The sequence below is a fragment of the Scyliorhinus torazame genome, chromosome 14 (genome assembly GCF_047496885.1).
Source record: "Scyliorhinus torazame isolate Kashiwa2021f chromosome 14, sScyTor2.1, whole genome shotgun sequence".
NCBI classification, from domain to species: Eukaryota; Metazoa; Chordata; class Chondrichthyes; order Carcharhiniformes; family Scyliorhinidae; genus Scyliorhinus; species Scyliorhinus torazame.
The window spans coordinates 21,588,919-21,661,007 of NC_092720.1; the positions used below are offsets into that span (position 1 = coordinate 21,588,919).

Sequence of the window (72,089 nt, forward strand, 5' to 3'; positions counted from 1 at the left end):
ACTTGATCATCAGCTCTGGGTCTTAACCAAGCGCACCTGGATTTCAAAATTAACACACTCACATGGGATAGCATGGAGAGAGGTGTTAAAATGTCACCATTTAAAGTAAATGCAGGAACCCATGGGCTAAAGATAATGCAGGGAATATTGACATCTCAATGTTTAAAAGGGTCACCAGATGGACCTTAATGTTTAGTTGTGGTTTGGGAAATATTGTTGTGAAAATGATCATGGTAATTCATTTCCATATCAACTAGCTTCAGATACCCAACTGTGCGCAGGCAGTGATGGGATCACATTGAGGTAGAGTCCTGCTAGTACAAAGCTATTGATTTCACGATAGGGAAAATAATCCGTAAAAATAACATTCTCCTGAATGGATTCTTCTCCTTCTTGGGAAGTCCCTCGGAATCAAGGATGACTTGCTTCTGCACTAAAAATAAGTTGTTAGGTGACTGAGGAGTTTGATGGGCGACAGATAGACCGGAATTTTCCGGTCGTTGGGATTGTCTTTCCCCACTGGCAGTGCAGCCCCACCGCAGGTGTACCAGCAGTGTGGGGTGGCTTCAAAGGGAAATCCCATTGACAAACGGTAGGAATAGAGCATCCCACCGGCAGTGATCAGCGCGTCGCTGAAAAACACATGGCTCTGGACCGGGAGAATCCAGCCCACAATCTCTATCACAGGTTGGGGCAAGCGGTGATTGGAGGAGCGGGTGGGTAGGGGTGTGGGTGGGATGCCCGGGTTCCCAGACTCTCCTTTCACCATCGGTGCTTGGCTCCAACCTGCTCTCAGCGATGAAACTCGAGACGTTCATCTCCTTCCCGGATGCTTTTTCTCCACTTGGGGCGAGTCTTGGACCAGATTCCCAGGTGTCAGTGGGGATGTAGAACTTTTCCAAGGAGGCTTCGTGAATGTCTTTAAAGAGTTTCCTCTGCCCTCCGGGGTCTCGCTTGCTGCGTCGAAGCTCCGGGTAGAGCGCTTGTACCAGGAATTACTTGTCAGACACGCGGAAGGTGTGACCGGCGCAGCGGAGCTGATCGAGGGTGGCCAATGCTTTGAAGCTGGGGATGTGGGCCTGAGTGAGAACACTGACATTGGCGCGCCTATCCAGCCAATGGATTTGCAGGATCTTGCAGAGGCAGCGCTGGTGGTACTTCTCCAGGGTTTTGAAGTGCCCGCTGTACATAGTCTACATGCCTGTACCATAATGGATTAAAGATTTTTTGGTAGTGGAAGGGAAATAACTCAAGAATCACTCTGATAAGAATTGGAAATATATTAAATATAATGGAATAAAAGCTCCATTGCTCTTATCAAATTGTGTCATATCGCACTGTGATAAATGAAATATTCTAGTAACAATTTGTCTGATAGCATTCAGGTTTGCAGAGAATGAAACACACACAAAAAACAAACATTTCTTTTCACAAGCCTGGTAAATTGCAGTCGTTATCTGTCCAGTTTCACGGTATGACACAGTCTTCCAATATTGATATCATTTTCATTGTTCAAATGTTACAGTGTCAACACGATTAATGCAACACATGCTTCACATGGTGTGAGGACCAAACAAAATGAGGTTGTTCTTGACTTGAAGGGCCTTTCATGTTCATTCACTTATTTCCCCCTTTTACTTTTACGTTATCACTTTTGACCAATGGATGATTAATGGACATGCGTTTTTAAGTCAAACAGCAGAGAGGATGAAAAATTCAGAGGTTACAGGAGAGAACATTCTGCTGGTTTGAACAGGAGGCCTCAGTCTTTTCGGCACCAGGGAAAGGGATGGGGTGGGACTCGGTTTGATTGATTGGCTAGTCGCCAATGAATTGGCCGAAAGGCTGTATTCTGCCTGGTAACAGGTGGTGATTGGATTCTATCCTAGTGGAATGATTTTCAGAGTCCCATGGAGCTCAGTTTGACTCCTGGGAGCACAAGGATGGCACAGTAGCACAGTGATAAGCGCAGTTGCTTCACAGCTCCAGGGTCCCAGGTTCGATTCCCGGCTTGTGTCACCGTCTGTGCAGAGTCTGCACGTTATCCCCGTGTGTGCGTGGGTTTCCTCCGGGTGCTCCGGTTTCCTCCCACAGTCCAAAGATGTGCGGGTTAGGTGGATTGGCCAAGATAAATTGTCCAAAAAAAGGTTAGGTGGGGCTACTGGGTTTTGGGGGGGGGGGGGGGTAGGGTGGAGGTGTGGGCTTAGGTCGGGTTGGTGCAGACTCGATGGGCTGAATGGCCTCCTTCTGCACTGTAAATGCTATGATTCTATGACAAGGAACTACACGCACTCTCTCTCTCTCTCTCTTTTCTCCGTATTTCCTCCAGAAAGGCGGTGAGTGCGGTATTTCTGCAGTTACATAAAACCTGAATGAATGAATCTATAGGAAAAACATTACAGGGTGCAAACAAAGAGCAGGGCATGTTCTCTCTCCAGAAATGGTGAGTACTGTATTACTGAAACTATGGAGACCTAAATGAATCTACAGTAAAATAAATCGCAAACTGAAAGTTTGAAGAGGAGTAGGGTGCTGGAAACAACCACCTGAAACAAAGACTCGTTTTCCTTGTATTTATGATTTTTATCCCTTTCCTCCCCTTGTGTCTGTCTGTCTTGTGTGTGTCTGTAGAGGGTGCAGAGCAAGTTAAAGTGTGGAATTAGGAATTAGATGGTAGTTAACCAGTTGTATTTGTTGCAAATTACATTGCGGAATCATCAAATTCCTGCAGTACAGAAGGAGGCCTTTCGGCTCATCGAGTCTGCACCAACACTCTGAAAGAGCACCCGCCAAGCCCATTCCCCCACCCTATCCCCATACCCCTATATAACCTGCACATCTTTGGACTCGAAGGTGCAACCTAGCATGGCCAATCCACCTAACCTGCACATCTTTGGACTGTGGGAAGAAACCGGATCACCCGGAGGAAACCCACGCACACACGGGGAGAACGTGCAATCTCCGCACAAACACCCAAGATCGGAATTGAACCCGGGTCCCTGGCACTGTGAAGCAGCAGTGCTAACCACTGTGCCACAGTCTTTTAAATAAAAAGTAATTGTGTTTAAACGTATAAACCTGGTGACTGTAATTATTTGGCAGCCAAGGGCCAAAGACTTTTGTTTTTTTTGGTTAATTCACTTGTGTTGGGACTCCGGGTCAAGTGGGGCTGGAATTGACCGTGCAGTATCCCAGGGTGCCTCATAACACAAGTGTAATGAGTGTAAAAGAGGTGATGGTGAATCATCAGCAACCTCGACTGATAATTATTATCATTGACTACAAATAGGAGATGGCTGCCAATTCACTATTATCCATTTTCTGACTGAGCTGAGGAGGGATTTTGCCGCTCAGAGGGTGGTGAACCTGGGGAATTCTTTACCGCAGAGGGCTGTAGAGGCTGGGTCGTGTTCAAGGTTGAGATGGCCAGATTGTTAATCAGTAAGGGAAGCAAGGATCATAGGGACAATAAGGCTGGAAAGTGGAGGGTTATCATATCAGATTAATCATGATCTCATTGAATGGCGGAGCAGACTCGATGGGCTGAACGGTCTACTTCTGCTCCCACGCCCTGTGGTCTTATGGTCACCTGGGGTGATTGTGTGGAGTTTGTCCTTTCTACCCGTGACTGTGTGGATTTCCTCCGGGTGCTCCGGTTTCTCCCACAGTCCAAAGATTTGTGGGATTGTTGGATTGGCCATGCTAAATTGCCCCAAAGATGTGCAGGTCAGCTGGGGTAACATGGATAGGGTGGAGGAATGGGCCTAAGTAAGCTAAAATTACCCAACTGGAGATCCCGATATATTATGAAATCGACTGACGTCGCAGCACAGAGAAAACTCATTCAGCCCGGGCAGCTCTGCTGGAGAAATTTAGCTAATCCGTTTCCCTGGGGCCTTGCAAATATTTTTCCCTTATTCGATTCCATGTGAAAGCCTCGAATGGAGTTGCCCCACTTGACCCGGAGTCCCAACACAAGTGAATGGAGTACCAAGCAAGCCATTCAGATCTGAGGCACTCTGGTTCTTTTGCCAATCACCTTAAACTGGTGTCTTCCTTTTCTTGACCCTCACCCCCGTGGGAATAGTATCTCTTTGTCTCCTCTGTCCAGACTTCTCACGGCTTTGAACACCTCTATCAAATCTCCTCTCAACCTTCTCTTCGCCAATGAGAAGAGCCCCCAACTTCTCCAATATAACTGGAGTCTCTCATCCCTGTAAATCTTTTTCTACTCCACTTCTAGTCTCCACACGCCTCCTAAAGCGTGGTGTCCAGAAATTAACACAATGCTCCATACAATGCAATATCCCATACATAACTTCTAGAAGCAAAGCATGGAGATGGCCTGTAACTTCCAACTTCCAGGAATCATAACCTGGGGTACCCCAAAGGTGTGCTGGGGAATCCCGTGGAAATATTCAGGTGAGGATTGCCCGGAATCTGCTTGGGAAGTTCAAACTTTCATTGGGCAATTGCACTGCAATTGGAACCATCTGAAAATAAGACTGAAATTGTAAACTTGGGATGGTTCAGTCTGTCTCCCAGTAATGGCTATCCAGGAAAGGGTTAGAAAAATTAAAACCATTTCTAACTCTTGGCTAACTGTAGTACTGAGCATCACAAGGTGCCCCACCCCCTCCTCCAGAGGACCCCGCGGAACACTTGACAGCTCCCCCAATCATCTTCGCAACTAGCCATCCAACTCCCATCCCACTGACCACCCATACCCCTGGCTGACCACGCGCTGCCCCCCCACCACCCCCTCTCTGAATAGCCAACCTTCTCCTGAACACCCATCAACCCCCACCCCCACTGACCACCCGAAATCAACCACCACTGACTGAACAACCCCCATCATTGACCACCCACACCGAACACCCAAGCACCCCCACTGACCATCTGATCACCCCCTGGCCAACCCCCTTCCCCTCAATTGGGGAATTACCTTACCCCAGCTGACCTGCACGTCATTGACCACAGGAAAAGGGATCAGCTAAATTTCTCCAGCAGAGCTCAGCAGTCTGAATTAATTATGACAGGCTGGATAGGCTGGGACATTTTCCCTTGGTGCGTAGAAGGCTTAGGGGTGATCTTACAGTGGTCTATAAAATAATGAGAAGCATAGATAAGGTAGATAGTCAACATCTTTTCCCAAACATAGAGGAGTCTAGAATTAGAGGGCATAGGCATAAGGTGAGAGGGGAGCAATACAAAAGAGACCAGAGGGAAATTTCTTCACACAGAGGGTAGTGAGCATCTGGAATGAGCTGCCAGAGGCAGTGGTAGAGGCGGGTACAATATTTTCCTTTAAAAAATAGTTAGACAGTTACATGGGCAGGGTGGGTATTGAGGGATATGGGACAAATGCGGGCGAGTGGGACTAGCTTAGTGATAGGGCATGGTCGAGCTGGGCCGGAGGGCCTGTTTCTGTGCTATAAACATCTATGACTCTAATTGACCAGCCGGTCTCCTCACTGAGCACCTGATCCCCTTCTCACTGACATCCATTAACCACCTGAACCCACTGTCCCCCACGGACTACCCAACAAACCTCAAACCTTCACCCTCAATCCTACCCACTTACTCTACAAACCAACCTCCTCCCGGGCTTATGAAAATGCCCAAACCTTTAAATGTACCTGCTTTATGGCAGTTGGTGCTGTACAAAAGGGGGCATGGCTTCCTCACCTCTGAATTTAGAGCCCCTTGACTGAAGGTCTCGGGAGTACATTGCCCTACGCAGTTCTCATCTGGCCCCAGTCAGAAGGTCAGGTGAGGGCAGCTGAATTTTCAGAATACCTAGGAACTGAGTGGCAATCCGACTCCGATTGCCACACTGCGGAGCGTCAGGTCCATTCTCTGACCACTGGAGATCACGAGCATTGTAAAGGACACCACCTGTATTTTTAGTCATGATATGCTTAACATAAAGACCAGAGAAATTACTCCCATTAGTGTGGCAAGGTGACACAGTGGCTAGCACGGCTGCCTTACAGTGCCAGGGACCCGGGTTCGATTCTGGCCTTGGGCGTGGAGTTTGCACGTTCTCCCCGTCTCTGCGTGCGTTTCCACCGGGTGCTCCGGTTTCCTCCCACTGTTCAAAGATGTGCGGGTTAGGTGGATTGGACATGATCAATGCGCAGAGTTACAGGGATAGGGCGGGGGAGTGGGCCGAGGTAGGGGGCTCTTTTGGAGGGTCAGTCCAGACTTGATGGGCCGAATGGCCTCCTTCTGCACTGTTGGGATTCTATGGCCAGTGAGCTATCGCTGTGGTGTTTGAGCTGCAGAAACAACAAGGCCTGAGCTGTGCACTGCTACATCTCGACATTTTATTACAAAAACAAGATTTCTTGTGCCTGTTTTCTTCCCACCTTTGCTACTTTGTGGCATGAAGATCATAGATCATAGAATTTACAGTGCAGAAGGTGGCCATTCGGCTCATCGAGTCTGCACCAGCCATTGGAAAGGGCATCCTAGCCCACATCTCCACCCTATCCCCATAACCCAGTAACCCCACCTAACCTTTTTTTGGACACTATGGGCAATTTAGCATGGCCATACCACCTAACCTGCACATCTTTCGGACGGAGAAGAACGGAGAATCTTTTAGGTGTCCAAAAGAACTCTTGTGTTGGGAACAAACTTTTTATCCACCTGGAGCTCTTTCAGGCTTTGCGCTGGTCCAAGTGCCTTTATTGAGAAGAAAAGCCAGTTTTCATTTCCCTCAGCTTTGGTTCCATTTGCAGATGCGCAAGTTGGTTCTTTGCAACTTGAAACCACACCGGGTTGCCCTCACTGCACTATGCCAGCAAGAGAAAGAAAATAAATGTTTGCATTTATATAGCACCTTTCATGACTTCAAAATGTTCCGAAGCTAATTACAGCCAACAAGGCACTTTTTGAAGCAGAAACCATTTTTTTTTTAAAAAGCCGACTTCTTATTTCTTAATGCTTTGTTCTGTTTTCACCTGCACTAGCAACAATCCTTCGAGGAATGAAAGATTTTTAATTCCTGAAAAATAAATACTGTCATCACTTTTTTCAAATAGCTCTCTGGGCGAAATATTCAACTCAAGAGAAACTGCCAGAGGCAAAGATATGGAGGACAGCATCAGACATTCATGAAAGAAGCATGTAGAGTCTGCAGGCCGATACAGGGCTGAACACCTGATGAGTCTTTACGGCACAGAACGAGGCCATTCGGCCTATTGAGTTGTCGCTGGAGACTACAATTTTAAACCTCAAGTGTCGACATCAAAGTGTTAATTGAAGCTGTAACATCTCGACTGTTTCAGTGCCTTGAATGTACGTAACAATACATAAACCTTTTTCCTTCTCTAGCTTTATTGTTGCACTCCATGTTCAGATAGCACAGGGTTGCCAAACCTCCAGTATTGTCTTGGAGGCTCCAGGAATTAGCTAATAATCTCCTGGGCACAGCTACAAGCAAAACCCCAGGAGATAAACCAATGGGACCTTTAGAAAAGATGCTCTTTTCACATTTTTTGAACACTTCCGTTGATAGTTTTGACAACTTTGGAGATGAAGGCTAGGGTTTTCCACTCCTACCAGAGGCAGGCACGGTTGTGAGTGGGACGGGAACATTTGGAGAGTGGACAAATCTTTCTTTGCTGCCCGTAATGATGCCCGCCACTGGAGGGAGCAGAAAATCCCACACAAAGAGAAAATGGCTGCTTGACTTAGGGGAAAGAATCAGCCAGTCAGGTATCAGGTAATAAAGAGTCTGTTGGCTTTCCAATGGGAAGGGGGGGGGGGCTCCACGAGGATTGATGTGTTGGGTGGCTAATGGCAGGGGTTGTTGGTGCCGATTACAGGAAGGCGCCTGACCAGAATTGTCAAACCGAGGGACTGGCGGTAAGTGAAGAGATGTAGGACAGCCGCCATTATAAACTCTCCTGCATGTGTCAGCCGTGACTACTTTCATTGCATTTGATGGAACTGAAAATCGGGTGGGCCTTACAGCTGGTAGTCAACTCTAAACTTCCAACTTAACGCCAAAGTCCAAACTCGAGTCTTTTATATTAAAAAAAAAAATCAGGTCCCCCCCCCCCCAAATGACCTCTAAATGAAGATTAAATTTCAAAAATTCCTGTTGAAGAACCTGCATTGCAATTAGTTAGGAAGCAGATTCAGGGGTCACTTGCATGTCAGGATAACTCTCATGAGCTAGCAGCACGGTTCAATTCCCGTACCAGCCTCCCCGAACAGGCGCCGGAATGTGGTGACTAGGGGCTTTTCACAGTAACTTCATTTGAAGCCTACTTGTGACAATAAGCGATTTTCATTGTTTCATTTCATGAGAAATATCTGGAAGCGCTTGAGCTCAGGGTAATTTTGCGCGTAAGATTGTATTCCAGATGCCGGCCAAGTCATTTTGGCCGGGAGGGGCAGTAGGGAGCTGTGAGTAACTTCCTCAATGGGACAGTCATCCCAGGGCTTGGTATTCCGCCTCTGTTTTGATTTCAGAACAGCGCTGAGATACTGAACAAACAATTGTTTTTTCTTTATTTGTTCAATGGGATTTTGGCACCGCTGGAGAGACTGGCATTTATTGCCCAACTCTTAAAGCAATTCAGAGTCAACCACATTGCTGTGGGTCTGGAGTCACGTGTCGGCCAGACCGGGGAAGGACGGCAGATTTCCTTCCCTCAAGGACATTAGTGAACCAGAAGGGTTTTTACAACAATCGACAATGGTTTCATGGTCATCACAAGACTTTTAATTCCAGATTTTTATTGAATTCAAATTCCACCAAATGCCCGCGGGATTCGAACCCATGTTCCCAGAGGATTACCCTGGGTCTCTGGATTACTGGTCCAGGGACAATATCACTGTGCCACCACCTATCCTAATGTGTGCATAGGAAAGAGATAATGGAACAAAATAAATGTTTTTCCAAAGGATGAAAAAAAATTCCTGCCCTGAACTCGAAATTTCAGATTCAACTGTGTTTGATTTGGCAGATAAGCAGCTAAGTTTGCACTCAACGCACAAACTTATAACTGTTGGTTGCTTCACTCTTCATTCATTTCCTATAACAGACCATTCTCAAAAACAATTCTTACTGTACCTTCAAAGCATAAAAGAAAATGCCATAACATGCACCGACGCAAATGTAATTTCAGAGAGAGGTGTCTCCGTTTTGTGAAATGTTCGATACGGCTTGAAGTGGACTATCTTCACTCCGAAACTGGAGGTTGCTCTCGCCGCGTCGTGACATGATCCTAGTGGCTGCCGTAGTGAACCTCCTCCTGAAAGTATCTCCTGCCAGAAAATACAGGATTGGGTCCACACAGCTATTGAGGCTGGCGAGACCCCTGGTCACCTGATAGGTGGCGTAGACTCGCCTGTTCCAGTCGCACGTTTCTGCCCCCTGGTAATAAAGTCGCGACTGAAGATTTAGGTTCTTCATCACATGGAAGGGGAGGTAGGCGACGGCAAAGACCGCCAGCACAATGATGACTAGACGCACAGATTTACCCCGGAGAGGCGTCCTCATGTCGTTGCATATTAACGCCTTCACGATAAATCCGTAACAGACCAAGATGGTGGCGAAGGGGACACAGAAACCAAAGAAGGTAGTGAGCATGCTGTAAATGAAATAAGTCTTTAGGAGATCTTTAGATGTCGTATCGTAGCATGTCATTGTTTTATTTTTCCTTAGCCCTGTTCGGGAGAAGTACAGAATTGGTGCAATGCCGGCCATCACTATAACCCACACGCACACGCACACAATGGTGGACGATTTCTTCTTCAACCTGCCCAGCGACTTTATGGGGTGGACCACCCCCATATACCTGTGGACACTGATGCAGGTGAGGAACAAGATGCTGCCATACAGGTTAACATGGAAAATAAACCTTTGCAGTTTGCACATGACCTCCCCAAAGATCCAGTCGGTCTTGTTGAAGTAATAAAATATTAAAACCGGCAAGGAGAAGACGTAGAAGAGGTCGGCCAGGACGAGGTTAAACATGTACACGGTGATGCTACTCCAAGGCCTCATGTAGAAGATGAACATCCAGAGAGCAACACTGTTTCCGATGAATCCAGTGACAAACACAATAATATACATGATGGGCAGATAGTAGAACTGGAAACTCTTGTTCAAGGAGCAGGTTTTGTTGATGCTCGCATTCAGGTCACTGGTCAAATTTGAAAAATTAGATAATGCCTCCTGCATTGTATCAAACTCAAGGTCCCCAAACTCAAGGTCTTCCATCTGGCATCAACAGGATGGCTCACGTTCTTTCAAGAAACAGAACATCTGAAAAAAAAACAATCGAGGTTTACATTTGCATAATCCTTACTAAGCAATTATGAATCGTTAATGCTTTTTTTTAATCATCAGGAAAGTAATCTCATTCTACCAAAACTCTGGCAAAGGTAAATAAAATGGAGACTTGCGTTCCTTCTGATAACGTTTTTAGGATGTCCCTAAATCTGCAATGAATTACTTCTTGAACTGATGTCATGCAGGTAAGCATGACAGCAAGGGCGCGCACAGCAAGGCCCTGGAGACATAACAACAACTTGCATTTATTTAGCCCCTTTAATCTCCCAAGGCGTTTCACGGCAGCGTTACGAAATGAACAAAGGCTTGATTTGGTGGCCATCATTTTGCGATCACTTTGAGGGCTTGCGCCCAACCTCGCTGGCAATTGGGTAAGAATACGTGGGTACGTGTCCTGACATTATCCCACACTGGAGCAATATTACAGTCGGTGGGGATGCACGGGACTCGACTGCACACCTGCTGACAATATAACTATCCACAAAGTTAATTAAAATGTGAATTTACCGAAATTGTACGCAGCCCGTGCGATTTTGCACTCACAGCATGTGCAAAACAGACAGGCAGATAATCTGTTTATTCAGTTGTGCCTTCCAAGGGCGGAAGGAAATGGGTCTGGAGCATTGCCATTGTGAGCAGTGAGTTGAAGAGAAAGTTTGCTGCTGGCCATTTTGTGAAATTTGACAGTGTTAGCTCTTGTTTTCACTTCAGGCATTGCACCACGAGTGCTCACTCCAGCTCTCATTTCTGTCTCCAGAGGCTGCTGGAGGATTTACACCGCGTGGACTCATCCGGTCACCAGACAGCCTTTTGTTTCTCTGCTAATGGGAGTTGTTTACTCCACCGGTGGGTCCTCCTCCTCTGAGGAAGAGAGGGACAGAAGGGAGAGGTCAAGTGTTCACAGGCAGGATCCCAAGGAGCGACCTATGGGAGGAGAGGTGAAGACGCAGGGTGGGATGGAGCCAGCAGGGAGTCAATGACCGTCGGAGACAGAGAAGATGCCACTATCCTGCTGCCAGAATGTACAGTCAATCATTCAGTCACCTCAACGAATCTGCGGTTCCGTGCTGAGGGAGGCTCTGCCTCTCCAGGGACACGGTGACATCTATATGTCAGGCAATTGGACTAGAGATCGCCTCCAACCTTATGGTGGCCACCCCATACCAGTAGCTCTAAAGGTCACAGTAACTCTCAATGTCTATGCCTTTGGCTCAGGGTTCAGTAGGGGGTCTGTGTGGAGTGTTCCAATCTGCTGCCCACAATTGTGCTAAGCTGATCACTGATGCTCAGGAGGGTCACGATATTTGTCATTACCGGATGGCCGAGTCCAGCCAGGCCGAGCGAGCCGGAGGCTTCGCAGAGTTTGCAGGGCCCCCCCACATCCAGGGCACCATCAACTGCACCTATGCTGCCACCAAGGTGCCAGCGAGTGGGCAGAAAGAGCTTCCTCCCTATGACCATGCAGATCACAAGATGCAGATTCTGCAGGTCCGTGCAGGGAACTCTTGACAGATCCCATGGTACGTCCTCCGACACTCACAGGTGCCAGGTCGTTTGTGGCTCCAGGGAAGTTGTACAGATGGCTCCTGGGTGACCAAGGTTATCAATTGAAAAGGTGGCTCATGACGCCACTCCAGTGCCCAAGGACAGACGTGGAGGAGGGGTACAACAGGAGTCATACCTCCACAAGGGCGATGACAGAGAGAAACAACGGACTGCAGAAGATGAGATTCAGATGCCTGAGCAATTCAGGGGGAGCACTGTAATATCCTCCACAGAGTGAGTCTCTCATCGCCATTGCATGCTGCGCCGTGGCAAAGACGTCCCGCTGGAGGATGAGGAAATCGAGGCAGCTCCACAGGCTGAAAATTACGGCTCCGATGGTGGATCAGAAGAGGAGCCCAGGGAACAACATGTTGAGGACATGGACGAATCTTCAGGGAGGCATGAACACCAGGGAGGCCTTGGTTTAATGCACCATTAGCTAGGCAGCCAAGGCACTGTCTCCACGTCATGCCAAGGACAATGCCTCCTCACCAGACATCTGCAAATACCCACTCCCACTGATGGCTGGGCACCTTTCAGAGAGACTGGGTGCTTCATCCATCTCTCACATCGACAGTGACCTGCTGACACCCTGACTGATTTCCTGGCGCTGCCTCTCCACGAGAGTCGCCACGTTCTCAATGGAGGAGGCTGTGCATTTGGAGCTCAGGTCAACACAGTGTTCACACTCCGCATGCACCCCTCCGTGACAGAGAGCACAGCACGCAAACTCTCAGGAATCTCTGCCAGACGTTCCCAGGCATCCCACTGGACAACCAGCATCCGCTGTCCAATGGGTCACTCCAGAAGCTCATCATCTGCCTCGGACTCAGCAAGAACAAAGAACAAAGAAAAGTACTGCACAGGAACAGGCCCTTCGGCCCTCCAAGCCCGTGCTGACCATGCTGCCCGTCTAAACTAAAATCTTCTACACTTCCTGGGTCCGTATCCCTCTATTCCCATCCTATTCATTCATGTATTTGTCAAGATGCCCCTTAAATGTCACTATTGTCCCTGCTTCCACCACCTCCTCCGGCAGCGAGTTCCAGGCACCCACTACCCTCTGTGTAAAAATCCTGCCTCGTACATCTCCTCTAAACCTTGCCCCTCGCACGTTAAACCTATGCGCCCTAGTAATTCACCCCTCTACCCTGGGAAAAAGCCTCTGACTATCCAAAGGTTGGAGATCAGGTCCTGGTCTCCAACTGTCTTCCGGCCGCCAGTGCCCGGGATACCCTCTGCTTCCACCAGCTCCTCGTGCGAGTGCAATGTAGTCTTACCACTGTGAACTGCCACTGTAGCTGGTGGTCTAATGCACACTGAGGTGCTTTATCTGCGCTGGTGCCTGCTTCCGAAAGAGGGTGTGATGTGAGTGCACCTGACGGGCTTGGTTCTCCAGAGCAAGGCGTGGGTTGAAGCGAGCGAAGGGCCTGGTCTTTCTGCGGGGGATGAAAGTACACGCTCACCCACCATCTTGTGGAACAGGCCTGAGAAATACTGAGTAGGGGTACGACCTTCGATCCGCTCCGGTAACCCCGCAGTACAACATATTGCCATATGGATCTGTTTTCCAGTCGTCCAGGGTAGAAGTTAATGTCCTGTTCTCCTTAATCAAAGTGGCAATGCCGGACTCCAAGGAGGTGATCCTATCACAATGGTCAAACAATGCAGTCTCCATGCCCTTGATTGTGGCTCCTTGTGCTCCGATGGTCTGGCTGCTGATCTCGAGAACTGAGCGATTAGGGGCCAAGGCCTCCTCAATTGATCTTTCAAGATTCACAGCCAAGCTTTGTTGGTAGGTTTTGCTGAGTGCTTCAGCCATTAGTGGAGTGGCTGAAGAAAAAGCTGCCGTCACCATCTTGGAACTGTGGGAGGCTTCAGAGTCTGAGTCTGTCGTCGGAATTCGGACCGATTATTTTCCCGCTTTGCCTCTCTTGGATATCCCAAAGATGAGGGAACTCTATACTGATAACTTTAGCCTTATTTTGGTAAATTAAAGACCCGTGGCGCATTTAATCATGGCCCCGGTTCACTGTCCGTGTGGAGTTTGCACATTCTCCCCATGTCTGTGTGGGTCCCACCACCACCAGCCGAAGATGCGCAGGGTAGGTGGATTGGCCACGCTAAATTGCCCCTTAATTGGAATTTAAAAAAAAAAGACCTTTGGTGCTGGGAAAAAGGGTAACAAGATCAGGGGCTGGATCCTGCGATTTGGAGATGATGTCCTGGCGCTGGCGTGGGAACGGTGGTGTTTTACCGATCGGCTCTCCCCTAACTGTGACGGCGCTGGACTCAGTCCGTCGAGTTCCCCCCCGCCCCCCCCCCCAAAATAACATGAGAGACCCATGCCATCGGGAACTTGGCCGGTCGGGGGTGAAGCATCGGGGGGGGGGCTCAAGTAATGTCCTGAGGATGTCCATACGGCGTGTTTTGGAGGGGGCGGTGCATCGCAGACGCAATGCCGGCCCCATTTTCGGCGCCACCGTAGATTCTCCGGCCCATCGCCGAACGCAATTTCGGGGTCGGTGACCGGAGAATCCCACCCAGGTTTCCTGCGGGATCCACCTCGTGTGTGTCTTCTCCTCACGTTGCGCCACTGGCCTTGGTCTAAGCTGACACTTTAGTACAGTACCGAGGGAATGAAACATTGAACTGAAGTACACCTGCCATTGCAGATGGTGCAAAAGGTGGCAGCTTTTGGAGAAAAACAGGGATTTGGGGCAGCAATTCACCCTCAACTGTTATCGACCTGATATGTTAACTCTGTTTCTCTCTCCTGCCTTATCTGTTGAATAATTCCAGCATTTTCTGTTTTTTATTTCCGATTTCGAGCAGTCACGTCATACTGTTACTGAAATAATCTATGCATTTATTTCCATTCTGTTTGTGATCTCTTGCCATGCACAACTGGTCGCTGTGTCTGGTGACATTAAAACCATGACTACACATCACAATCACGTATGATCTCATTGGTTGTGAGTCATTCTGGAATGTCCTGAGGAAATGACCACACATTGTCAAAATCCACGTTCTTCCTTCTCAATGAATATTCTTGTATCTGAAGCGAGGTTACTCTGACAGCGAGATACCTTCCCAGAGTGAACTGGCAGAGCACACGCGCAGATGTCCAAAAGATAAGAATCATAGAATTTACCGTGCAGAAGGAGGCCATTCGGCCCATCGAGTCTGCACCGGCCCTTGCACCCTACTTAAGCCCATATCTCCAAATAACGCTGTGACCCAGTAACCCCACCCACTCTTTTTGGACACTAACGGCAATTTAGCATGGCCAATTCACCTAATCTGCATATCTTTGCACTATGGGAAGAAACTGGAGCACCCGGGAATCGAACCTGGGACCCTGGAGCTGTGAGGCAACAGTGCCAACCACTATGCTACCGTGCCGCCCGTAGGCACCTTTTCAAGTCATCGTCACAGTAACCTCCTTATTATTCGATCACACACAAACTATAAATGGTTTCAGCGTCTTTTGTGGGCGGTGCCGCAGTGGTTAGCACTGCTGTCTCACAGCGCCAGGGACCCGGGTTCAATTTTGACCTCAGGTTACTGTCTGTGTGGAGTTTGCATGTTCTCCCCATGTCTGCGTGGGTTTTCTCTGGATGCTCCGGTTTCTTCCCGCAGTCCAAAGATGTGCAGGCGAGGTGGATTGGTCATGCTAAATTGCCCCTTAAGTGTCCAGCTGTTCGGTGGGGTTACAGGGATAAGGTGGGGGATTAGGCCTAGGAAGGGTGGTCTCTTGTGGGCTTGGTGCGGAATCGATAGGCTAAATGGCCCCTCCTGCTTCTGCAGGGATTCTAAGATCCTATGATGGAGGAATCTGTTGCGGGATTATCCATAGAATCCTGACAGTGTAGAAGGAGGCAATTTGGTCGATCGAGTCTGCACCGACCCTGCAAAAGAACACTCTGCCCAGGCCCACTCGCCCTGCCCTATCCCTATAGCACCACGCATTGATCATGGCCAATTCAGCTAACCTGCACATCTTTGGACTATGGGAAGAAACAGGAGCACTGGGAGGAAACCTACGCGGGCAAAGGGAAACGCCACACAGATGACCACCCAAGGCCGGAATCAAACCTGGGTCCCTGGCGCTGAGACAGCAGTGCTAACCACTGTGCCACCATGCTGAAAATCTGAAACAGAAACAGAAGATGCTCAAAAAGCTCAGCAGGTCTGTGGAGAGAGAAAAGAGAGTTAAGGGGCTGGATTCACCGATTTTGAGGCTATGTCCCCAAGCCGGCGTGGGAACGGTGGCGTTTTACGGCAAGAGAATTGGCGTAAAATGGCCACCGATCCTCCGTTTGGCTGGGGGCTAACATCAAGGCAGCATAGAGCACCCGGTTCTAGCTGCCGATATGGCCCGGAGAATTGCCGAGTCCGTGGCTGCGCATGCGCACGGTGGCGGCCTGCAGTGGCCGCGCCGTGCTACATATCGGCAGCCGCTCAGGGATCCGGTCAGAGAAATAGTCCCTCCCTTTGGCCAACTGGCGTGCCCGGACCACCCCCCCCCCCCCCCCACCCCACAGCCACCACGCCGAGTTCCCGACTGATGAGACCACACGCGACGAACGCCGTCAGGAACTAGGCCGGTCGGGGGGGCTGAGCATCGGGGGTGAGCAGGCCTCAGGCAATGTCCTGAGGCCGTCGATAGGCCGCTTTGGAGTATCGTGAAAGTGGCACCGCCCCCGATTTGGTCGTCAACTTTGATTCTCTGGCCGATCGCCGAACGCGAATTCGTCGTCGGCGACCGGAGAATCCAGCCCAAGGTTTCAAATCCGTATGGCTCTTCTACAGAGTTAAAGAGAGGGAGGAATGTGATGGATTATAAGAAGGGGTGAAACAGCGGGAGCAGAGCAGAAGGTCAGTGATTGATGGGGGCTAGTTCATGTTGTTGTTGCTGGTGCTTGCTGGAGCGTCGGCAGCTACACCACCTCTGTCCTTCTTCTGGAAACATCAGGGGCTGGATTCTTTGCCCTGCCGTGCCACATTTATGCCCCGACCCGCCGGCGGGATTCTCCGTTACGTCGGCCTGGCAATGGGGTTTCTCCGTTACGCCGCCTGGTCAATGGGGTTTCCCATTGTGGGGCAGCCCCACGCCGTCGGGAAACCCCCGGCCTGCCGGCAAAATGAAGAATCACGCCGGCGGAGTATCCCGCCCAAGAAGTTGCAAGTTTGACGAAGGTGGCCCTCAAAAAACACTGAAGCAAATTTCACGTGGGCTGGTTGGCTGCGGCGTTTTCCCAAGAGAGGTGGTCCATAATGCAGAATCTTGCAACGCCCTTTACGTTGGGGTGTCTTTCTATCGTTTGCACTGACCGCCTTGTGTCGTTAGCCCTGAGACAGTTCCCCACTGAAGATCGGGAAATATAAGACAAGCATTCTATAGACTCTGGAAGAGTTCCATTTGATTGTTGAGTAGCTAATGTAACCCCACTTTTTAAAAAGGAGGGAGAGAAAACAGGGAATTATAGGCCGCTTCAGTGGGGAAAATGCTGGAGTCAATTATTAAGGATGAAATAACTGAGCATTTGGAAAGTGGGAACAGGATCGATCCAAGTCAGCATGGATTCACTAAAGGGAAATCATGCTTGACAAATCTTCTGGAATTTTTTGAGGATGTGACCAGTAGAGTGGACCAGTGGAGTTGTGTATCTGGACTTTCAAAAGGCTTTTGACAAGGTCCCACACAAGAGATTAGTGAGCAAAGTTAAGGCCCATGGTATTGGGGGTAATGTATTGATGTGAATTAAGAACTGGTTGGCAGACAGGGAACAGAGAGTGGAAATAAACGGGTCCTTTTCAGAGTGGCAGGCAGTGACTAGTGCGATACCACAGGGTTCGTTGCCGAGACCCCAGCTGTTCACAATATATATTAATGATTTGGACGAAGGAATTGCAAGCAATATCTCCAAATTTGCAGAGGACACTCAGATGGGTGGCAGTGAGTGCTTTGAGAAGGATGCAAAGAGGCTGCAGGGTGACTTGGACAGGCTGGCTGAGTGGGCAAATGCAATATAATGTGGCTAAATATGAGGTTATCCACTTTGGTGGCAAAAACAGGAAGGCAGGTTATTTTCTGATTGGTGGCAGTTTAGGAAAAGGGGAAGTGCAACGAGACCTGGGTGCCATGGTGGAACAGTCGCTGAAGGTCGGCAGGTACAGCAGGCGGTGAGGAAAGCTAATGGCATGCTGGCCTTCATAGCGAGAGGATTTGAGTACAGGAGTAGGGATGGCTTGCTGCAGTTATACAGGGCCTTGGTGAGGCCACACCTTGATTAATGTGTACATTTTTGGTCTCCTAGTCTGAGGAAGGACATTCTTGCTATAGACGGGGTCCAGCGAAGGTTCACCAGACTAATTCCCGGGATGGCAGGACTGACATATGAAGAAAGACTGGATGGACTGAGCTTGTACTCACTGGAGTTTAGAAGAATGAGAGGGGATCTCATAGAAACATATAAAATCCTGATGGGTCTGGACAGGCTAGATGCGGGAAGCATGTTCCCGATGTTGGGGACACAAGAGCTATGGGGCACAGCCTAAGAATAAGATGTAAGCCATTCGAAGAGCTGAATGGTCTACTCCTGCACCTAATTTCTATGAAATGAAATGAAATGAAAATCGCTTATTGTCACGAGTAGGCTTCAATTAAGTTACTGTGAAAAGCCCCTAGTCGCCACATTCCGGCACCTGTTCGGGGAGGCTGGTACGGGAATTGAACCATGCTGCTGGCCTGCCTTGGTCTGCTTTAAAAGCCAGCGATTTAGCCCAGTGAGCTAAACCAGCCCCTGTTTCTATGAAACATCCACAGTCTAAACACTGGCATCTCTTTGACTATGTGCCTGTCAGGCAGAAGAAAAGGACTTCATTAAGATACTCATGTCATGCAAAGAGTTGGCTGCCGGACAGAAGGGCACTTGATCCGCACGAAACTGACTCTAAACATTCAGCCAAAATATCATAAATCACCTGCCAGGCCGTGGTGTAGTGTCAAATTTTGAGGCGTGGAAACTCTCAGAAAATGTGTTGACCATATCATCACAATATCTCCTATTATGGTGTTTTTCTATGTATTAATCATTTGAGTTCCCAAATGTCAGTAAAACTATGCTTTTTAAGTGAAACATTTAAGTGTTGGTAGACATTTTATTTCAAACAATGTGGTACTTTGAATCATTAATCTTCAACATAACTAGAATGTCATTGTGAAACAATTTAATTCCAGCCTGTTAAAACATGAATTACAAGAGACTTTACTTAGTTCTGTGTGGATGGTATTTGGAGGTAACACTGCTTTTCTTGACTTATATCAATAACCTGGACCTGGGTGTACAGGGCACAATCTCAAAATTTGAAGGTGATGCAAGACTTGTGAACAATCATACTCTTGGCCCCCCACAGGTAGCATTCACTCAACATGGTCCCCACGCTGACCGCCTCTGTGTCGGCAGTCACATAACCCCACGTGGTTCATATCATAGAACCATAGAATTTACAGTGCAGAAGGACTGTAAAAAGACAGGGCACTGTCAGGGTGGCACTGAGGGGCAATGCCAGGGGCACTGACAGAGTGGCACTGTGAGGGGCAATACCAGGGGGCACTGTCAGGGTGGCACAGTGAGGGGCAATACCAGGGGGCACTGTCAGGGTGGCACAGTGAGGGACAATACCAGGGGGCACTGTCAGGGTGGCACAGTGAGGGGCAATGCCAGGGGGCACAGTGAGGGGCAATACCAGGGCAATACCAGGGGGCACTGTCAGGGTGGCACAGTGAGGGGCAATACCAGGGGGCACTGTCAGGGTGGCAGTGATGGCCAATACCAGGGGGCACTGTCAGGTGGCACAGTGAGGGGCAATGCCAGGGGGCACTGTCAAGGTGGCACAGTGAGGGGCAATGCCAGGGGGCACTGTCAGGGTGGCACAGTGAGGGGCAATGCCAGGGAGCACTGTCAGGGTGGGACAGTGAGGAGCAATGCCAGGGGGCACTGTCAGGGTGGCACAGCGAGGGGCAATACCAGGGGGCACTGTCAGGGTGGCACAGTGAGGGGCAATGCCAGGGGGCAGTCAGGGTGGCAGTGATGGCCAATACCAGGGGGCACTGTCAGGGTGGCACAGTGAGGGGCAATGCCAGGGGGCACTGTCAGGGTGGCACAGTGAGGGGCAATACCAGGGGGCAGTCAGGGTGGCAGTGATGGCCAATACCAGGGGGCACTGTCAGGGTGGCACAGTGAGGGGCAATGCCAGGGGGCACTGTCAGGGTGGCACAGTGAGGGGCAATGCCAGGAGGCAGTGCTGGAGGGTGTGCCACGGGCGAGCTCCATTGTGGGGGGTTCCCCTTGTCCGTGTGTGAAGGGTTTGTATTTTCTATATCGGAGATCGGCACGTCCGTATTCCGAACTCGGGGTCCCTGGTTGCCGGCTTCGTCCGGCTCCACCCCGCCGTGTGACGGCCTGAGCCGTGCCCCCAGACTTTATTTTTTCAAAGTGTTTAAGAATATGGCGGGAAACGCCGGCGGTGCAGCTGGCGAGCAACAAACTGCTTTCAGCGCCGGGGTCAACCCTTTGAAGAAATTCCGGAATATTCTGCTGTAAAATCAACTCTGAATTCTTATTGAATATTCGTTATGAAATATGATAAAAGTGTTCGATGTAAAATTAAGTTGAAAACCTGGTCTATCTGCAAAGTCCGCGATTTCAAAACCAATTGTTTCCATCACTCTTGTCACGCCAGACACGGGTTCCTGGCACAAAGACCATTTTAAAAACTGGCTTTAACAAAGAAGCGTCAAGAATATCTGCAAAGTCCCACTTTGCTTTTACTCACTTTTCAAGCCACAAAATCCACAAATATATGTGTTATTTCAAAGTGTGCTTACTTTAAAAAAAAAAATTTACAATTAAGGGACAATTTAGCGTGGCCAATCCACCTACCCCGTACATCTTTTTGGGTTGTGGGGGTGAGATCCACGCAGACACGGAGAGGATGTGCAAACTCCACACGGACAGTGACCCGGGGCCGAGATCGAACCTGGGACCTTGGTGCCATGATGCAGCAGTGCTAACCACTGCGCCACCGTGCCACCCCAAAGTGTATTTACAAATATACATTAAAAGAATATGGTCACACTAATCATAAATTACCGGGTCACTGCGTGTTTCAATGATAAACATGGTGGTAAATAGAAGGGAGGGGTTGTCATGGTTAACATATTTTAGAGTACCCAATTCATTTTTCCAATTAAGGGGCAATTTAGCATGGCCAATCCACTTACCCTGCACATCTTTGGGTTGTGGGGGGAATGTGTAAAGTCCACACAGACAGTGACCCAGAGCCGGGATCGAACCTGGGACCTCGGCGCGGTGAGACTGCAGTGCTACCACTGTGCCACCATGCTGCCCTATGGTTGAGGACAGTGCTGGAATCGTGGCTCTGATTTTTATGCAGCTTAAACCAGTCTGAGTTTCCAGATCTTGTAGCCCAGCGATCAGAAGGGTGGACTTCCTCAGTGCCGGGCAGGAGAAGCATCTTGGGTGGCAACCCGTTAGGAGGACTTGAGGCGAGCCATGAATGGGGGTCAGGCGCAGCTCCCAAAATTAAGAATCAATGCCCCTGCCCCTCAGCTGTATTTGAACCGTGTGTCTTAAAGCCTTCCAGTAACAAAATAGCAGCTTCCTGAGCAGTGCCCTGTCAGCACTATACCCCTTGACGCTACACACGATCAAAACTAGACATCAGACAAGTCAAGAACCCTACTATTGACACCAGGTTGGGTGGGGGGGGGGGGGGGGGGAGGAGGAGGAGCCGTGAGGAGGATGCAGAAATCCCTCTATGTGATTTGGATAAGTTGAATGAGTGGGCAAATGAATGGCATGTGGTCTAATTTGGAGAAATGTGAGGCTGTCCACTTTGGTAACAAAAACGAGAAGGCAGACTGTTATCTGAATGGCCATAAATTAGGAGAGGGGAATGTGCAACGAGACCTGGGTATCCTTGTGTACCAGTCACTGAAGGTAGGCATGCAGGTACAGTAGGCAGTAAAAAAGGCAAAAATGGTATGTTGACTTTCATAGTGAGAAAATTCAAGCACAGGAGCAGGTTTTGCTGCAATTGTGGCTTGGTGAGGCCACACCTGGAATATTGTGTGCAGTTTGAGAACAAAGAACAATACAGCACAGGAACAGGCCCTTCGGTACTCCAAGCCTGCGCCGATCACGTGTCCAATCTAGACCAACCGCCTGTATCCTTCTATACCCCGTCTGTTGATGTGCCTATCCAGATAAGTCTTAAAGGTCGCTAACGTACCTGCCTCAGCCACCTCATTTGGCAATGCATTCCAGGCATATCTGTGTAAAAAACTTGCCCCGCACATATCCACTGATCCTTTCCCCCTCACCTTGAACTTGTGCCCCTTGTAATTGTCATTTCCGCCATGGGAAAATCCTCCAACTCTTCACCATATCTATACCCCTAATAATTTTATAAACTTCTATCAGGTCGCCCCTCAGCCTCCGTCTCTCTCGGGGGAACAATCCCAGTTTATTCAATCTCTCCTCATAGCTAATACCCTCCCTACCAGGTAACATCCTAGTAAACCATTTCTGTACTCTCTCCAAAGCCTCCATATCCTTCTGCTAGTGTGGTGACCAGAATTTGACACAGTATTCCAAACGTGGCCTAGCCAACGTTCTATATAACCTGTCTCCTTATCTGAGAAAGGATGTTCTTGCTCTGGAGGAAGTGCAGAGAAGGTTTACCAGATTGATTCCTGGGATGGCAAGACTGACTTATGAGGAGAGATTGAGTCAGTTTGGATTGTATTCACTGGAGTTCAGAAGACTGAGGGAGGAGGTCCCACAGACCTATAAACATTCGATATTTTTAATTATAAATTTAGGGTACCCAATTAATTTTTTCCAATTAAGGGGCAATTTAGCGTGGAACAATCCACCTAGTGTGCACATTTTTGGGTTGTGGGGGTGAGGCCATGCAAACACGGGGAGAAGTGAACCAGGGTCGGGATTGAACTTGAGACCTCGGCATCATGAGGCAGCAGTGCTACCCCCTGCGCCACCGTGCTGCCCTGAAACCTGTAACATTCTAACAGGACTAGCCGGGGTAGGTGCAAGAAGGATGTTACCGATGGTGGGGGAGTCCAGTACCAGTGGTGACAGGCTGAGGATAGGAGGTACACCGTTTGAGACAGAGATGAGGAGAATTCTCTTCACCCAGAGAGTGGTGAGCCTGTGGAATTTGTTATTTGGGTAAATAGACTAAAAGGTAGAGAGGTAGAAGAACGGTGGGAGATATTTTCAGGAACAATAAAAAATGTTCAACAAAATTACATTCCATTGAAAAAAAAACAGAAACTCACCAAGAAAGACGTATCTGTGGTTCACTCAGCAAGTTAAGGGGAATATTAGATTGAGTCAAAGGCTTACAATCTTGCAAAAAAATAGCAGCAATTCGGAGTGGGAGTGTTTCAGAAACCAGCAATGATTACACAAAAAAGTAGAATGAGAGTAAACGAGCCAGAAATATAAAGAACTGTTTGTAAGTGCTTTTATGAGGATATAAAAGGGTAAACAATCGCTAAAATAAACGCTGGTCCCTTGGCAGAGGCAGGAAAAGTTATCATCCGGAATGAAGAAATGGCAGCAACATTGAAGAAATATTTTTTGTGTCTATCTTCACAGTAGAAGACATGAGTTTTATACCACATATTAACAGTGACCTAGGGACTACAAAAGTGAGGAAATTAAAGTAATTCATGTCGGAGAGACAAGGTATTGGAGAAATGTATGTGATTAAGATCTGACTACCCCTGGGGCCTGATGGCCAACACCATAGGGATGTAAAAGAAATAGTTTCAGAGAGTTTGGATGCATTAGATCCGGGCCGGGATTCTTCAATCTCCGATGCCAAAATCGCGTTCGCCGATCAGCCGGAGAATCCACGTTGGCGCCGAAATCTGGGGCGGCGCGGCTTTTGTGATGCTCCGCCCCCTCCAAAACGACATACTCGCAGAGTATGCCGCACGCCATCGGGATGGCCTCACGGCGTTACCTGAGGCCCTCCCCCTGATGCTCCGCCCCCAATGGGCGAGTTGCCGATGCTGTGGGGCGCGTGTGGTATTTGTTTTCGGGAGCTTGGCATGGCGGCTGTGGACTAAGTCCAGCACTGCCACAGTCGGGGGGGGGGGGTGGGGAGAGGGGGAGGAGGGGGGAAGCCGGGGCGGGGGGGGGGGGGGGAGCCGACCAGTGGAAAGGGGGGACTTTGGCAGGGGCTGGGGGCACTGGTGGGGAGTGGCCTGGGGTGGCGAGCCTGGCCAAAGGGGGGCAGTATTCGGCAGGCCGGGACCGCGCGTGGCCAGCGCCATGTTGCACGGTGGCCGCGCTGTGCTCATGCGCAGCCATGGACCCAGCAATTCTCCGTCCGTATCCACAGCTAGAGCCGGGTCCTCTACACTGTGTCCCAAATGGAGAATCCAGTCATGATTTTTCCCAAATTCCTTAGGTTCAGAAACAGTGGCATTAGATTGGATGTTGGCAAATGTTACATCACTTTTCAAGAAAGGAGAGAGAGAAAACAGTGAACTACATGCCGGTTATCCCAGCATCAGTGTTGGGAAAATGCTGGAATTTATTATGAAGGAAGCCTTAACATTGCACCTTAAAAAGCAATGCATTATTAAAACAAGCCAACAAATTTTACTCTCAGGAAATCCTGTTTGACAAATGTATTTGAGTTTTCTGAGGGTGCATCTCGTAAGGGGAAGTAAAGGGGAACCAATGGATGTTGCACACCTGGGTTTCCAAAAGGCCTTCACTAAGGTGCTACACAAATGGTGAGAACATAGAACATAGAACATAGAACAATACAGTGCAGTACAGGCCCTTCGGCCCACGATGTTGCACCGAAACAAAAGCCATCTAACCTACACTATGCCATTATCATCCATATGTTTATCCAATAAACTTTTAAATGCCCCCAATGTTGGCGAGTTCACTACTGTAGCAGGTAGGGCATTCCACGGCCTCACTACTCTTTGCGTAAAGAACCCACCTCTGACCTCTGTCCTATATCTATTACCCCTCAGTTTAAAGCTATGTCCCCTCGTGCCAGCCATATCCATCCGCGGGAGAAGGCTCTCACTGTCCACCCTATCCAACCCCCTGATCATTTTGTATGCCTCTATTAAGTCTCCTCTTAACCTTCTTCTCTCCAACGAAAACAACCTCAAGTCCATCAGCCTTTCCTCATAAGATTTTCCCTCCATACCAGGCAACATCCTGGTAAATCTCCTCTGCACCCGCTCCAAAGCCTCCACGTCCTTCCTATAATGCGGTGACCAGAACTGTACGCAATACTCCAAATGAGGCCATACCAGAGTTCTGTACAGCTGCAACATGACCTCCCGACTCCGGAACTCAATCCCTCTACCAATAAAGGCCAACACTCCATAGGCCTTCTTCACAACCCTATCAACCTGGGTGGCAACTTTCAGGGATCTATGTACATGGACACCTAGATCCCTCTGCTCATCCACACTTTCAAGAACTTTACCATTAGCCAAATATTCCGCATTCCTGTTATTCCTTCCAAAGTGAATCACCTCACACTTCTCTACATTAAACTCCATTTGCCACCTCTCAGCCCAGCTCTGCAGCTTATCTATATCCCTCTGTAACCTGCTACATCCTTCCACACTATCGACAACACCACCGACTTTAGTATCGTCTGCAAATTTACTCACCCACCCTTCTGCGCCTTCCTCTAGGTCATTGATAAAAATGACAAACAGCAACGGCCCCAGAACAGATCCTTGTGGTACTCCACTTGTGACTGTACTCCATTCTGAATATTTCCCATCAACCACCACCCTCTGTCTTCTTTCAGCTAGCCAATTTCTGATCCACATCTCTAAATCACCCTCAATCCCCAGCCTCCGTATTTTTTGCAATAGCCTACCGTGGGGAACCTTATCAAACGCTTTGCTGAAATCCATATACACCACATCAACTGCTCTACCCTCGTCTACCTGTTCAGTCACCTTCTCAAAGAACTCAATAAGGTTTGTGAGGCATGACCTACCCTTCACAAAGCCATGCTGACTATCCCCGATCATATTATTCCTATCTAGATGATTATAAATCTTGTCTCTTATAATCCCCTCCAAGACTTTACCCACTACAGACGTGAGGCTCACCGGTCTATAGTTGCCGGGGTTGTCTCTGCTCCCCTTTTTGAACAAAGGGACCACATTTGCTATCCTCCAGTCCTCTGGCACTATTCCTGTAGCCAATGATGACATAAAAATCAAAGCCAATGGTCCAGCAATCTCTTCCCTGGCCTCCCAGAGAATCCTAGGATAAATCCCATCAGGTCCCGGGGACTTATCTATTTTCAGCCTGTCCAGAATTGCCAACACCTCTTCCCTACGTACCTCAATGCCATCTATTCTATTAGCCTGGGGCTCAGCATTCTCCTCCACAACATTATCTTTTTCCTGAGTGAATACTGACGAAAAATATTCATTTAGTATCTCGCCTATCTCTTCAGACTCCACACACAATTTCCCATCCCTGTCCTTGACTGGTCCTACTCTTTCCCTCGTCATTCGCTTATTCCTGACATACCTACAGAAAGCTTTTGGGTTTTCCTTGATCCTTCCTGCCAAATACTTCTCATGTCCCCTCCTTGCTCGTCTTAGCTCTCTCTTTAGATCCTTCCTCGCTACCTTGTAACTATCCATCGCCCCAACCGAAACTTCACACCTCATCTTCACATAGGCCTCCTTCTTCCTCTTAACAAGAGATTCCACTTCCTTGGTAAACCACGGTTCCCTCGCTCGACGCCTTCCTCCCTGTCTGACCGGTACATACTTATCAAGAACACGCAGTAGCTGATCCTTGAACAAGCCCCACTTATCCAGTGTGCCCAACACTTGCAGCCTACTTCTCCACCTTATCCCCCCCAAGTCACGTCTAATGGCATCATAATTGCCCTTCCCCCAGCTATAACTCTTGCCCTGCGGTGTATACTTATCCCTTTCCATCATTAACGTAAACGTCACCGAATTGTGGTCACTGTCCCCAAAGTGCTCTCCTACCTCCAAATCCAACACCTGGCCTGGTTCATTACCCAAAACCAAATCCAACGTGGCCTCGCCTCTTGTTGGCCTGTCAACATATTGTTTCAGGAAACCCTCCTGCACACACTGTACAAAAAACGACCCATCTATTGTACTCAAACTATATCTTTTCCAGTCAATATTTGGAAAGTTAAAGTCTCCCATAATAACTACCCTGTTTCTTTCGCTCTTATCCAGAATCATCTTCGCCATCCTTTCCTCTACATCCCTAGAACTATTAGGAGGCCTATAAAAAACTCCCAACAGGGTGACCTCTCCTTTCCTGTTTCTAACTTCAGCCCATACTACCTCGGAAGAAGAGTCCCCATCTAGCATCCTCTCCGCCACCGTAATACTGCTCTTGACTAGCAGCGCCACACCTCCCCCTCTTTTGCCTCCTTCTCTGAGCTTACTAAAACACCTAAACCCCGGAACCTGCAACATCCATTCCTGTCCCTGCTCTATCCATGTCTCCGAAATGGCCACAACATCGAAGTCCCAGGTACCAACCCATGCTGCCAGTTCCCCTACCTTGTTTCGTATACTCCTGGCATTGAAGTAGACACACTTCAAACCACCTACCTGAACACTGGCCCCCTCCTGCGACGTCAAATCTGTGCTCCTGACCTCTATACTCTCATTCTCCCTTACCCTAAAACTACAATCCAGGTTCCCATGCCCCTGCTGCATTAGTTTAAACCCCCCCAAAGAGCACTAACAAATCTCCCCCCCAGGATATTTGTGCCCCTCAGGTTCAGATGTAGACCATCCTGTCTATAGAGGTCCCACCTTCCCCAGAAAGAGCCCCAGTTATCCAGAAATCTGAATCCCTCCCGCCTGCACCATCCCTGTAGCCACGTGTTTAAATGCTCTCTCTCCCTATTTCTCATCTCACTATCACGTGGCACGGGCAACAACCCAGAGATAACAACTCTGTTTGTTCTAGTTCTGAGCTTCCATCCTAGCTCCCTGAAAGCCTGCCTGACATCCTTGTCCCCTTTCCTACCTATGTCGTTAGTGCCAATGTGGACCACGACTTGGGGCTGCTCCCCCTCCCCCCTAAGGACCCGGAAAACACGATCCGAGACATCACGTACCCTTGCACCTGGGAGGAAACATACCAAACGTGAGTCTCTCACGCTCCCACAAAATCTCCTATCTGTGCCCCTGACTATCGAGTCCCCAATTACTAATGCTCTGCTCCTCTCCCCCTTCCCTTCTGAGCAACAGGGACAGACTCCGTGCCAGAGGCCCGTACCCCATGGCTTACCCCTGGTAAGTCCCCCCCCCACAAGTATCCAAAGCGGTATACTTGTTTCTCAGGGGAACGACCGCAGGGGATCCCTGCACTGACTGCTTTTTCCCAGTCCCTCTTACAGTTACCCACCTATCTCCAATCTTTGGTGTAACTAATTCCCTGAAGCTGCTATCTATGACCCCTTCTGCCTCCCGAATGATCCGAAGTTCTTCCAACTCCAGCTCCAGTTCCCTAACTCGGTCTTGGAGGAGCTGGAGATGGCAGCACTTCCTGCAGGTAAAATCAGCAGGGACACTAACTGCATCCCTCACCTCAAACATCCTGCAGGAGGAACATTGCACTCCCTTCCCTGCCATTCCTCTAACTTTCTACCAAGATCTGGCTAACAACTAAATTAAATTTTTTTATAAAAAATAATAATAATATAATAAAATATGGTACTTCCCTCACACCAATGGGTTTTATTATTAGGTTAGAGGAGGAGGGCGGGTGGGAGACACTACACGTGTAGTGTCTCGGGTTTCCTCTCCACCAGAATTTATTGGTGAGGGTCTTCCCAGACGTCCGCGGGTCGACTTCCTGTTCCCGCCTAAAACACTAATTTAAAAAAAAAAAATTCTCAGCTCCTGCTGAAATTGACTAACCACGCAGCTCCACTCCCGCCAAAATCGACTGGCCTGCCCCTGCAAAGACAAGTGCTTTTAAAGGACAGACTTACCTCCCAGCAACCACTTCCGCACTGCTCCCGCTGAAACTGACTCACCAGCTGTTCTCCCGCCGAAATCGACTGGCCTGCCCCTGCAAAGACAAGTGCTTTTAAAGGACAGACTTACCTCCCAGCAACCACTTCCGCACTGCTCCCGCTGAAACTGACTCACCAGCTGTTCTCACGCCGAAATCGACTGGCCTGCCCCTGCAAAGACAAGTGCTTTTAAAGGACAGACTTACCTCCCAGCAACCACTTCCGCACTGCTCCCGCTGAAACTGACTCACCAGCTGTTCTCACGCCGAAATCGACTGGCCTGCCCCTGCAAAGACAAGTGCTTTTAAAGGACAGACTTACCTCCCAGTAACCACTTCCGCACTGCTCCCGCTGAAACTGACTCACCAGCTGTTCTCCTGCCGAAATCGACTGGCCTGCCCCTGCAAAGACAAGTGCTTTTAAAGGACAGACTTACCTCCCAGCAACCACTTCCGCACTGCTCCCGCTGAAACTGACTCACCAGCTGTTCTCACGCCGAAATCGACTGGCCTGCCCCTGCAAAGACAAGTGCTTTTAAAGGACAGACTTACCTCCCAGCAACCACTTCCGCACTGCTCCCGCTGAAACTGACTCACCAGCTGTTCTCCCGCCGAAATCGACTGGCCTGCCCCTGCAAAGACAAGTGCTTTTAAAGGACAGACTTACCTCCCAGCAACCACTTCCGCACTGCTCCCGCTGAAACTGACTCACCAGCTGTTCTCCTGCCGAAATCGACTCGGAATTGACACCAATGTTCAGTCATCGGTTGATAAGCAAAATAAGGGCTCATGATGTTGTGGGTGATATATTGGCACGGATAGAAGTCAGATTAACAGACAGGAAGCAGAAAGCGGACATAAACAGGGCAATTTTAAGTTGGCAGAAAGTGAATAATGGAATGGTGCAAGGATCAGTGTTATTTACAACCTACATTCATGACTTAAGTTAAGGGACAGAGAGTAATGTACCTAAGTTTGCTGATGATACAAAGCTAGATGAAAGGCCAGCTGTGGGTAGGACACGGGAATTGACAGGTTGCATGAGTAGGCAACAAGATGGCAGATGGACTATAATATAGGTTAATATATAGGATAATATATGGAGTATAATGTATGTTAATATATGGAGTATAATATAGGGAAGTGTGCAGTTGTTCATTTTGGTCGCATGAGTAGAAAAGCAGAATATTTTTTAAACAGTGATGAACTAGTAAGTGTTAAAGTTCAGAGAGACTTGGGTGTGCTTGCACAAGGAATACAGAAAGTTGTCATGCAAGTACAGCGAGCAATTCGGAAGGGAAATGGCATGTTGACTTTTATTGCAAGACAATTGGAATCTAGCAATAAATAAGTCTTGCTACAATTATACAGTGTTTTGGGGAGACCACTACATCTGGAGTTGTGTGTGTAATTTTGGTCTCCACGTTTAAGATAGGGACATAGGAGGGCAGCCCGGTGGCGCAGTGGTTTAACATTGCGGCCTCACAGCGCCGAGGTCCCAGGTTCGATTCCGGCTCTGGGTCACTGTCCGTGTGGAGTTTGCACATTCTCCCCGTGTTTGCATGGGTCTCACTTGCACAACCCAAAAAATGTGCAAGCTAGGCGGATTGGCCACGCTAAATTGCCCCTTAATTGGAAAAAATGAATTGGGTACTCCAAATTTTTTTTAAAAGATAGGGACATAGGAGCAGGAGTAGGCCATTTGAGTCTGCTCCGCCATTCAATGAAATGATAGTGTGTCTCAACTCCACTCTAATGTCTCCCCCCCCCCCCCCCCCCCCCCCCATAATCCTTGACTGCCTCATCCATCAAAAAACTGTCGACCTCTGCCTTGAATAAATGTAATCACTCAGTCTCCACTGCTTTCTGGGGAACAGAATTTCATACACGAACGACCAAGAACAAGAAGTATTTGTATTGGGTGCAGTACTGCAAAGATTCACTACTTAGTCCCTTGGGTGAGGGGTTAGTCCAGGAAAGTGGAATTGACACCAATGTTCAGTCATGATAATATTTTTTTAAGGTTAATTTATACAGGATGTGGGCTTCGCTGGCGAGGCCAACAATTGTTTCCCATCCCTAATTGCCCTTGAGAAGTGGCGGTGAGCTGATTTCTTGAACCGCTGCTGTCCATGTGGTGTAGGTACTCCCCCAGTGCTGTTGGGGTGGGTGTTCCAGGATTTTGACCCAGTGACAGTGAAGGAATGGCGATGCATTTCCAAGCAGGATCATGAGTGACTTGGAGGGGAACTTCCAAGGTAGTGGTGTTCCCAGGTATCCGCTGTCTTTGTCCTTTTAGATGGTAAGTATGGAAGGTAGTGGCTAAAGAGCCTTGGTGAGTTCCTGCAGTGCATCTTGTAGATGGTGATGTCTTGGGTGTCCTGGATCCATGGAACACATACAGGTCACCAACACTTGAAATAATGCAACATTATTTTATTGAATCATTAACTGTTTAACATACTCTGACTGTGGGTTAACATGATACTAGCTTTAACTAAAGACCTTTGCCTTGTCCTAACCAGTCGATGCACTCAGCACATGGTGAATGCCTGTGTTACAGGCTGTGAGCTCTGTCCTCCTAGCTAGCTGCAACTCGAATGAACGGGAACTCTGATGCCCCCTGTCTTTATAGTCCATGTGCTCTCACTGGTGATTGGCTGCGGTGTTGTGTGTGTTGATTGGTCCCACTGTGGGTCCATCAGTGTGTGTCTGCACCATGATATACTGGTGTGTATTATGACAGATGGTACACACGGCTGCTACTGTGCGTCGGTGTTGGAGGGAGTGAATGTTTGTGGAAGGGGTGCCAATCAAGCGGGCTGCTTTGTCCTGGGTGGTGTCGGGCTTCTTGAGTGTTGTTAGAGCTGCACTCATCCAGGCAAGTGAGGAGTATTCCATCACGCTCCTGACTTGTGTCTTGTAGGCGGTGGACAGGCTTTGGGGGGGGTCAGATGTGTTACCCGCCGCAGAATTCCCAGCCACTAACCTGCTCTAGTCGCCACAATATTCATATGACTAGTCCAGTTCAGTTTCTGCTCAATGGTAATTGAGTGGTGGAGCAGCCTCAAGGGAGCATTCTTGGGGCTTAGTGGCATTTTACATTATAATGGTGACCATACAGCTTAAAATCTGTGACGTGCTTTCGGACATGTTGGAATCCTGAAAAGTGCTGTAGAAATGCCAGATTTTCTTTCTATATTTTCACTGGTAGAATGAAGTAAAATTGTCCTGAAGTACTTGTTCCAAGTTACAAATAACCATTGTGCCTTGTATAATTGGAATCAGAATCGAGAGAGAAAAATAAAACTCTCTTTTCTTCTCGAAAGACAGTTGAACGGCACAAAGCCTCAGCAAGAGCCCTTGCGGATAAATGGTTTGCTTTCAATAAAGGCTACTTTTGAGCTGCTAAAAGTGTTTTCAGTTCCTGCCATGAGGTAGCAGGGGAGGGGAGCAAGCAGATGTTAAAAAAGTTAATTCTTGTTTGCAGCCAAGTGTCACAATGCATGTAGCAATCCACAGCCTCGGCCTTGCGAGCACTGTTGTTTCTGCAGTCCAAACAATATGTTTACCGGCCATGGTGACAACAATTTCTCTGCTCATTTATGTGTAGCAACTTCATAACTGAAAATGTAGGCACGGGTCTCGAGGCGGTGTTAACATTGCTGCCTTTCTGATTGAATGATGAAGTGAGGCTCAGTTTTCTTGTTGGCATGGCTATTCAAAAATCGCATGATGCTATTCACGAGCAGAGGATCCTCCTGATATCTTCGCTGACAATTCTCCCACAACAAAAATCAAATGATCAAGTTTCTATGTTGCAAACTTTGCCTAAAGAAGCATCAATGACTGTGCTTCAAAACAAATTCACTCGTTCCACCTGGCTTTTTGAGACAAGCTAAAGACGTGACATGAAGCTGTGCATATGACAATTACTTCTCCAATGTGCGCGACTAATATTGCTGCTTATTGAACTGATAAGTGAAAAACAAAATGGGGTGAAGAGTTGGCTTGTAGGTTTGGGTAATATATAGGGAGGGAGCTGGAGAAAGGGATAACGCAAGGAACTGGAGCAGAAGGGCAGCACGGTAGCACAAGTGGTTAGCACTGTGGCTTCACAGCGCCAGGGTCCCAGGTTCAATTCCCTGCTGGGTCACTGTCTGTGCGGAGTCTGCACGTTCTCCCCGTGTCTGCGTGGGTTTCCTCCGGGTGCTCCGGTTTCCTCCCACAGTCCAAAGATGTGCAGGTTAGGTGGATTGGCCATGATAAATTGCCCTTAGTGTCCAAAATTGGGTTATGGGGATAGGGTGGATGTGTTGACCTTGGGTAGGGTGCTCTTTCCAAGAGCCTGTGCAGACTCGATGGGCCGAATGGCCATGATATATTGCCCTTAGTGACCAAAATGGTTAGGAGGGGTTACTGGGTTACAGGGATAGGGTGGAGGTGAGGGCTTAAGTGAGTCGTGCAGACTCGATGGGCCGAATGGACGCCTTCTGCACTGTATGTTCTATGTTCTAGAAGAATCCATTCAGCCCCTCGAGTCTGATCAGCATTTCAATGAGATCATGAATTATCTTCTACCTCAACACCATCTTTCCGCAGCGTCCTCAAGACCCGTAATCCCCTTTATGTCCAAATGGCTATCCACCTCTGACTTGAATATGCTCAACCAATGAGTATCTACAGCTCTGTGCAGTAGAGAATTCCAAACTCACAATCCTCTGAAGCGAAGAAACTTCTCCACATCTCTGTCTTTCAGCAAAGGTGCCACACGGGAGACTGATAAAGGTAAAAGCACATGGGATCCAGGGTAACGTTACAGGTTGGATCCAAAACTGGCTTAGTGGTAGGAGACAGAGGGTGGTGGTAGAAAGCTGTTGTGTGACTGGAGGCCAGTCTCCAGTGACGGACCACAGGGATCAGTGCTGGGCCCCATATTTTTTGTGATACATATAAGCAATATAGATGAGTCTCCAGGGAGCAGCCTCAAAGAGCGGAGCATCGGAGCAGTGACTATCGCGGATCCCACTGTAGCAGACAAAAATGAAAAACTGACATCACAGGAAAGCTGTGACCTGATAGGGAATCTATGCTAAATTTGAAAAGAAAAACACTGCAAAACTTATCAATTAATTAACTAAGTAGAGATGGCTCAGCAGGCGATGTGCCGCAGTTGCACGATGTGGGAGCTGGCAGATCTCATTGCGAGCTGCAGTGACCACATCTGCAGCGAGTGTTTGTTGCTCGAGGAATTTTGGCTCAGAGATGATGAACTGGAATCTGAGCTTCCGACACTGCGGCACATCCGGATTGGGGGGTGGGGAGGGCGGGGGAAGAGAGAGAGAATGTAACCTAGACACTTTATTCCAGGAGGCGGTCACACCCCATAGATTAAGTACCTCAAATTCGGCCAGCTGTCAGGAGCAACAGGGTGTGATGGTGAGTGAGGCAGGTAAGGGGATCCTGAATTCAGGAACAGAGGAGCATCAGCTCTTGACCTTGTTCAACAAGTATGAGGGGCTCGATTCTCTGATCATGGGACAGAACGTCCGCGCCGTCATGAACGCCGTTGTGTTTCACGATGGCGCGTAACAGGCGCGGGCACTAGCGATACTGGCCCCCATAGAGGGCCAGCACAGCGCTGGAGCCGTTCATGCCGCTCCAGCCTCACTTCCTGGCGCGCACTGGGGGCGGCGCCAACCCACGCATGCACGGTGGCTTTACGGAACGCGCCAGCCCCGACGCAACATGGCGCGGGGGTTCTGGGGCCAGACGTGCAACAAAGGAGGCCCGGGGGGGAACGAGGCCGGCCCACCGATTGGTGGGCCCCGACCCCATTGGAGGCCCCCCCCGGGGACTGAGCCCCACCACCCCCCGCCACCCACCCCAACCCTTCGCACAGAGTTTCCGCCGGAAGCGACCAGGTTTGGGGCAGGAGGGATCTGTACCGTTGGGACGGTCTCCACCTGTTCTAGCAGAAAGGAAAAATAGGGTGGCCACAAGGACTTTGAACTAGTAAATGGGGGGGGGGGGGGTAAAACTATAAGAAGTCTAATGGCTAATGGGAATCAAAGCAGCAGGTCAGCATGTGAGGAGAAGGTAGAGGTTAATAGGATGAACAGGCAAGGCCAGTCTAATGACTATGGAGGGGAAAGGAAACATAAAAAAACAAAGTATAAGGCAACTGTGGGAGTGTAAGTTAGGGATGGGGCTGAGTGTTATCAGAGATTAATAAAGGAGGTCAGAATGTGTGAAAAGCATAGTGCACAATGAATAGGATTAAAGGCCAATAAGTCTCTGGGACATGATGGCCTGCATCCTTGGGTACTAAGGGAGGTAGTATCAGAGATAGTGGATGCATTGGTTATGATATTTCAAAATTCCCTGGTTTCTGGAAGGGTCCAGGTGGATTGGAAACATGTTAATGTGATGCCCCTATTTAAAAAGGGAGAGAGGCAAAAAGTAGGAAACTATAGACCGGTTAGCTTGACTTCGGTGGTAGGGAAGCTGCTGGAATCAATCATTAAGGAGATGACTGAACATTTGGAAAGACAATGCTCAATCCATCATTGTCAACATGAAGGGTAAGTTCATTTGCTTGAGTTCTTTGAGGATGTAACCAGCAAGGTGGATAATGGGGACCCTGTGGATGTGGTATATCTAGACTTCCAGAAGGCATTTGACAAAGTGCCGCATAAAAGACTGTTCTAGAAGGTGGCATAGTGGTTAGCCCTGCTGCCTCACAATGTCAGGGACCCGGGTTTGATTCCGACCTCGGGTGACTATCAGTGTGGAGTTTGCACATTAGAACATAGAACATAGAAAATACAGCACAGAACAGGCCCTTCGGCCCACGATGTTGTGCCGAACCTTTGTCCTAGATTAATCATAGATTATCATTGAATTTACAGTGCAGAAGGAGGCCATTCGGCCCTTTGAGTCTGCACCGGCTCTTGGAAAGAGCACCCTACCCAAACTCAACACCTCCATGACAGTGGAGAGGCTGACTTCCACCCCAACAGGAGCCGCCTACAAGCAATCAGCGAGGCGAAGGCTAAAGCGTCTGCCCTCGCACCCGTCTACAGTTCTGGCAAGACCGACACCCCAAGTATGGCCCCCAGGGGACTGGGCTCCAAATCTAAATGCAAGGTCACTGACATGGTGCTGAAAAACGATCCCCAAAATTTCTCCAACTTCGGGCAGGACCAGAACATATGTACATAATTGGCCAGACCTCTCTCACACCCTCCCACACCACTCGGAAATGTCCTCCACCCCCTCAAACATTGGCTCATCCTTGGCCTCGTCAGGTGAGCCCTGTGCACCACCTTTAACTGTATTAAACCCAGTTTTGCACACGAGGTTGATGCATTCACCCTCCGTAACACCTCACACCACAGCCTCCCCTCCAATGCCAACCCCAGCTCCTCCTCCCACTTGGCCTTAACCTCCTCCGGCGACACCATATCCCACTCCAAAAGCTTCCCATAAATCACCGACTTCACCCCCAACCCCACCACCAACACCTCCTCCAACAACAATGAGGACAGTGTCACCGGAAACGTCGGAAAAACCTTCCTTGCAAAGTCCTGCACCTGCATACACCCAAAGGCCTTCCCCCATGGTATCCCAAACTTCTCCGTCAACTCCTCCAAACTCCCAAACTACCCTTCCTAAAATAAGTCCTCAATTTCCATCACTCCCCGCTCCTTCCATCCCCGAAACCTAGCATCCAGTCTCGCCGGCTCAAACACATTGTTTCTCTCAATTCGGCATCACCTTCGACCCCAGCCCTAACTTAATGTACTGCCGAAATTGCCTCCATATCTTCAGCGTGGCTACCACCACCGGACTACCAAGTATTTCCCTGGGGCAAACAGGAGTGGCACCTTTGCCAGCACCTGCAACCCCGACCCCCTACAAGAGCCTGCCTCCATCCTCATCACTTCCAGCTCCCTCCTTACTCCAGCCCCGCACCTCCTCGGCGATAGCCGCTCAATAGTAACACATCAGATTCTGAAGAGCCAAACCCCATGACTGTCGGCCCCTCTGAAGCACTGTCTTCTGAATCCTCGCCACCTTACCCGCCCATGCAAACTGCCTGCACCCGGCCTGCCAATGATAGGAGGCGGCAGTCCCACCTCAACAAATCTGCCTGGACAATACCCACCAGGCTCGGAAAATGTAATTTACGGAGCCAGGCCCAGTCCCGAGCCAATTGCACCCTCAGGTACCTGAAGTGAGTCATCGCCACACGAAACAGCAATCCCGCCAGGCCAGCTCCGGTCCTCGGAGAGGAAACCAAAAAGCACTCGCTCTTCTCCAAATTCAATTTGTATCCCGAAAAAGCCCCAAGTCGCCTGAGCAGCTCCATTATATCCCCCACAGTGGGGCCCGGGTTAGAAACATACAACAAAGTCCTTCATTTCCATCACTCCCCACTCCTCCCATCCCCGAACCTAGCATCCAGTCTCGCCGGCTCAAACTCGATTCTCTCGAATCGGCATCAGCTCCAACCCCGGCCCTAACTTAATGTACTGCCGAAATAGCCTCCATATCTTCAGCGTGGCTATCACCAGGAGCTCTCAGCCCTGCTGCCCAGCAGGCCTCTTGCCGAGTCGCCCCGCTCCTATTGGCCACTGCTCCCCAAGACACAATGCCAGCACTTGCCTCGCCTTCTTCGCACTTCCTGACTGCTGCTTTGCTCACCTCTCGGCTCTCGTTCGGGTGGTCAGGCCTCGAGCCTCTACGACCTTGTGCTCTTGGCTGGCTGCATGGCTGCTGCTGGTTATCTGGCCTGGCCTCTGCTCTCTCGCACCCTCTCTGGCCAGTCTGTTTGCTGCCCAGCACAGCTCTCTCAGCTCTGCCTGGCCTGGTGGCCTCTGCTCTTTTTAATTGGCTCCTCGGCCCTGGCCAGGAGATCAAGAGTCACCCCGCTGGGTGGCATGGCGGCACAGTGGTTAGCACTGCTGCCTCACGCCGCTAAGGACCTGGGTTCGACATTCTCCCCGTGTCTGCGTGGGTTTCCTCCGTGTGCTCTGGTTTCCTCCCACAGTCAAAAGATGTACAGGTTTGGTAGTTTGGCCATTGTAGAGTTCCCCTTAGGGTGCGGTTGCATGAATAGGGCAGGGTATTGGGCCTGGGTAGGGTGGTCTTTCGAAGGGTCGGTGCAGAACTGATGGACCTTGTGCTGCACTGTAGGAATTCTATGATTCTATGATTTAAGGTGAGATCCCAGGGGATTGGGGGTAGAGTATCAGATTAGGTTGAGGATTGGTTGACTGACAGAAAGCAGACGGTCAGGATAAATGGGTCCTTCTCTAACTGGTGAACTGTAACTAGTGGGGTCCCGCAGGCATCAGTCCTCGGTCCACAACTGTTCACAATCTGTATAAATGATCTTCAAGCGGGGACCCTAACCCTAACATAGCAAAGGTTGTGTATGATGCTAAACTAGGTGGGAAAGCAGGCAGTGAAGAGGAAATAAGGATGTTACAGGTGAATATAGATAGGCTAGGAGATTGGGCCAAAATTTAGCAGATGGAGTTTAATGTAAACATAGAAAATGGGTGCAGGAGTAGGCCATTCGGCACTTCGAGCCTGCACCACCATTCAATATCTCCATACCCCTTGATCCCTTTAGCCACAAGGGCCATGTCCAGCTGCCGCTTGAATATATCCAATGAACTGGCCCCAACAGCTTTCTGTGGGAGAGAATTCCACAAGTTCACAGCTATTTGAGAGAGGAGGTTCTTCCTCATCTCAGTCCTGAATGGCTTACCCCTTATTCTGAGGCTGTGACCCCTAGTTCTGGACGTCCCCAATATCGGGAACATGCTTCCCGCATCTAGCCTGTTCAGTCCTATTCGGATTTTATATGTTTCTATGAGATCCCCTCTCATTCTTCTAAACTCCAGTGAGTACAAGCCCAGTCCACCCAATCTTTCTTCATATGTCAGTCCTGCCATCCCGGGAATTAGTCTGGTGAACCTTCGCTGGACACCCTCAATAGCAAGAATGTTCTTCCTCAAACTAGGAGACCAAAACTGCACACAATACTCAAGGTGTGGCCTCACCAATGCCCTGTATAACTGCAGCAACACATCCCTACTCCTGTACTCAAATCCTCTCGCTATGAAGGCCAGCATGCCATCAGCTTTCCTCACCACCTGCTGTACCTGCATCCCAACCTTCAGCGACTGGTCCACCATGACACCCAGGTCTCGTTGCACTTCCCCTTTTCCTAAACTGCCACTATTCAGAAAATAATCTGCCTTCCTGTTTTTTTCACCAAAGTGGATAACCTCATATTTACCCATTTTATATTGCATTTGCCAAGTATTTGCCCACCCAGCCAGCCTTTCCAAGTTACCCTGCAGCCTCTTTGCATTCTCCTTACAGCACACACTGTCATCCAGTGTTGTCTGCAAATTTGGAAATATTGCATGTAATTCATTCATCCAAATCATTAATGACCATTGTGAACAGCTGGGGTCCCAGCACTGAACCTTGCGGTACCCCACTAGTCACTGACTGCCACTCTGAAAAGGACCCGTTTATTCCCACCCTCCGCTTTTTGGCTGTCAACCAGTTCTCTATCCACATCAATACATTACCCCCAAAACCATGAGCTTTAATTTTGCTCACTAATTTCTTGTGTGGGACCTTGTCAAAAGTCCAGAAACACACCATCCACTAGTTCACCCTTGTCCACTCTAATGGTAACATCCTCAAAAAATTCCAGAAGATTTGTCAAGCATGATATCAGCCATGATTGAATGGCGGAGCAGACGCAATGGACCGAGTGGCCTAATTCTGCTTCTAAGTCTTATGGTCTTATGATTTCCCTTTAGTAAATCCATGTTGACTTGGACTGATCCTGTCCCCACTTTCCAAATGCTCAGTTATTTCATCCTTAATAATTGACTCCAGCATTTTGCCCACCACCGATGTCAGGCTAAGTGTGGATAAATGTGAGATTATCCATTTTTGCTGAAAAAATAGAAGGTAAATTATTATCTAAATGTAAAGCAGATTCAAAATGCGTCTGATTCAAAAGGGCAACACGGTAGCACAAGTGGATAGCACTGTGGCTTCACAGCGTCAGGGTCCCAGGTTCGATTCCCCGCAGGGTCACTGTCTGTGCAGAGTCTGTATGTTCTCCCCGTGTCTGCGTGGGTTTCCTCCATGCAGGTTAGGTGGATTGGCCATGATACATTGCCCTTCGCGACCAAAATGTTTAGGAGGGGTTATTGGGATAGGGTGGAAATGAGGACTTAAGTGGTTCGGTGCTGATCTCTTCTGGCCTCAAATCCACCTCCCGATATCCCGTTAACCCATGTTTCAAAATCAGAAATATATCTATCTCCCTCTTGAAACCATTCAATGATTTCAGATTCCGTCCACTATGGGGCAGCGAGTTCCACTATGGGCTGAATGGCCTCCTTCTGCACTAATGTTCTATGTCTGGGCAGAGGGATATGGGTGTCTTTGTTCATGAATCGCAGAAAGTCAGTGTGCAGGTACGGCATGTAATTATAAAGGCAACTGGAATATTAGTGTTAATTCCAAAAAGACTGGAGTATAAAAGTTGAGAAGTGTTGTTGCAATTGTATAGGGTGTTGGTGAGACCACATCTGGAGTATTGTGTCCAGTTTTGGTTTCCTTATTTGAGGAAAGATGTGGAGGCATTGGAGGCAGTTCAGAGGAGATTCACCAGATTGATTCCGGGGATGAAAGATTTGAAGGATGAGGAGAGATTCAAGAGCTTGAGCTTATACTCGCTGGAGTTTAGAAGGATGAGAGGGGATCTGATCGAGGCATATAAGATACTAAAAGCGATTGATAAAGTAAACATAGACTAAATGTTCTCTCTTGTACGGCAATCTAGAACGAGAGGTCACAGATATAGGTTGAGAGGCGGTAGATTAAGAACTGAGATGAGGAGGAACTACATCTTGCAGAGGGTAGTGAATTTGTGGAACTCGCTGCCCCGTAGTGGACGGAATCTGAAATCATTGAATGGTTTCAAGAGGGAGATAGACATATTTCTGATTTTGAAACATGGGTTAACGGGATATCGGGAGGTGGATTTGGGACCAGGAAGAGATCAGCCATGATCTGATTGAATGGCGGAACAGGCTCGAGGGGCTGAATTGCCGACTTCTGCTCCTAATTCCTATGTTCCTATGAGAATGTGGGAGGGGATGATAAGTAAGTTTGTGGAGAACACGAAGATTGGCAGGGTTGTTAATAATGAGGAAGAAGGTCTCAGGTTGCAGAAAGAAAAAACTCATTGGTCAGATGGGCAGATCATTGGCAGATGGAATTTAACCCTGAAAAGTTTGAGGTGATGCACTTTGGAAGGAGTAACATGACAAGGGAGGACTCAATAAATGGCAGGACAATCGGAAGCTCAGAGGAACAGAGGGATCTTGGGTGCTTGTCCACAGATCCCTGAAGGCAGCAGGACAGGTGACTGGGGTAGTTAACAAGGCAGACAGGACACATGCCTCCATCAGTCGTGGCATAGATTATAAGAGCAGGGAGGTTATGTTGGAGCTGTACAAAACTTTTGTTCGGTCACCATAAGACCATAAGACATAGGAGCAGAATTAGGCCACTCGGCCCGTCAAGTCTGCTCCGCCATTCAATCATGGCTGATATTTTCTCACCCCCATTCTCCTGCCTTCTCCCCAAAACCCCTGATCCCCTTATTGATCAAGAACCTATCTATCTCTGTCTTAAAGACACTCAATGATTTGGCCTCCACGGCCTTCTGCGACAAAGAGTTCCACAGATTCACCACCCTCTGGCTGAAGAAATTCCTCCTCATCTCTGTTTTAAAGGATCGTCCCTTTAGTCTGAGATGGTGTCCTCTGGTTCTAGTTTTTCCCAAAAGTGGAAACATCCTCTCCACGTCCACTCTATCCAGGCCTCGCAGTATCCTGTAAGTTTCAATAAGATCACCCCTCATCCTTCTAAACTCCAACGAGTACAGACCCAGAGTCCTCAACTGTTCCTCATAGGCCAAGTTCTTCATTCCAGGGATCATTCTTGTGAATCTCTGCTGGACCCTTTCCAAGGCCAGCACATCCTTCCTTAGATACGGGGCCCAAAACTGCTCACAATGCTCCAAATGAGGTCTGACCAGAGCCTTATATAGCCTCAGAAGTACATCCCTGGTCTTAGAACAAAGAACAAAGAACAAAGAAATGTACAGCACAGGAACAGGCCCTTCGGCCCTCCAAGCCCGTGCCGACCATACTGCCCGACTAAACTACAATCTTCTACACTTCCTGGGTCCGTATCCTTCTATTCCCATCCTATTCATATATTTGTCAAGATGCCCCTTAAATGTCCCTATCGTCCCTGCTTCCACTACCTCCTCCGGTAGCGAGTTCCAGGTACCCACTACCCTCTGCGTAAAAAACTTGCCTCGTACATCTACTCTAAACCTTGCCCCTCTCACCTTAAACCTATGCCCCCTAGTAATTGACCCCTCTACCCTGGGGAAAAGCCTCTGACTATCCACTCTGTCTATGCCCCTCATAATTTTGTATACCTCTATCAGGTCGCCCCTCAACCTCCTTCGTTCCAGTGAGAACAAACCGAGTTTATTCAATCGCTCCTCATAGCTTATGCCCTCCATACCAGGCAACATTCTGGTAAATCTCTTCTGCACCCTCTCTAAAGCCTCCACATCCTTCTGGTAGTGTGGCGACCAGAATTGAACACTATACTCCAAGTGTGGCCTAACTAAGGTTCTATACAGCTGCAACATGACTTGCCAATTCTTATACTCAATGCCCCGGCCAATGAAGGCAAGCATGCCGTATGCCTTCTTGACTACCTTCTCCACCTGTGTTGCCCCTTTCAATGACCTGTGGACCTGTACTCCTAGATCTCTTTGACTTTCAATACTCTTGCGGGTTCTACCATTCACTGTATATTCCCTACCTGCATTAGACCTTCCAAAATGCATTACCTCACATTTGTCCGGATTAAACTCCATCTGCCATCTCTCTGCCCAAGACTCCAGACAATCTAAATCCTGCTGTATCCTCAGACAGTCCTCATCGCTATCCGCAATTCCACCAACCTTTGTGTCATCTGCAAACTTACTAATCAGACCAGTTACATTTTCCTCCAAATCATTTATATATACTACAAAGGTCCCAGCACTGATCCCTGTGGAACACCACTGGTCACAGACCTCCAATTAGAAAAGCATCCCTCCATTGCTACCCTCTGCCTTCTATGGCCTAGCCAGTTCTGTATCCACCTTGCCAGTTCACCCCTGATCCCGTGTGACTTCACCTTTTGTACGTGTCTACCATGAGGGACCTTGTCAAAGGCCTTACTGAAGTCCATATAGACAACATCTACTGCCCTACCTGCATCAATCATCTTAGTGACCTCCTCGAAAAACTCTATCAAGTTAGTGAGACACGACCTCCCCTTCACAAAACCGTGCTGCCTCTCACTAATACGTCCATTTGCTTCCAAATGGGAGTAGATCCTGTCTCTAAGAATTCTCTCCAGTAATTTCCCTACCACTGAAGTAAGGCTCACCGGCCTGTAGTTCCCGGGATTATCCTTGCTACCCTTCTTAAACAGAGGAACAACATTGTCTATTCTCCAGTCCTCCGGGACATCCCCTGAAGACAGCGAGGATCCAAAGATTTCTGTCAAGGCCTCAGCAATTTCCTCTCCAGCCTCCTTCAGTATTCTGGGGTAGATCCCATCAGGCCCTGGGGACTTATCTACCTTAATATTTTTTAAGACACCCAACACCTCGTCTTTTTGGATCACAATGTGACCCAGGCTATCTACACCCCCTTCTCCAGACTCAACATCTACCAATTCCTTCTCTTTGGTGAATACTGATGCAAAGTATTCATTTAGTACCTCGCCCATTTCCTCTGGCTCCACACATAGATTCCCTTGCCTATCCTTCAGTGGGCCAACCCTTTCCCTGGCTACCCTCTTGCTTTTTATGTACGTGTAAAAAGCCTTGGGATTTTCCTTAACCCTATTTGCTAATGACTTTTCGTGACCCCTTCTAGCCCTCCTGACTCCTTCCTTAAGTTCCTTCCTACTTTCTTTATATGCCACACAGGCTTCGTCTGTTCCCAGCCTCTTAGCCCTGACAAATGCCTCCTTTTTCTTTTTGACGAGGCCTACAATATCACTCGTCATCCAAGGTTCCCAAAAATTGCCGTATTTATCTTTCTTCCTCACAGGAACATGCCGGTCCTGTATTCCTTTCAACTGACACTTGAAAGCCTCCCACATGTCAGATATTGATTTGCCCTCAAACATCCGCCCCCAATCTATGTTCTTCAGTTCCCGCCTAATATTGTTATAATTAGCCTTCCCCCAATTTAGCACATTCATCCTCGGACCACTCTTATCCTTGTCCACCAGTACTTTAAAACTTACTGAATTGTGGTCACTGTTACCAAAATGCTCCCCTACTGAAACATCTACCACCTGGCCGGGCTCATTCCCCAATACCAGGTCCAGTACCGTCCCTTCCCTAGTTGGACTGTTTACATATTGTTTTAAGAAGCCCTCCTGGATGCTCCTTACAAACTCCGCCCCGTCTAAGACCCTGGCACTAAGTGAGTCCCAGTCAATATTGGGGAAGTTGAAGTCTCCCATCACCACAACCCTGTTGTTTTTACTCTTTTCCAAAATCTGTCTACCTATCTGCTCCTCTATCTCCCACTGGCTGTTGGGAGGCCTGTAGTATACCCCCAACATTGTGACTGCACCCTTCTTATTCCTGATCTCTACCCATATAGCCTCACTGCCCTCTGAGGTGTCCTCTCGCAGTATAACTGTGATATTTTCCCGAACAAGTAGCACAACTCCACCTCCCCTTTTACATCCCCCTCTATCCCGCCTGAAACATCTAAATCCTGGAACGTTTAGCTGCCAATCCTGCCCTTCCCTTAACCAGGTCTCTGTAATGGCAACAACATCATAGTTCCAAGTAGTAATCCAAGCTCTAAGTTCATCTGCCTTACCCGTAATGCTCCTTGCATTAAAACATATGCACTTCAGGCCACCAGACCCGCTGTGTTCAGCAACTTCTCCCCGTCTGCTCTGCCTCAGAGCCACACTGTCCCTATTCCCTAGTTCTCCCTCAATGCTCTCACCTTCTGACCTATTGCTCCCGTGCCCACCCCCCTGCCATACTAGTTTAAACCCTCCCGTGTGACACTAGCAAACCTCGCGGCCAGGATATTTATGCCTCTCCGGTTTAGATGCAACCCGTCCTTCTTATACAGGTCACACCTGCCCCGGAAGAGCTCCCAGTGGTCCAGATAATGGAAACCCTCCCTCCTACACCAGCTGTTTAGCCACGTGTTTATCTGCTCTATCTTCCTATTTCTAGCCTCACTGGCACGTGGCACAGGGAGTAATCCCGAGATTACAACCCTCAAGGTCCTGTCTTTTAACTTTCTGCCTAGCTCCCTGAACTCCTGCTGCAGGACCTCAAGCCCCTTCCTGCCTATGTCGTTAGTACCAATATGTACAACGACCTCTGCCTGTTTGCCCTCCCCCTTCAGGATTCCCTCTACCCGTTCGGAGACATCCTGGACCCTGGCACCAGGGAGGCAACATACCATCCTGGAGTCTCTTTCACGTCCACAGAAGTGCCTATCTGTGCCCCTGACTATAGAGTCCCCTATTACTATTACTCTTCTGCGCTTTGACCCTCCCTTCTGAACATCAGAGCCAGCCGTGGTGCCACGGCTGTATTATTCTAGCCCTCTTGACATGAATGCTAACATTGCATTTGGCTTCCTTTCTGCCGACTGAACCTGCACATTAACCTTAAGAGAATCGTGAACAACTGGGGCACTGTGTGCAGTTCTGGTTGCCTCACCACAGGAAGGATGTGATTGCACTGGAGTGGGTGCAGAGAAGTTTCAGCAGGATGTTGCCTGGGATGAAGCATTTGAGCCATGAAGAGAGGCTGGATAAGCTCAGGTTGTTTTCTTAAGAGCAGAGTAGGCTGAGGAGGGACCTGATTGTAGTGTGTAAGATTGTGAGGAGTATGGACAGGCTGGATAGAAAGCAGCTGTTCCCCTTAGTTGAAGGATCAATAACAAGGGGGCATAACTTTAAGTTGAGGGACAGGGGTTTAGAGGGGATTTGAAAAAATTTTTTTTTCATCCAGAGGGTGGTGGGAATACATTGCTTGGGAGGGGAGTAGAGGCAGGAAACCTCACAACCTTTAAAAAGTATGTGGATGAGCACTTGAAATGCCATAATATTCAAGGCTAAGGGCAAGTGCTGGAAAGTGGGATTTGTGTAGATTTAGTGGTTTTGTTGGTGCAGGCTCGATGGGCCGAGGGCCTCTTCTGTATTGTATGACTCTATGACTCTGCTAACCCCTTATCCTGAAACCTAGTTCTAGACTCCTCAGTACGGCAAATATCATTCCAGCATCTGTCCTGTCAGAAACGTAAGAATTTTATATGTCTCATTGAAATTACTCCTCAATTATTTAAACTTGGGGAGATATATGCTTAGTTTACATTAACCTCTCTTTATGAACAGTCCCTTCATCATGGGATCCCGCCTCGTGAATCTTCGGTCCATATTCATTGAGGCAGCTAAGGAGATCAAAACTGTGCACAGTACTTCAGGTGTGCTCTCAGGAATACCCTATACCAGCGATGGGCAACCTAAGCCGGTGAGTGGGCCGCATGAGAGGCCCTGCTTCATCTCAGTGGGCCGCAAGACTGAAATGGCGGCTTGTTCACTGACCATCACGCCATGAGTAAGAATCAATTCATGCCAAATTTTTCATAACGTGTTATAGAAAATGCTCAATCGTTTATATATTAATAGAACCTGTAAAAGTAAAATAAATGTTTTAGAGTTTTAGATTTAGAATACCCAATTCTTTTTTTCCCAATTAAAGGGCAACTTAGCGCGGCCAATACACCTACCCTGCACATCTTTGGGTTGTGGGAGTGAGACCCACGCAGACACGGGGAGACTGTGCAAACTCCACACGGACAGTGACCGGGGTCCTCAGTGACGTGAGGCAGCAGTGCTAACCACTGCGCCACCGTGCTGCCCTGAATCATTTCAGTCATACCGGTAAGAAAAATAACGACACGGATGCAAATCAGCGGAATGCGGCAACCCTGCACATGGGCAACGGTCAACAAAATGTTTTGTGGGCCCCACTCAGAATCCAGATAGGCCGCATGTGACCCCCGGGTCCTTAGGTTGCCCACCACTGCCCTATACAATTTTAAGACACCTTTTCTGTTTTATCCCAATCGCATTGTAATGAAAGTTAACTTGCCTTTGTTTGGATGGTGGGGGATTGGATGCTGTTCAGCGGGGGTAGAATTAGGCTCTCTTACAATACGGTCAACTACGCGTCAAACACGCAGAGTGACATGGATTCCACCTGAGTCAACGAATTCTTGAGATTCCTTAAATTCTATAAAAGCATCGGAATGGTAAAAGCGCAATATCTGCTGGAGGGAGAACTTGAAGCACAAACATTATTGCTTACTGGAATGAGGAGACTGCCTGTCCCCGAAAGACAAAATGTGGCACAATGCCACCAAAGACACTTTACAGCACAGAAGAAGGCCATCAGCCCATCATGTCCATGTCAGCAGATTTATGATATGGATTCACCTGAGGAAGGAGCAGCGCTCCGAAAGCTAGTGACATCGAAACAAACCTGTTGGACTTTAACCTGGTGTTGTAAGACTTTGTACTGAGCAGATTTATAGCAGGTATGAGGACTTGTCAGGCAGGTATGTTTTAATAGCGAGAGAAAAAGGGGTAGAGAGCTTTAAAGGGGGACTTCCGGAGTGTACAGCAGAGATAGCGGAAGGTAATTGCAATTAAAAGTCAGGAACGTGCAAGACGCCACGTTGGAGATCTCAGATGGTTGTAGGGCCGCCCCAGGTCACAGAGTGAGGCGGAGACAATGCTGTGGAAGGAGTTGAAAGCAACGATCAGAACTTAAAAGTCAATCCATTGACAGATCAAGACCCAAGGTTAGTAAGTGAGCACACTGGAGGGCGGTGAACGGGTTCTTTGTGTGAATTTGAGTACGGGAGGGCAGAGTTTTGAATGAGTTTAGGGGGGTGTAAGTGCTGGCTAGCTTATGGAGCCGATGAGTTGAAGCAGGGTCAGAGAAAAGTGACATTACAGACGGGAACAGATTCAGAAACTCAGCTCAAGGTCAAATAGGATGTCTGCAAATGGTCTACGTCAGCCTCAGGCATTGGTCACATAAGTTCATAAGATTTAGGAGCAGAATTAGGCCACTCGGCCCATCGAGTCTGCTCTGCCATTCAATCATGGCTGATATTTTCCTCATCTCCATTCTCCTGCCTTCTCCCCATAAACCCCGATCCCCTTATTAATCAAGAACCTATCTATCTCTGTCTCAAAGACACTCAGTGATTTGGCCTCCACAGCCTTCTGCGGCAAAGTGTTCCACAGATTCACCACCCTCTGGCTGAAGAAATTCCTCCTCATCTCTGTTTTAAGGAACGTGCCTTTAGTTTGAGATGATGTCCTCTGGTTCTAGTTTTTCCGACAAGTGGAAACATTCTCTTCGCGTCCACTCTATACAGGCCTCGCAGTATCCTGTACGTATTAATAAGATCCCCCTTCATCCTTCTAAACTCCAATGAGTACAGACCCAGAGTCCTCAACCGTTCCTCATACGATAAGCTATTCGTTCCAGGGATCATTCTTGTGAACCTCCTCTGGACCCTTTCCAAGGCCAGCACATCCTTCCTTAGATACGGAGCCCAAAACTGCTCACAATACTCCAAATGGGGTCTGACCAGAGCCTTATACAGCCTCAGAAGTACATCCCTGGTCTTTATTCTAGCCCTCTTTTTTTTCATTTAAAAAATAAATTTAGAGTGTTCAATTCATCTTTTCCAATTGAGGGGCAATTTAGCGTGGCCAATCCACCTAGCCTGCACATCTTTGGGTTGTGGGGGCGAAACCCACGCAAACACGGGGAGAATCTGCAAACTCCACACGGACAGTGACCCAGAGCCGGGATCGAACCTGGGATCTCGGCGCCGTGAGGCAGCAATGCTAACCACTGTGCCACCATGCTGCCCATATTCGAACCCTCTTGACATGAATGGTAACATTGCATTTGCCTTCTTAACTGCCGACTGAACCTGCACATTAATCTTAAGAGAATCATGAACAAGGACTCCCAAGTCCCTTTGTGCATCTGATTTCCTAAGCATTTCCCCATTTAGAAAACAGTCTATGCCTAAATTCCTCCTTCCAAAGTGCATAAACTCACACTTTTCCACATTATATTTCAGTTGCCACTTCATTGCCCACTCTCCTAGCTTGTCCAAATCCTTCTGCAGTCCCCTTGCTTCCTCAATACTACCTGTCCCTCTACAGATCTTCGTATCTTCTGCAAACTTAGTAACAGTGCCTTCAGTTCCTTCTTCCAGATCATTAATGTACAATGCAAAACGTTGTGGTCCCAGCACAGACCCCTGAGGCACACCACTAGTCACCGGCTGTCATCCTAGAAAGACCTCTTTTGTCCCCACTCTCTGCCTTCTGCCAGCCAGCCAATCCTCTATCCGTGTCAGGATCTTACCCTTAACACCGTGGGCTCTTAACTTATTTAACAATCTCCTGTGTGGCACCTTGTCTGGAAATCTAAATAAATCACGTCAACTGGTTCTCCTTTGTCTAACTTCCTTGTTACCTCCTCAAAGAACTCGAACAGATTTGTCAGACATGACCTCCCTTTGACAAAGCCGTGCTGACTCAGTCCTATTTTATCATGCACTTCTAAGTACTCCTCGATCTCATCTTTAATAACGTACTCTAAAATCTTATCAATGAGCAAAGTCAGGCTAACCAGCTTATAATTTCCTATCTTTTGCCTCCCTCCCTTCTTAAACAGTGGTATTACATTAGCCACTTTCCAGTCCTCTGGGACCCTTCCTGCCTCCAGTGATTCTTGAAAGATCGCCACCAATGCCTCCACAATCTCCTCAGCTATCTCTTTCGGACCCTGGGGTGTAGTCCATCCGGTCCAGGTGACTTATCCACCTTCATACCTTTCAGTTTCCCCACAACCTTCTTCTTAGTGATGACCACTGCACTCACCTCTGTCCCCTGGTTCTCCTGGAGCTCTGGCATCCCACTGGTGTCCTCCACCGTGAAGACTGATGAAAAATAATTATTCAGTTCGTCTGCCATTTCTTTGTTTCCTATTATTACTTCTCCATTGGTCCAATGTCTATTTTTGCCTCTCTCTTACCTTTTATACATTGAAAGAAACTCTTCCTATCTTCTTTTATATTGCTAACTAGCTTGCACTCATATTTTATCTTCTCTCCCCTTATTACTTTTTTAGTTGTCCTCTGCTCGCTTTTAAAGGCTTCCCAATCCTCTGGCTTCCTACTAATTCTCGCCACTTTGTATGCTTTTTCTTTTGCTTTTATGCTGTCCTTGACTTCCCTCGTCAACCATGGATGCCTTGTCCTACCCTTAGCATGTTTCCTCCTCCTTGGGATGAATTTCTGTTGTGCCTCCCGAATAACCCACAAAAACTCCTGCCATTGCTATTCCATTGTCTTCCCTGCTAGGCTCCTTTTCCAATCAACTCTGGCCACCTCCTCCCTCATGTCTTTGTAGTTACCCTTATTTAATTGTAATACCGTTACATCTGACTCCAGCGTCTCCCTCTCAAACTGCAGGGTAAATTCTATCATATTGTGGTCACTGCTCCCTAAGGGTTCCTTCACCTTAAGATCCCGAATCAAGATTGCCTTATTACTCATCACCAAATCTAAAACTGCCTGTTCCCTAATGGGATGTGTCACAAGCTGCTCCAAAAAACCATCTCTTAAACATTCCACAAATTCCTTTTCTTGGGATCCGCTATCAACCTGATTTTCCCAGTCCACGTGCATATTGAAGTCCCCCATGATTATTGTGATATTGCCTTTTTTACATGCTTTCTCTATCTCCTGATTTATTTTCTGTCCCACATCCTGACTACTGCTAGGGGGCCTGTACATCACTCCTATCAGGGTCTTTTTACCTTTGCGATTCCTCTATCCACAGAGGTTCTATGCCTTCTGATTCTATATCGCTCCTTGCTATCGATTTAACTTAATTCCTTACAAACAATGCAACCCCTTTGCCCATCTGCCTGTCCTTTCGATAGGACATATATCCTTGTATATTTAGATACCAGCCCTGATTCCCTTGAAGCCACGTCTCTGTGTTGCCCATATCGTACCGCCCAATTTCAATGCACACAACAAGCTCATTTCCTGATCCCATCCTGGCCGCAACTCCATCGTCCTGCCTGTTCTCCATAACCCTTCAACCCATTACCAATTTACACTCCTCCTTAAATTTATTCGCTGTCCCTGCATCCACTGCACTCTGAGGTAGCGATTTCCACAGATTCACAACACTTTGGGAGAAGTAGTTTTTCCTCAAATCTGTTTTAAATTTGCTACCTCTTATTCTAAGATTATGACCTCTCGTTTTAGAATGCCCCACAGGAGGAAGCATCAGCTCCACTCCTACTTTGTCCAGACCTTTTAGCATCTTGTATATTTCAATTAGATCTCCCTCATTCTTCTAAACTCCAGAGAGCATAGGTCCTTTGACAAGGGACCTCATGGTAGACTGGTACAAAAGGTGAAGTCACATGGGATCAGAGGAGAGCTGGCAAGTTGGATACAGAACTGGCTTGGGCACAGAAGACAGAGGGTAGCAGTAGAAGGGTGCTTTTCTGAATGGAAGGCTGTGACTAGCGGCGTTCCACAGGGATTAGTTCTGGGACATTGGATGTTCATAGTGTAGAAAATGATTTGGAAGAAAATGTAGCTGGTCTGATTAGTAAGTTCGCAGATGAAACAAAAAAATGGTGGAGTTGCGGATAGCGAAGAGGACTGTCAGAGGATCCAGCAAGATATAAACTGGTTGGAGTCTTGGGCGGAGAAATGGCAGATGGAGTTTAATCCGGACAAATTTGAGGTAATGCACTTTGGAAGGTCCAATGCATGTAGGAATTACACAGTTAGAAGTAGAACTCTTGCACGTATTGACAGGCAGAGAGATCTAGGCATGCATGTCCACAGATCACTGAAAGTGGCAACGCATGTGGATAAGGTGGTCAAGAAGGCATACAGCACACTGGCCTTCATCGGTCAGGGCACTGAATATAAAAATTGGCAAGTCATGTTGCAGCTGTACAGGAACTTAAGTCAGGCCTCATTTGGAATATTGTGTACAATTCTGGTCGCCACACTATCAGAAGGATGTGGATGCTTTGGAGAGAGTGCAGAAGTGGTTTACTAGGATGTTGCTTGGTATGGAGGGCATTAGCTATGAGGAGAGGTTAGATAAACTCGGTCTGTTCTCACTGGAACGACAGAGGTTGAGAGGTGCCCTGATAGAGGCCTACAAGATTATGAGTGGCATGAACAGAGTGGATAGTCAGATGCTCTTTCCTAGGGCAGGAGAGTCAAGTCCTAGGGGATATAGGTTTAAAGTGCAGAGGAAAAGTTTAGAACAGATTGCAAGGCAGGTTTTCATTTTTTACACAGAGGGTGGTGAATATTTGGAACGCGCTACTTGGGGAGGTGGTGGGAGCAGGTACGATAGCGCCATGTAAGGGGCATCTAGACAAATATATGAATAGGGTGGGAATGGAATGATATGGATTCCGTAAGTGCATATAGTTTTAGTTTCAGCAGGTACCATAGTCAGCGCAGGCTTGGAGGGCCGAAGGGCCTGTTCCTGTGGTATATTGTTCTTTGTAAACTGTTCAATCTCTCCTCATACGACAAACCCCTCATCTCTGGAATCAATGCAGTGAACCTCCTCTGAACTGCCTCCAATGACACTATAACTTTCCTCAAAAAAGGGGACCAAAACTGTGCACAAAACTCCAGGTTCGGTCTTAGCAATGCCTGGGGCTGTTTAGCACAGGGCTAAATCGCTGGCTTTGAAAGCAGACCAAGGCAGGCCAGCAACACGGTTCAATTCCTGTACCAGCCTCCCCGAACAGGCACTGGAATGTGGCGACTAGGGGCTTTTCACAGTAACTTCATTTGAAGCCTACTTGTGACAATAAGTGATTTTCATTTCATTTCATTCATTGTATAGTTGCAACAACTCTTCCTTACCTTTATACTCAATTCCTTTTGCTACCAATGCCAACATTCTATTTACTTTCCTTATTATCTGCTACAATTGCATGCTCGTTTTCTGTGACTCATGCACAAGGTCACCCAGATTCCTCTGCATCAGAACACCCCAATGTCTTTTCCCATTTAGATAATACGTTGCCTTTCCATTTTTTTGACCACAAATGCATGACCTCACACTTATCCACGTTAAACTCCATCTGCCACATTTTGGCCCATTCTCCTAACCTAGCTATATCCATTTGTAAGGTTCTAATTTCCTCATTGCAACTTACTGACCCACCTATTTTTGTGTCATCTGCGAAGTTGGCTAGAGAACCTTCGATCCCTGTATCCAAGTCATTAATATAGATTATAAATAGCTGGGGCCCCAAGGACCGAACCTTGTGGCATCCCACTAGTTATATCTTGCCACCCAGAAAAAGACTAATTTATCCCCACTCGCTGTCTCCTGTCCGTTAAACAGTCTTCTATCCAAGATAATAAATTACCCCGAATCCCAGGTAATCACACCTTGTGAATTAACCTTCTGTGCGGCACCTTAGCAAACACCTTCCGGAAGTCCAGATATATTACATCTACAGGGGATAGGGTGGAAGTGTGGACCTTGGGTAGGGTGCTCTTTCCAAGAGCCGGTGCAGACTCGATGGGCCGAATGGCCTCCTTCTGCACTGTAAATTCTATGTCTACAGGATCCCCATTATCAACTTTGCTTGTTACATCTTCGAAGAACTCAAGCAAATTAGTCAAACATGATTTGCCCTTCATGAAACCATGCTGACTCTGATGGATAGCGTTTTGGCTTTCCAAATGTCCTGATATTACGTCCTTGATAATTGATTCTAACAACTAACTGGTCGGTAATTTCCCACATTCTGCCTCCCTCCCTTTTCGAATTAGGATTTTTCCAATCCACTGGAACCATTCCCTTGTCTATGGAATTTTGGAATATTATAACCAGTGGGTCCACTAGCTCTGCTGCCACTTCCTTTAACATCCTAGGATGTAGACCATCAGGCCCTGGGGACTTGTCTGTCCCCAATCCCAAGGGTTTGTTGAGTATTGTTTCCCTATTGATGCTGGTTGTTCCGTTCCACCCTTTCTATTACTCTGAATTGTCCATTCCAATAGAAATGGTACCAGTGTCCTCCACCATGAAAATAAAATGAAATGAAATGAAAATCGCTTATTGTCACAAGTAGACTTCAAATGAAGTTACTGTGAAAAGCCCCTAGTCGCCACATTCCGCCGCCGCCTGTTCAGGGAGGCTGGTACTGAGGCAAACTATTGATTTAGTATCTCTGCCATTTCTGTGTTCCCCACTATTAACTCACCAATTTCATCTTCCAAGAATCAACATTCACCTTAGCAACTCTCTTCCTTTTTATGTACCTGTAGAAGCTTTTGCTATAGTTTTTGATATTCTGTTCTAGTTTTTTTTCATAACTTTCGCTCTTTTTATTACTTTTTAAATATCCCTTTGTTTATGTTTGAAAGTTTCCCAATCTTCCAGCCGGCCACTGGCCTTTGCGATATGATATAACTTAGTTTTTCCTTCTTATGTCCTTGACCTCGTTTAGCCATTGATGTTTTTTACCCCTCTTCCAATCTTTCTTCCTCACGGGGATGTATTTTAGTTGCGAGGAATTGTGTACCTCCTTAAACAACTGCCACTGCTCATCAGCTGTCCTACCTTTTCGCCTTCCTGCCCAGTCTACACAGGCCAAATCTGTCCTCAAACCTATGTTTCCTTTAATTCCAGAACACTATTGTGGGACTGCACTTTCTCGCCCCCAAACTGAATCTTGAATTCTGTCATACTATGGTCACTACTCCCTAGTGGCTCCTTAACTATGGGATCATTAATTAATCCCTCCTCATTACGCAATACCAAATCGAGAGTAGTCTCCTCCCTGGCTGGTTCCCCAACATACTGTTCCAGGAAATAATCTCTAATGCATTCAATGAACTCTGCCTCCAGGCTATGCTTCCAATTTGATTCGTCCAGTCTATGTGCATATTAAAATCACCCATTATTATTGCCCTACCTGTCTTCCAAGCCCCCAGTATTTCCTGGTTTATACTGTGCCCCACTGTGGAACTGCTGTTTGGGGACCGATAGATTACCCCTACCAAGGACTTCTTCTCTTTGTTATTTCTTATTTCTACCCAGACAGATTCGACATCTTGATCTCCAGTCATTTCTCATTCCAGCACTGATCCCTTTCCTCACCAGCAGGTCTACGCCACCTTCTTTTCCTTTCACCCTATCTTTCCGAAATACTGTGTACTCTTGGATATGATGGAGTGATCGACTTGGAGGTCAGGGCTCATTCGTGAATTTGCTTCACAACAGCCATCATATCCTGAAGTCACAATTATACTAGTCAAATTCCTTTACTCTTCTTCATCTGCTGCAATTTGCACAGTGGTATTCACCCACACCCACAATTAGACTGCATTTGAATGAATTCTAATTACAAGTCAACCATTTGGGGCATATCCTAAATAGGAACAGACGTCCAGGGACCAAAGTTGTGCCTTGTAATGACAGCCCTAACCCTGCAATTTGAGTCATTTCATGCACAAGGCTCCATTATCCTGCTTCTCATTCCATGCGTCTGAGCGACAGCCTGAAATTCCACACAGTGGTGTTCCTTAACGAAAAGCGATAATGGAAACATTTGAAAGAAGGTGTCACGGGATGTGAGAAACCACGGAAACCACACTGGGATACCCGGCTGCCGAGGGGAAATGTAGGATGACGGTCGTCTGCTGACCACACAAACGGAAATGAATAAAGGTCCATTGGCCCATGAGACACACCACCCGCAGCAGCAAGCTTGTTAACTGAGCATCCTCGCGGATCAATGAAGGATTGCTAATGAACCCTCAGAAAGTTGTTCCGCCCAGTATGTCAGAGAATCATACAGCAGAGAAGGGGGACATTCAGCCCATAATAAGAACATCGTAATAAATAGAAATTTAACTCTTCGGGTCTCCTCCTCCATTCAACACGATCATGGCAGCCCTATTTGAGCCACACATTCACGGAGCATCCCGACATCTTTTCAATCCCCTAGAACCCAAAGTCTATCTACCTCTATCTTGAACAACTGAGCAATGGCAACCCAGGATTACATTAACACTGCAATGAAGTTACTGTGAAAAGCCCGTAGACGCCACATTCCCGGCGCCTGTTCGAGTACACTGAAGGAGAATTCAGAATGTCCAGTTCAACTTAACAGTACATCTTTCGGGACTTGTGGGGGGAAACCAGAGCACCCGGAGGAAATCCACGGAGACATGGGGAGAACTCCGCAGACAGTGACACAAGCCGGGAATCGAACCTGGGACCCTGGCGCTGTGAAGCGACAGTGCCAATCACCGTGCTATCTCAGTCCTAAATGGTCGACTCCCTCACCCTGAGACTGTGACAACCCCCCCACCCCCACCATTCTCACATACACGTTTTCCAGATTAGGCTGATTTTGCAAGTGTTCCCATTTGCCCCAGTCCCCCAGTTCCCCCCCAATAACCGTGCATTGTTTTCAACATGTGTCCAATTGAACATTACCTTTCAACCTGCTTTTACTAGCCCCCCCAGGCAGAACATTGATTTGACTGTGTTTGTCTGTGTGCCTGTGAGAGAGAGAGAAAAAACAAGCACAGCTCGGTTTCTTTTTCCAATCAGCTGTCATCTCTGGTCACCGACCCACCCGCCAGCAGGAACAGTTGCTGCTTATTTTGCACTCATCTGAAGCCTCCATTCAGTCTGAGCATTTCGGTCTTCGGATTCAGGCCAGGTCGAGGAAGATCTGCATGCCTCCTGCCCACCGCTGACCTCCAAGCAGTCCGACTACACGCGTCCTCTCCCTCCCTCACTATCACAGTGTCAATTTAACACACGCGTCTGTTGCACCATCCCTGGCCACAGCCAAGAGAGTCCTTGTCCGAGGCAAGTTCTCGGTTCCAAAGCCCCAAGGAAATAAATGGATTTTATTGCACGCAACATTAAATAAATAGGAAATAAATAGGAGGGGGGGGGGGGGCGAATGGAGGTACTGTCCCGGGTGCTGGTCACAGTGCCAAAAGTGCACTGAACTGCCTGTTGACAAACAAACTTTAAACTTTCCTACCGCACATCTCAGACCTTTTCAGACAGGAGCTCCGGCTCAGTGCTGGCACTTTATAGGGCTGTGCAACCGGAGAAAGACACGGTCAAATGGGTTCTTCTTTTCCTCCTCTTCCTTTTGTGACTTTTAATCTCTCCCATTGAAAGTCCGGCTCGGCTGCCCACAGATCTCACGCCAGTTTAAGAAAACACAGCGCATTATTCACATGTCAAGCACTGCTACCTCCCCGCTTTCTCTCCCCCACCCGGGAGAGCGTCATTGCAAAGGCGTGGCACTCGAAACTCTCCCACTTTTCTTTCACAAGCTCCTGTATCGAGTTGCACTCCCTACGGGCTCGCTGCTTGCGAAATTGACGTGAGCCCCGAGCTGATCGGTTTCACTTCTTCGCTCCGGTCTAATTTTAACAGCCATCTGTACATTTCTTTCAAACCGATTTCCTTTTCCAATTCCAGAATTGAATTCTCGCTTTCTGTGCACTTTTTTTAATATTGGAAATGCATCTGCAAACTTTGCAATTCTTCTATTTTATTCACCCCCCCCCCCCCACTCCCAATAATAATAACCGCTCATTGTCACAAGTAGACTTCAATGAAGTTACTGTGAAAAGCACCTAGTAGCCATATTTTGGCGCTTGTTTGGGTAAGCTGGTATGGGAATTCAACCCACTTCTGACCTTGTTCTGCATTATAAACCAGCTGTCTAGCCCACTGAGCTAAACCAGCTCCTAAACCCCCTCCGACGCGTTGGGATTCAGAGCAAGTGGCACCTGCCTTCCAACTTCGACACAGTTGCGGCAGCAAAGGAACAGATTGGCCACTTCTCCCAGAAAGCGGCTTTTTGTTTGGAGCTGAATAGCTGAATAAAAGATGTCACACGTCTTTTACATAGTTTCTCCCAGGCTTGATATAAGATGAATTTCAACATGTATTCACACAAGTTACTGGAGGGCTTTCGATAAAACATCGAAACAGAGAAATTAAAAGCAGGAGGAGGCCATTCGGCCCTTCGAGCTGCCTCTGCCATTCATTATGATCATAACTGATCGTCAAGTTCAGTACCCCATCCCGCCATCCCCCCCCCCCCCCCCCCCCCATATCCCTTGATAATAATAATTACCTTTATTATTGTCACAAGTAGGATTACATTAACATGGCAATGAAGTTACTGTCAAAATCCCCTAGTCACCACATTCCGGCGCCTGTTCGGGTACACTGAGGAAGAATTCAGAATGTCCAATTCGCCTAACACCCTTTAGCCCCAGGAGCTGTATCTAATTCCTTCTTGAAATTACACAACGTTTTGGCCTCAACTATTTTCTGTGGTAGTGAATTCCACAGATTCACCACTCTCTGGGTGAAGAAGTTTCTCCTCACCCCAGTCCAAATAAATTTACCCCTTATCCTCAAACTATGACCCCTCGTTCTAGACTCACCCATCATCGGAAACATTCTGAATCTACCCTGTCCAGCCCTGTTAGAATTTTGTATGTTTCTATGAGATCCCCTCTCACTCTTCTAAACTCCAATGGATATAATCCTAAAAAGCAATTTGCATTATTTATTATCCTGCAATTTATATGTTCATATTTATCCCATCAATCTACATCATTGTCTTCATGTCATTATCATATTTCCATTTCTTCTTCTTGGGGTCAAGGATGTCTTGACTCCACTTCGGGGAGACGGGTTCTCCAGTGGCTGAATAGTCCAATCCTGGATGTGCAGACTCTGCCTCGGGTTTGGCGGGTGGTGCTTGATGAGGTGGGTGGGTGGGCCGCTCTGGATTCTGCGCTCTCCTTCCACGGTTTACACTTGGCCTCCGTGTGCTCCATCCTGCGGCGCACAAGGTGATTGGCGCCTTCGCGATTGCTTCTTCTCCCGTTTGTGCGTTTTAAGGCAAGTGATTCCTATGTGTCAATGGGGATGTTGCATTTATTTAGGGAGACTTTCAGAGTGTCCTTGTAGCGTTTCCTCTACCCTCCTAGTGATCACTTGCTATTGCGGAGCTCGGTGTAGATCACTTGTCTCCTAGGCAGTTAGGAAGGCAAATGCAATATTAGTATTCATGTTGAGAGGGCTAGAATGCAAGAGCAGGGATGTACTGTTGAGACTGTATAAGGCTCTGGTCAGACCTCATTTGGAATATTGTCAGCAGTTTTGGACCCCGTATCTAAGGAAGGATGTGCTGGCCTTACAAAGAGTCCAGAGGAGGTTCACAAGAATGATCCCAGGAATGAAGGATTATCATATGAGGAGCTGGTGAGGACTCTCAGTCTGTACTCGACGGAGTTTAGAAGGATGAGATGGGATCTTATTGAAACTTACAGGATATTGCAAGGCCTGGATAGAGTGAACGTGGAGAGGATGTTTCCACTTGTAGGAGAAACTAGAACCTGAGGGCACAGCCTCAGAATGAAGGGACGATCCTTTAAAACAGAGATGAGGAGGAATTTCTTCAGCCAGAGGGTGGTGAATCTGTGGAACTCTTTGCCGCAGAAGGCTGTGGAGGCCAAGTCACTGAGTGTCTTTTTGACAGAGATAGATAGGTTCTTGATCGATAAGGGGATCAGGGGTTACGGGAGAAGTTAGGAGAATGGGGATGAGAAAATTATCAGCCATGATTGAATGGTGGAGTGGACTCAATGGGCCGAATGGCCTCATTCTGCTCCTATATATTATGGTCTCATGGGAATCTTGTGTTGGACATGTGGACAATGTGGCCCGCCCATCGCAGCTGGTCGAGCATGACCAGTGCCTTGATACTGGGGATATTGGCCGGGGAGAGGCCAATCACGTTGATATGCCTATCCTGCCAGTGGATTTACAGGATTTTGAGAAGGCAATGTTGGTGATATCTCTCCAGGGATGTGAGGTGTCTACTGTACATTGCCCATGTTTCTGATACACACAGAAGGTCAGGGACCACGGCTGTTCTGCTGACCATGAGCTTGGTGCTGGATTTGAGGTTGGTAGAGAACCTTTGTTTTCTGGATGTTCAGTCTCAGGCCTATTCTCTTTTATGCGTCGGTGAATGCGTCGATGATGGTTTGTAGCTTGGCCTCTGGGTCTGCATACCGCAGCTCGATTATATTCAATAAAAAGCAATTTGCATTATCTATTATTCTCCGATTTATATGTTAATAGAATTGCTACTGCCCCTTCTGTGCCCACATTGAAGTTACCTGCTGTCTCATTAAATATCAAAGATCTCAGGGGACTACTTGATAAAAAGCAGTGGATATATCCTGGCCGACATTTACCATTCAACAAATGAGCTGGTGAACGTTCTCATTTTCTATCTCTGAGACTCCGCTTTGCGCAATTTTGTTCCAACATTTGATCACCAACGAACAGCAACTAAACCTCAGTAGTAACTAATTGATGGCAAAGTAATCTGGGACATCCTGAGAGTATTGTATAATTCAGGTTCCATCTTTCTTCAAACTAGCTTTACGTTGGGAGCGAGAAACTGTAGCCAGCTCTGTGACATTATCTTACAGATATTCGCATAATAGGGCTTTGTGTGCTATTGGCGAGAAGCTGTTGAAATAAGCAGATTAGCCCAATTGCTAAAGAGTCTGATTCCCATTTACAGCATTGATCATGTTTCAGAAGTGTTTCATTGTCTGCAAAGGGCTTTGTGACTTCCTGATGTCATGAAGGGTGCCATATAAGTGCAAGCTCTTTCCTTTTTTTTGTCCAAAAATACCGTGTGGCCAATTCCGCTCTTCAAGGGTGTCAAAGGGCAGCATGGTAACATAGTGGTTAGCAGAATTGCTTCACAGCTCCAGCGTCCCAGGTTCGATTCCTGGCCTGGGTCACTGTCTGTGCGGAGTCTGCACGTTCTCCCCGTGTGTGCGTGGGTTTCCTCCGGGTGCTCCGGTTTCCTCCCACAGTCCAAAGATGTGCAGGTTAGGTGGATTGGCTATGCTAAATTGCCGTTGGTGTCCAAAATTGCCCTTAGTGTTGGGTGGGGTTACTGGGTTATGGGGATAGGGTGGAGGTGTGGGCTTGGGTAGGATGCTCTTTCCAAGAGCTGGTGCAGACTCGATGGGCCGAATGGCCTCCTTCTGCACTGTAAATTCTATGAAAAAAAAATCTACAAATGGGTTGCCATTGTATTCTTCACCTTACTTTCTCTTCCATTGCCTCCAATTGAATGGAGCATGTTTTTCCCCCCATAAACTCAGAGTATCCAATTTGTTTCTTCCAATTAAGGGGCAATTTAGCATGACCAATCCACCTACCCTACACATCTTTGGGTTGTGGGGGCGAAACACGCCCAAACACGAAGAGAATGTGCAAACTCCACTCGGACAGTGACCCAGAGCTGGGATCGAACCTGGGACCTCAGCACTGTGAGGCAGCAGTGCTAACCAGCGTGCCACCGTGCTGCCCGGGGCATGTTATATAATGTACGTTCATTCGATATTGTCCTTTTCATCCCAGCCCACAAGGTACAGTGGAAATGAGCCACAGTGAGCTTGCAGAGTAATTTCCAGGTCAATGCTGGGGCAGTGTCTCCTCCAACTGGAAGCAGCTGCCAGTCGCCAGTTTTCAATCGACTGCTACATGACAAAAGGGGATTTTTCCAGGAATGCCACTTGCAGCCCAGTGCTATCATTTGCAATGCAAGAGTAGAAAAACACAGAGCAATGCTTTCCTCAGCGACCCTTCCACCGCAACCCGCCCACACGAATGACCTGCCACACAGATGCAGAAACATCTGCTGTTGTCTTCAAAGTTGTTTCTGATCGCAGCACGGTTAATACATCAACTGCGAGAGGAATGAACTGTGGAACGTGAAGCTAATGTTTTATTTCTGGTGATTTGCTTTTGGTGCAGATCAAGCTGAGAGTTTATCACTCGGTACACATTAGGCTCAACGAGCAGGAATGTGTCAGGTCATGCAGCCTGCCCTGATAGGAGAATGAGGAAATGTTAGACGAATACTGACCAAGCTCCACCTAAATCTCCTTCTATCGAGCTGACAGGAGCCTTCTACTGTGGCACAGTAGTTATTGTCCAATCACAGCGATTCATTTCTGTCAATTCGTCTACAGTGTCAGCTTCGGCTCAGCTCTCGCCTCCGAGTCAGAGGTTGCAGATTTAAGGGCCACAAGGGATTTGAGCACAAAATCCAGGCCCACACTCAGCCCTGAGTTCGGTACAGTGTAAAGCTGACCCATTAGAGGGTTTGTCTTTCAGGTGAGACATTAAACCATGACATTGAAACATCTGCCCCTCAGATGAGCATGAAATAACCCACAAGAAAGCACTTTACGGAGGCTCAGGGAAATCACCCTGGCATCTCCTCATTATTCATCCCTTAACCAACATTATTAAAACAGACCCCCTGGTCATCATCAAAATTCTGCTTATGGGATCTATCTGTGTGCAAATTAATCACTGTATTTCGTATATTACTACAGGACACTTCAAAAGTAGCACACTGTCCGTGAAGTGCTTTTGGACAGTGCAAGCACTAAAGTACAATCACTGGGGAAAGTGGTGGCATAGTGGTATTGCCACTGGATTAGTAATCCAAAACTCAGGATAATGCTGCAGGGACCTGGGTTCGAATCTCATTGTTGGTCGGCGCAGGTTTGGAGGGCTGAAGGGCCTGTTCCTATGCTGTACTTTTCTTGGGGCAGCACGCGTGGCTCGCACTGTGGCTTCACAGCGCCAGGGTCCCAGGTTCGATTCCCGGTTGGGTCACTGACTGTGCGGAGTCTGCACGGTGTCCCCGTGTCTGCGTGGGTTTCCTCCGGGCGCTCCGGTTTCCTCCCACAGTCCAAAGACGTGCAGGTTAGGTGGATTGGCCATGATAAATCGCCCTTAGTGTCCAAAAATAAAGGTTAGGAGGGGTTATTGGGTTATGGGGAGAGGGTGGAAATGAGGGCTTAAGTGGGTCGGTGCAGACTCGATGGGCTGAATGGCCTCCTTCTGCAGTGTTTGTTCTATGTATCTATGTATCTGTGTGAGTGCCAGCTTGATTCAGTGCTGAAGTTTCTGGAGTGGGACCTGTGCCCATAACCTGTTTGACTACGAGTTATGAAAGCAACCAGTAAACCAAGGCTGATGGCTCTTGGTCTGGTCTGTAAAACTCCTGCTCTGTAATCACTCTTGGAGGTTACCTAGCTTCCGTTGTACTAATGTGAACCTCATCCTACTTTGTGCAAACTCTAATTTCCTTTGCTCGATGTGGGCGAGCCTTGGGAGGAAAGAGGAATTGAACCACTGAAGGTTTTGTTCGCGGGGATGGAAAGCAATGATGTTTTCTGCTCAGGATCCTTGACACCAAAAAGGAACAAAAGCCTGAGGTTTGAGGCTCGAGGAGGAGGTGCAGATGAGCTTGCAAGTTTAGCACCTGCCCATTAGCCTTTAATGCATAGAAAGATTGACAAATCATTGATTTTGAGCACACGATATGGAGGTTAAATTAATGATTGAGCATAAGAAATTAAAGTGAAATTGACAAAGTTGCAACCTGTGAACCATTTCCTGGAATGGCGGCATATTTACGGTAATGGGAGTATTCTGAATTTCTAAGACTGTCCCTAATGGACAATGTTCTTCCAGTATTGGAAGCTCTCAATATTATCTATCCCTTAGGACTTGTTTTTCAGCATCACTGTCTTATCTTGACCCATGTTTATCCAATATTCCCACCCATACTGCTGGAGCAACGGAACAGTGATAAGGCAGTAATGAAGAGTAAAACAGGGAGGGTGGACGTTGCAGATTAGAATTATAAAGAGCTTGTATCAGTGCTTTATAATTTACTTGTTGACTTACTATTGGGGGCTACTTCGTTCATGGTGTTAGCAATTCAAATTAATAGAATGTATTAAGAGCATTTAGTGTTGAAACATTTATACAGAGGATTATAATATTGTGTTTTCAGTTTCTAGACTGGCTATACACAAAATAAACAGATTTTTGTAACAATAGGACTCTGTCACGCTGTCATAGCCCTTTTGAAAAAAAAGGTGGCACGGTGGCACAATGGTTGGCACTGCTGCTTCACAGCGCCAAAGACGCAGGTTCGATTCCGGCCTTGGATGACTGACTGTGTGAAGTTTGCACGTTCTCCCCATGTCTGTGTGGGTTTCAAAGAACAAAGAACAAAGAAATGTACAGCACAGGAACAGGCCCTTCGGCCCTCCAAGCCCGTGCCGACCATACTGCCCGACTAAACTACAATCTTCTACACTTCCTGGGGCCGTATCCTTCTATTCCCATCCTATTCATATATTTGTCAAGATGCCCCTTAAATGTCCCTATCGTCCCTGCTTCCACTACCTCCTCCGGTAGCGAGTTCCAGGCACCCACTACCCTCTGCGTAAAAAACTTGCCTCGTACATCTACTCTAAACCTTGCCCCTCTCACCTTAAACCTATGCCCCCTAGTAATTGACCCCTCTACCCTGGGGAAAAGCCTCTGACTATCCACTCTGTCTATGCCTCTCATAATTTTGTATACCTCTATCAGGTCGCCCCTCAACCTCCTTCCTTCCAGTGAGAACAAACCGAGTTTATTCAATCGCTCCTTATAGCTTATGCCCTCCATACCAGGCAACATTCTGGTAAATCTCTTCTGCACCCTCTCTAAAGCCTCCACATCCTTCTGGTAGTGTGGCGACCAGAATTGAACACTATACTCCAAGTGTGGCCTAACTAAGGTTCTATACAGCTGCAACATGACTTGCCAATTCTTATACTCAATGCCCCGGCCAATGAAGGCAAGCATGCCGTATGCCTTCTTGACTACCTTCTCCACCTGTGTTGCCCCTTTCAATGACCTGTGGACCTGTACTCCTAGATCTCTTTGACTTTCAATACTCTTGAGGGTTCTACCATTCACTGTATATTCCCTACCTGCATTAGCCCTTCCAAAATGCATTACCTCACATTTGTCCGGATTAAACTCCATCTGCCATCTCTCCGCCCAAGTCTCCAGACAATCTAAATCCTGCTGTATCCTCAGACAGTCCTCATCGCTATCCGCAATTCCACCAACCTTTGTGTCGTCTGCAAACTTACTAATCAGACCAGTTAATTTTTCCTCCAAATCATTTATATATACTACAAACAGCAAAGGTCCCAACACTGATCCCTGTGGAACACCACTGGTCACAGCCCTCCAATTAGAAAAGCATCCCTCCATTGCTACCCTCTGCCTTCTATGGCCTAGCCAGTTCTGTATCCACCTTGCCAGTTCACCCCTGATCCCGTGTGACTTCACCTTTTGTACTAGTCTACCATGAGGGACCTTGTCAAAGGCCTTACTGAAGTCCATATAGACAACATCTACTGCCCTACCTGCATCAATCATCTTAGTGACCTCCTCGAAAAACTCTATCAAGTTAGTGAGACACGACCTCCCCTTCACAAAACCGTGCTGCCTCTCACTAATACGTCCATTTGCTTCCAAATGGGAGTAGATCCTGTCTCGAAGAATTCTCTCCAGTCATTTCCCTACCACTGAAGTAAGGCTCACCGGCCTGTAGTTCCCGGGATTATCCTTGCTACCCTTCTTAAACAGAGGAACAACATTGGCTATTCTCCAGTCCTCCGGGACATCCCCTGAAGACAGCGAGGATCCAAAGATTTCTGTCAAGGCCTCAGCAATTTCCTCTCCAGCCTCCTTCAGTATTCTGGGGTAGATCCCATCAGGCCCTGGGGACTTATCTACCTTAATATTTTTTAAGACACCCAACACCTCGTCGTTTTGGATCACAATGTGACCCAGGCTATCTACACCCCCTTCTCCAGACTCAACATCTACCAATTCCTTCTCTTTGGTGAATACTGATGCAAAGTATTCATTTAGTACCTCGCCCATTTCCTCTGGCTCCGCACATAGATTCCCTTGCCTATCCTTCAGTGGGCCAACCCTTTCCCTGGCTACCCTCTTGCTTTTTATGTACGTGTAAAAAGCCTTGGGATTTTCCTTAACCCTATTTGCCAATGACTTTTCATGACCCCTTCTAGCCCTCCTGACTCCTTGCTTAAGTTCCTTCCTACTTTCCTTATATGCCACACAGGCTTCGTCTGTTCCCAGCCTCTTAGCCCTGACAAATGCCTCCTTTTTCTTTTTGACGAGGCCTACAATATCACTCGTCATCCAAGGTTCCCGAAAATTGCCGTATTTATCTTTCTTCCTCACAGGAACATGCCTGTCCTGTATTCCTTTCAACTGACACTTGAAAGCCTCCCACATGTCAGATGTTGATTTGCCCTCAAACATCCGCCCCCAATCTATGTTCTTCAGTTCCCGCCTAATATTGTTATAATTAGCCTTCCCCCAATTTAGCACATTCATCCTCGGACCACTCTTATCCTTGTCCACCAGTACTTTAAAACTTACTGAATTGTGGTCACTGCAGACGACACAAAGGTTGGTGGAATTGCGGATAGCGATGAGGACTGTCTGAGGATACAGCAGGATTTAGATTGTCTGGAGACTTGGGCGGAGAGATGGCAGATGGAGTTTAACCTGGACAAATGTGAGGTAATGCATTTTGGAAGGGCTAATGCAGGTAGGGAATATACAGTGAATGGTAGAACCCTCAAGAGTATTGAAAGTCAAAGAGATCTAGGAGTACAGGTCCACAGATCACTGAAAGGGGCTACACAGGTGGAGAAGGTAGTCAAGAAGGCATACGGCATGCTTGCCTTCATTGGCCGGGGCATTGAGTATAAGAATTGGCAAGTCATGTTGCAGCTGTATAGAACCTTAGTTAGGCCACACTTGGAGTATAGTGTTCAATTCTGGTCGCCACACTACCAGAAGGATGTGGAGGCTTTAGAGAGGGTGCAGAAGAGATTTACCAGAATGTTGCCTGGTATGGAGGGCATAAGCTATGAGGAGCGATTGAATAAACTCGGTTTGTTCTCACTGGAACGAAGGAGGTTGAGGGGCGACCTGATAGAGGTATACAAAATTATGAGGGGCATAGACAGAGTGGATAGTCAGAGGCTTTTCCCCAGGGTAGAGGGGTCAATTACTAGGGGGCATAGGTTTAAGGTGAGAGGGGCAAAGTTTAGAGTAGATGTACGAGGCAAGTTTTTTACGCAGAGGGTAGTGGGTGCCTGGAACTCACTACCGGAGGAGGTAGTGGAGGCAGGGACGATAGGGACATTTAAGGGGCATCTTGACAAATATATGAATAGGATGGGAATAGAAGGATACGGACCCAGGAAGTGTAGAAGATTGTAGTTTAGTCGGGCAGTATGGTCGGCACGGGCTTGGAGGGCCGAAGGGCCTGTTCCTGTGCTGTACATTTCTTTGTTCTTTGTTACTAAAATGCTCCCCTACTGAAACATCTACCACCTGGCCGGGCTCATTCCCCAATACCAGGTCCAGTACCGCCCCTTCCCTAGTTGGACTGTTTACATATTGTTTTAAGAAGCCCTCCTGGATGCTCCTTACAAACTCCGCCCCGTCTAAGCCCCTGGCACTAAGTGAGTCCCAGTCAATATTGGGGAAGTTGAAGTCTCCCATCACCACAACCCTGTTGATACCTGTTTCCTCCAGGTATCTGGTGTCCTCCCACAGTCCAAAGATGTGCAGGTTAGGTGGATTGGCCATGCTAAATTGCCCCTTAATGTCCAAAGATGTGCAGGTTGGGTGGGGTGACGGGGACAGGGTGGGGGAGTGGGTCGAGGTTGGGTGCTCTTTCAGAGGATCAGTGCAGACTGGATAGGACAAATGGCCACTGTAGGGATTCTGTGGTTCAATGGTGAATTGCTTTGGGGCTTCCTGAGACAGTGAAAGTTGTTACACCATTGCAAGTGGGAAATGCAGCAGCCAATCTGCACACAGCAAGATTCCACGAACAGAAAGATGTTCATGACCAGATCATCTGTTTCTGTGATGTTGACTGAGGAATAGACACTATCTTGGACACCGGGGAGAACTTTACCTCATGGATCTTTAACATCCACAGTGGAGGACTGATGGGAGCTTGGTTTAACATCTCATCCAAAAACAAAACTGCTTTGGCCTTAATTCTGTGCAGTTAATATGTGTGTGTCTGCGGCAGCCATTTCTTTGGTATTGTAGAGTGGGAGGGCAGATTATATTTTTCAATTCCAGGGCCACTCTCGCCAGGATTTCACACGGAAAAATTTGGTGAGGTGTTCTCTTGCATGCAGCCAGCACAAATTGGGAAACTGGGCCCCACTGTCTGTAATTTTACGTTCTTCGATTTAAATGGGACAACGCAGGACAGTATTCAAGCTCCTGGCAGCAGAGTGAAGACTGGCAAAACATACTCTTATACATTCAAAATATCCATATGATGGCTCAATGGGTGGGACTTACAGAACTTAATTCATCCACCTTCTATTTTGTGATAAGCCATAAGACCATAAGACATAGGAGCAGAATTAGGCCACTCGGCCCATCAAGTCTGCTCCGCTATTCAATCATGGCTGATATTTTCTCATCCCCATTCTCCTGCCTTCTCCCCATAACCCTGACCCCCTTATTAATCAAGAACCTATCTCGGGGCTGGTTTAGCACAGGGCTAAATCGCAGGCTTTGAAAGCAGACTAAGGCAGGCTAGCAGCACGGTTCAATTCCCGTACCAGCCTCCCCGAACAGGTGCCGGGAATGTGGCGACTAGGGGCTTTTCACAGTAACTTCATTGAAGCCTACTTGTGATAATAAGCGATTTCTACTTCTACTAACTCTGTCGTGATGCCATGGAAGGCATGAAAAAATATATATCAGTATCATCCTGACTAACTTACATAAATATGAACACATGAATTAGGAGCCCTTGACTTCCTTGACTTGACTTCCTTGCTAATCAAAAATCTAACTCAGTCTTGAACATTTTCAATGGCCCAGCCTCCACCGCTCTCTGGGGTCGAGAATTTCACAGACCCTCTGGAGAGAAAATACTCCTCCTTATCCATGTCTTAACTGGGAAGCCCCAATTTTTATACTGACTGCTAGTTCCCCCACAAGGGAGCACATCGTCTTAGTATCCACCATGTGGAGCCTCCTCAGGGTCTTACATGTTCCAATCAGATCATCTCTAATTCTTCTAAACTTCAATGGATACAGACACAACCTGTTCAAACTTTCCTTACAGGATAACCCTTTTATTCCAGGAATCAACTGCGTGAATCTTCTCTGGAGTGCTTCCACTGCAATTGCTTTAATTCTTAAGGATGAGGTCTCACCAACACCCTGTGCAACTGTAGCTTAGGTGCTCTACTTTTATTTTCAATTCCCCTCCAATAATTGACAACATTCCATTTCCCTCCCTAACCACTTGTTGCACCTGCACAGCAACGTTTTGTGATCTATGTACCAGGACACCCAGGTCCCTCTGTACCACGGAGTTCTGTAATCTCTCGCCATTCAAATAATATACTACTTTTCTATCCTCATTATTTTCCCGCATTATGCTCCAGTCCAAAGCTAATCTCAGCTTCTAATGACGCCCTTCCTTTTCCTTTATCCAGTCGGATAACTTCTATCCCTTAATTGACTTTCAGTATTGGGTTACCCTGGAGATCCCTCCGGCAAAGAAAGGAGAATCTTCCAGCCTCAGTTCAATCCTCATGAACTTTGTGCATTAAATTTGAGTCTGAATCCCACTTGTATGGTGCATTGTCAACAATAGAGACGATCTGCCTCTCTGTCTCTCATCGTGACCCCTTTTAGCCCTCCTGACTCCTTGCTTAAGTTTCTTTCTACTTTCTTTGTTTTCCACACTTGCTTCGTATGTTCCCAGCCTCCTAGCCTTGGAGAAACTTGGTTTGTTCTCAGTGGAACGAGGGAGGTTGAGTGGTGACCTGATAGATGTCCACGAGATTATGAGGGACATGGAGAAAATGGATAGTCAGAAGCTTTTTCCCAGGGTGGAAGAGTCAATTACTAGGGGGCATAGGATTTCACTTGGGCTTTCCTTTACCACTTTAACAAACCCCACTGTCTTATCCTGTTTTACCACCTCAGCCTTCCCAGTGCTCTTCTTCAACCACCAACACTGTGACTTTACATGGCCTAGTTTATTACAGCAGGGTTCTGAGGAATGTGGAGGAACAGAGAGATCTTGGGGTTCATGTCCACAGATCTCTGAAGGTTGCCACTCAAGTGGATAGAGCCGTGAAGAAGGCCTACAGCGTGTTAGCGTTTATTAACAGGGGGCTTGAGTTTAAGAGCCGCGGGGTTATGCTGCAACTGTACATGACCCTGGTGAGACCACATTTGGAGTATTGTGTGCAGTTCTGGTCACCTCACTATAAGAAGGGTGTGGAAGCATTGGAAAGGGTGCAAAGGAGATTTACCAGGATGCTGCCTGGTTTGCAGAACAGGTCTTATGAGGAAAGGTTGAGGGAGCTAGAGCTTTTCTCTTTGGAGGGGAGGAGGATGAGAGGCGACTTAATAGAGGTTTATAAGATGATGAGGGGGATAGATAGAGTGGACGCTCAGAGACTATTTCCTCGGGTGGATGCAGCTGTTACAAGTGGGCATAACTATAAGGTTCAGGGTGGGAGATATAGCAGGGATATCCGAGGTATGTTCTTTACTCAGAGAGTGGTTAGGGTGTGGAATGGACTGCCTGCTGTGATAGTGGAGTCGGACACTTTAGGAGCTTTCAAGCGGTTATTGGATAGGCACATGGAGTAGACCAGAATGACAGGGAGTGGGATAGCTTGATCTTGGTTTCGGACAATGCTTGGCACAACATCGAGGGCCGAAGGGCCTGTACTGTGCTGTACTGTCCTATGTTCTAAGGTGCGACGGGCAAGGTTTAAAGGAGATGTACGAGGCAAATCTTTTACACTGAGAGTGGTGAGACCCTTGCTGCCGGGGGAGGTTGTGGAAGCAGATACGATAGTGACTTTTAAGGGGCGTCTTGATAAATACATGACGAGGATGGGAATAGAGGGTTATAATCCCGGAAGGGTCGGGGGTTTTTAGTTCAGACAGGCAGCATGGTCGGTGCAGGCTCGGAGGGCCGAAGGCCCTGTTCCTGTGCTTTAATTTTCTTTGTCCTTTTTTCTATGTTAACCCCAAAGCATGTGGGCATGATTCATCGGCCCCCACCCACACTTCTCACACTCATCGATCCAGATAGAAATACTAATTGGCTATCATTTATCCCAACTCTGCCCAATCTTGAAATTAAACAGACTGTTTCAATTATAACTATTTACAAAACCTGGCACCCGGAACACTGCCCTGTGATTTCGACACGTGCACCCTTTCCAATGTCTCTACATCCTTTTTATAATATGGAGACTGTCGTGATATTCAGATATCAATATACATGATCAATGTATGTAAATGTAGTACAGTCATTTCAACACTAGATGTCTCAAAGTCAGATACTATAAGAACCGGATTCCCGCTCTTTTTAGTTAGTTAGAGAGTGTGCTCCAGAACAGTGAACAAGCCAGACATAGAATAGCTAGAATGAGAGAAGTTAGAACTAGTTTGTTATAATAGTGTATATTTATATAGTTACCTGTATTGTACTTTATTTCTCTATAGTTAGCTTAGTATTGAGTAAAAGGACTCACAGTTTATTATTTTATGACTCATTAAATAGTTCAACTTTCAACAAGAAGACTATTGGTCATTTTATCATCCTGGTGGATTCAAGAGTAATATATATATTTTAGATAAGTCATTATTTAAAATATAACAGAGACCAGCTATTCACAGCACTCCAAGTTTAATCAAAG

General features: G+C 47.6%; 1 protein-coding gene across 3 annotated transcripts; it reads right to left on the minus strand.

Annotated features, from left to right (window-relative positions):
• Positions 1-7,326: 7,326 nt before the first annotated feature.
• LOC140389571 (P2Y purinoceptor 1-like) lies at positions 7,327-57,648 on the minus strand. 3 transcript variants are annotated; one of them, XM_072473804.1, is made up of 3 exons: positions 57,391-57,648; positions 56,815-56,879; positions 7,327-10,288 (listed from the first exon to the last, which is right to left on the minus strand). In XM_072473804.1, exon 3 carries the CDS (start codon positions 10,241-10,243, stop codon positions 9,143-9,145), a length of 1,101 nt encoding a protein of 366 aa, XP_072329905.1. In that variant the 5' UTR covers positions 10,244-10,288; positions 56,815-56,879; positions 57,391-57,648; the 3' UTR covers positions 7,327-9,142. The 3 variants fall into 3 exon arrangements, with proteins under 3 accessions (XP_072329905.1, XP_072329904.1, XP_072329903.1); XM_072473803.1 differs by lacking the exon at positions 56,815-56,879 and having other exon boundaries at positions 57,377-57,648; XM_072473802.1 differs by lacking the exon at positions 56,815-56,879 and having other exon boundaries at positions 57,391-57,647.
• Between the last annotated feature and the right edge of the window lie 14,441 nt (positions 57,649-72,089).

Bases quoted from the DNA above. Each gene is read 5' to 3' on its own strand.
- LOC140389571 (XM_072473804.1), bottom strand. From the start codon at position 10,243: ATGGAAGACCTTGAGTTTGGGGACCTTGAGTTTGATACAATGCAGGAG.